The sequence below is a fragment of the Hippoglossus hippoglossus genome, chromosome 12 (genome assembly GCF_009819705.1).
Source record: "Hippoglossus hippoglossus isolate fHipHip1 chromosome 12, fHipHip1.pri, whole genome shotgun sequence".
Lineage (NCBI taxonomy): Eukaryota > Metazoa > Chordata > Actinopteri > Pleuronectiformes > Pleuronectidae > Hippoglossus > Hippoglossus hippoglossus.
Window position 1 is genome coordinate 1,226,896 of NC_047162.1, and position 72,089 is coordinate 1,298,984.

General features: G+C 39.9%; 3 protein-coding genes across 7 annotated transcripts in view; 2 read left to right on the forward strand and 1 right to left on the reverse strand.

Annotated features, from left to right (window-relative positions):
• Window positions 1–15,370: 15,370 nt before the first annotated feature.
• On the reverse strand, window positions 15,371–29,472 carry LOC117771953 (LIM domain transcription factor LMO4.1-like). Its single transcript, XM_034602880.1, has 5 exons — window positions 29,116–29,472; window positions 21,337–21,584; window positions 16,852–16,948; window positions 16,577–16,735; window positions 15,371–15,391 (listed from the first exon to the last, which is right to left on the reverse strand). The coding sequence occupies exons 2-5, from the start codon at window positions 21,576–21,578 to the stop codon at window positions 15,383–15,385; spliced, it is 507 nt and encodes a 168-aa protein (XP_034458771.1). The 5' UTR covers window positions 21,579–21,584; window positions 29,116–29,472; the 3' UTR covers window positions 15,371–15,382.
• Window positions 29,473–32,823: 3,351 nt separating this feature from the next.
• lrsam1 (leucine rich repeat and sterile alpha motif containing 1) lies at window positions 32,824–54,902 on the forward strand. 5 transcript variants are annotated; one of them, XM_034602775.1, is made up of 26 exons: window positions 32,832–33,117; window positions 34,203–34,393; window positions 35,775–35,917; window positions 36,143–36,199; window positions 37,632–37,676; window positions 37,820–37,897; window positions 38,145–38,213; window positions 38,306–38,390; window positions 38,691–38,812; window positions 39,036–39,126; window positions 40,334–40,443; window positions 40,566–40,595; window positions 44,923–45,045; window positions 45,729–45,868; window positions 45,964–46,008; window positions 46,949–47,019; window positions 47,884–47,983; window positions 48,105–48,192; window positions 48,304–48,378; window positions 49,190–49,270; window positions 49,589–49,684; window positions 50,198–50,296; window positions 50,381–50,512; window positions 51,053–51,119; window positions 52,355–52,563; window positions 54,072–54,902. In XM_034602775.1, exons 3-26 carry the CDS (start codon window positions 35,846–35,848, stop codon window positions 54,192–54,194), a joined length of 2,208 nt encoding a protein of 735 aa, XP_034458666.1. In that variant the 5' UTR covers window positions 32,832–33,117; window positions 34,203–34,393; window positions 35,775–35,845; the 3' UTR covers window positions 54,195–54,902. The 5 variants fall into 5 exon arrangements, with proteins under 5 accessions (XP_034458669.1, XP_034458666.1, XP_034458667.1 ...); XM_034602776.1 differs by lacking the exon at window positions 34,203–34,393 and having other exon boundaries at window positions 35,768–35,917; XM_034602774.1 differs by lacking the exon at window positions 34,203–34,393.
• Window positions 54,903–67,558: 12,656 nt separating this feature from the next.
• The window catches only part of actr1 (actin related protein 1, centractin), a 9,447-nt gene continuing 4,916 nt past the window's right edge, over window positions 67,559–72,089 (forward strand). Inside the window, exons 1-8 of the mRNA XM_034602840.1 lie at window positions 67,559–67,752; window positions 68,848–68,912; window positions 69,644–69,719; window positions 70,304–70,429; window positions 70,535–70,659; window positions 71,501–71,717; window positions 71,785–71,877; window positions 71,983–72,089. The exon at window positions 71,983–72,089 is cut by the window's right edge and continues 68 nt beyond it. Coding sequence (XP_034458731.1) covers window positions 67,705–67,752; window positions 68,848–68,912; window positions 69,644–69,719; window positions 70,304–70,429; window positions 70,535–70,659; window positions 71,501–71,717; window positions 71,785–71,877; window positions 71,983–72,089 — 857 coding nt within the window. The 5' untranslated portion in view covers window positions 67,559–67,704. The remainder of the gene's footprint in view (window positions 67,753–68,847; window positions 68,913–69,643; window positions 69,720–70,303; window positions 70,430–70,534; window positions 70,660–71,500; window positions 71,718–71,784; window positions 71,878–71,982) is intronic.

Genomic DNA, 72,089 nt, shown 5'->3' on the forward strand with positions numbered 1-72,089 from the left:
AGTGTTTAACATTTATTTGGTAATTGTGCTGTGTGATTTTGTGTAAATCCCTGGTGAAACACATATAAAGTGGACCCGCATCACTCATGCGTCTATGTATGAAATAGGTATCACTTGTCAACTGGGTGATTTACATCTGTTAAGCACTACAAACCTCAGTCACAGACAACCATCATCTTTTTTTAGCTTAATCGTATCAATAGATAACTTACAACTGTCTGATAAGCAACAGAAAATCGAGACGAGTCTCTGGCCGAGAACAGATGAAAGAAGTTTTCAGAAAGCTCAGAAATGTCACAGCAGCATGTGTGTAACATTACCGGCATCTAATGTTGTTTGCCTTCCATTTCCCCCTCCATCTCGGACTCCTCTGTGTCCTGGAGTCATGTGGAGCAACGCAGAGATGAGTGATGAAGTCAGAGGAGAGGCAGTTAGCTATTGGACTGCTCCGGCTAATGTTTTGTTTGGTATTAACATGCACATGGCAGTTAAACTCCCACTGATTTGGATGAAAACACATTTAGAATAGGGCTCATCAATCAAAGGGCACACACACAGGAGCTGTCAAAAGCCTGTGGTGCACTGTGTGTCCGTGTATGTTACATTGCTCAAAGGAATTCATATTATAAAGGAGAAAGTGTCTGTCTTCACTACAACTTTAATGATCCATGTTTGTCATGTTTAAGACCAGAGGACAGAGGACGGCTGTGAGCACACAGACAACCCCTGACCCCAGGTTTCTACACGATCACACATCCACCTCATCAGCTTTGTGTGTTCAAGGACTTGGGAGTGGAGGACACACTTTGTTGTGTACTGCAGTTTGCACTTTTTCAAGATCAACAGTTACGAAAAGGCGAATGAGTGAATACAGGGTAAGAATCACATTGTTACAATTTGCCTTAGGCCCCAAAACACTGTGTGGTTCCACGCCTGTTTTTACACAGGTTTCCATTCCAATCTACTGAGAATTGTAAATGGTAAATGGACTACATTTATTTTGAGCTTTTCTGGTCATATTTACTTCTATGTGCTTTACACTACAAGTCACCCATTCACACACACACATTCATATAATACATCTACACCAGGTGGTTTTTCTATTACACATCATTCACTCACTGGGGTTGTTTTGTCCAAGGACACTTCAGCATGCAGACCAGAGGAGCCGGAATTTGAACAACCAACTTTTTGGTTAGTTGACAACCCAATCAACCTCCTGAGCCACAGCAGAGACGCAAATGAAAATGTGGAAAGTCTGATGACATGAAGTTATATATAAGAATAATAAATATGGAAAAGAGGAAAATTCATTTCTCTAATCTTATCATATGCACAATGCCAGTCAGGTAAATGTTTGCATGTTATGGCAAACACACAGAGCAGTGGGGGAGTTTGAGTTGAAGTTTCTGACAATGATCCAACCTGAACACGGTTTTACGCCAAAGCGCAGGGATTGAATTTTAAGTTGCTTTCATCTTGCTGATTTGAATTGGTTGTGGCTCAAATGCAAAAGATGAAGTCACAAACTCCCATGAAGTGCTTGAAAAACTTGATGAGCAGCAGAGGTACCAGCAAGTAGCCGTTCAGCTTCCACAGCCTCGATGCGGCAGCAGGCAGTATGACACAAGCACTGGTGGCTCAAGTGCACAGTCCATTGTGATGAGAGGAGATGCCATGTTCCATAATCATGGTTTGCAGGTTTAGGACCTGAAATAAAACATACTTTTATGTGTCTCTGCTTTCTTGTCTCATCATCAGTGGGTTACGTTTTAAAAATATTTTTGTCATTGAACTTATTTTAGCGAAATATTTGGCTATTACACAGGAGACATCTGCTGTTTATTGCGTTTCCAAAGCAACTGTTGTGACACAGAATGTATGTGCCAAGAAAAGAAATCTCCTGAGTGCCTGAAAGGTGGTATTATTATTATTATTATTATTATTATTATTATTATTATTATTATTATTATTATTATTATTATTATTATTATAAGAGCCCTGTGAACTCAAATAGGTAATGAGTGTTTATATCAGGTGTGAGTGAAGAAAATATTTGGATTCAGAAAAAGGTGATGTTCAAACTAAGGCACTTGGGACATTTGGATACACAGAGTGTTTAAAACAAGACAAAACTGAGGTCATTGTACTTGGCCCTAAACCCCCCAGAGAAACACTGTCTGACCAGATAGTCACCTTGGATGGTATTAGTTTGGCCCCTATCTCCACTGTGAGGAACCTTGGAGTTATGTTTGACCAGGACATGTCAGAAACTACTCCATGCATTTGTTACATCTAGACTGGATTACTGTAATCCTTTATTATCAGGGAGTCCCAGTAAGTCTGTGAAAAACCTCCAGCTGGTGCTGGAGTGCTGACAGAGACTAGAAGGAGAGATCATATTACTCCTGTCTTAGCTTCTCTTCATTGGCTCCCTGTAAAATTCAGAATAGAATTCCAGATCCTGCTCCTCACATATAAAGCCCTTAACAATCAAGCCCCTTCATATATCAAATAGCTCATAACCCCATATTATCCAAATAGATCACTTCGCTCCCAAAACACAGGCTCCTCTCCTGTGGTTCCTAGAATCTGTAAGAGTAGGATGGGAGGTAGAGCCTTCAGCTACCAGGCTCCTCTCCTGTGGTTCCTAGAATCTGTAAGAGTAGGATGGGAGGTAGAGCCTTCAGCTACCAGGCTCCTCTCCTGTGGAACCAGCTCCCACTCTGGGTTCTGGAGGCAGACACCATCTCTACATTTAAGGTTAGACTTAAAACATTCCTTTTTGATAAAACCTATAGTTAGGGCTGGATCAGGTGAGTCCTGAACCATCACTTAGTTATGCTGCTATAGGTCTAGACTGCTGGGAACTCCAATCATGCACTGAGCACTTCTCCCCTTCTCTCTGTCTCTCTGTCTCTCTGCAAACACATTCATTGAAAAAATCATCTTGATTGGTGGAATGCCACTTCCTCTCCAGCTTTCGTGATGTCTGTGACACTATGAATGACGTCATAGTGTCAAGGGTTGTTTTTAATGAGGCTGGTGTACTATCTACAAAGTTATCAACTGGTGTAGGAGTAAAGTTGTGATAACTTTCCTGTATTGTACTGACACATGGCTGTGAAGTAAATAAATTTAAATATGTTTACAATATTATCTTATAAACACCAACTATAATATAATTTTTTTCCCAGAAACAGTTTAGTAAATCATTAATTTAAAAAATGGTGTGACCGAAGATGTTTTTAGGGAAATAATATTACATTTTCAATGTCTATGCCATATATCAGATCTAGGGTGTGATTAAAACAGTGAGTGGGTTTATTTACATCTCGAATAAAACCACACTATATATTATCTCAGCGTATGTATACTATTTCTGCTTGTGTAACTGCCAAGATGACATCAGGGCCACAAATCTGAGACTGTGCTCGTCTCCCCCCCACCAAGACCTCGAAGAAGCCTTCAGCCTGTTTCTGGGTTTCGGCTTGGCCAGGAGGCCTTCAGCATGTGTCTGTGTCTTATCTCCTGGGATTTTACTATTCACTCAGTTCACACACATAGTTTACACACACACACACACACGCACACACACACACACACACACACACACACACACACACACACACACACACACACAGTTCAACTCTTCACACACACATCACTTCATTGCATCTGCATAAAAAGCACACGCATGCAACTGTTTCTTTGTCATTCCCTCTGCAGAATGCTCATTCGCATGCTGTATGATTGTCTGACCTTCCTAGCAAGGAATAAAGTATACTTAAAAGACTATGATTCTCTAATCTCTTTATTTCAGAAGTCTCACCAGGTCAAATTTCCATCACACTGTCCAATTCATTTCCAGCCCTTCTTCTAACAGCAGACTCCCACTGATGCTTTTCTACACAAATACAAGATCTGCAAAGACCAAAATGTTTTCACTGCTGAATCCAACTTACTGGAGAGCATTTAAAAAATGAAGACATCTATTACAAACTACACAGAAAGCCAGTTTAATTCATTATACAGTAAAGGGAACCTCTTCCTACAGACAAAGCATTTCAGCACCAAGGACAGTCCATATTACTCACAGTGCTCAATCCCCTGTGAATGGTTTGGGACTGGACCCACGGTAAATAGAGCCATTTTGTCCCCAACAATTAGAAAAATATCCTAGCTACAGGATATTGTATGACTCAGGGACTGTAATGGAAATTTACTTCATAACTTCTTAGTTTATGCTTACAGCAGACATTTCCATCTAGAGTACAGCTCAACATAAACTGTATGGTGCACCCACTGTCCAGCATGTGAGCCCTTTGTCTATTCATGTCTTGCAGAAGTTGATCCTGAGGTCACCTGAATTCAAGTGACCTTTTGCTCTACTTTGGTTTAACTGTGTTTGTCCTTTGTTCCAAGAACTCAGCTGACTGACACAACACATTAACCATACATGATACTGTTTCCTCTCCAACACATTTAGGATGCAGCCTATAAGTCACACCTTTACAGACTAATTGTTCCAGACACAGAACAATACAATGTGTTCCAATTAGTAAGCAAGGTAAGGATTCATGTTCAATTAAATGTCACAGACCGATTGCTTTCACTTTTCTTGGAGGAAAAGTCAGGGAAGAAATGATGAATGAAAGATGATTACCGATTACAGATTACCAATTGTAGATTGAGGAACTATTACAAAATTTGTTGATTTATCAAAAGAAGAAGTATAATTAATCCAGCTGTGTGTTTAGAAAATGAAATTAGGAAAGTACGAATTAATAAAACGTTAGTAGCTGTATTTTTGATGTTGAGAAAGCAAAAGAGAGCTGTGAAAACACGATTATAATCGTTATCATCTTCAGTTTGTGGGTAGTGTATGCTGTGGATTTTTTTCTAATATTATCTGCTTCATCTACTACTGTCAAAACATAGTGACAGTTTTAGAAAATATAAGAAAAGTTATTCTTGTAAATGTTCCTTTCCGCACCTTTAAGAAAACATGCCTCTGTGTCATCAGATCTCAAACCAACACTCAAGGGTTTTTTAACCAATATTTCCAGGGGTGGTGTTGTTGGTCTTTCTCTCTTCTCCCCTTACTTCCTGTGTCACATAAGACAAGCATGCTTTCAGTTTGTTGTTGGTGTCTATCTGAATTGTTATGAGATGTGGTCTGTTATTGTTCACTTCCTCCTGTGGGAATTGTCAAGGAAGGGAATTGACAAGGAAAGATCAGATGTTCAGCAAACCTCCAATGATTTGTCTGTCTTCCTCATATCATGTGGTTGTAAATGGAGAATTTCCCAGTCAGATGTTGTTGTTAACTTCATCATCACACTGTACAGGTCACGGGCAAAGATAATTACTCCATTGGGAGCCACAATAATTAGCCTTCAGTGTGATCTGTCCTTTGTTCTGGCTGCACAAATGATTGTGTGTCAAGCCTCTCTGTAATAGAGATAGCAAACTTGGGCTACTCAAGCACAATGGGGGAGCTGGTATACAAGATAAAATGTAATGTAGACAGAATGTGCAGTCATGAGAACTGGTAAGAACAAGATGTAGACAATAGTATCAGCTGTACTGTTGTTTGGTTAGAACCTGGCCTATTGTAACGTTATGCAGCGGTCTTTTCAGAAACGCATTGTTGTCAATACATTTTTGAAGGACCAAAAGAGAACAATATCTAAGGGACTGAATAGGGAAGTTCCCTGAAGGTTTTGATTTTATGTCTAATTCAGAACCTCACAACAGAACCGAAGGAGAACTTGTTACAAATGAAAATATCATGTCCAAGCATCATAAATGGCCTGCAAATACATATGGAATGCCGTTTGAGTCAAAATTAAATAAATAGGTAAATAAATAAATAGATGAATAAATATGGCTATGAAATAAACACAGAAATAAAAAATATGGCAATAAATACATAAATATAGCATAATATAAATATATAACTGAATCCATTAACTTAAATAAATAAATAAATACAATTACTTATTTCAAAATGATGTTTTTCAAAAGACAACATTGATTTATTTCACGGTACTTTTATTTCATAAAAACATACGTTAAACATACAGATTTGGATTTGATTGTATAGTTCAGTCTTGAGTACAATAGACAGGCTGCTAAACCCGACTGAGCTGCAGTACAACATGACACTATAATGTTTTCGATCAGTAACCATCACCTAATTATTCATTAACATGTCCAACAGCCTGTTATTGTGTCAATGGTCAAATAGTCTGTATTTTTATAGAGCTTTTCTAGTCTTCATGACCAGTCAAAGCTCTTTACAGAACAGTTTTACATTCCCCAATTCACACACACATTCATACAGTGCATCTATGGGCAGCACTTTTCTCTATGCGAAGGGGCAATTTGGGGTTCAGTATCTTGCCCAAGGACACTTCAGCATTCGGAATTGGGGAAGACCGGGATTGAACCGCATTAGTATTACTAATGAATGTGAGTTTAATGTCAAATCTGCTTACTCTGCTATTAGTTCTGATTTATTCTTTTATTTTTATTAATTCATTAATTCATTGCTGGATACAGTAGAATATGAGAGTGATGTGACTGATCCAAAGAGTAAATATGCTATGATTGATAAATGCAGATTTTTAACACAATACTTTTTATATCTTACTTTTGAAACAAATCTATTGATTTCCTCCTGTGGATCAAACTGTTGGGAACTCCAGTGAAGACATGCTCTCAAATCACTTTCCACTGTGAAGTTTGCCTCACTGAATGCCTGTGAGTTTGCTTGAGGTGAAACAACACAGGTCTGTGTCCGTGATTGAAGAACAGAATGTGTATATTTGTGTGTGTGTGTGTCACAGTGTGAGTGCCAGGCTGCAGATTGCATCTGTTACTAATTACAAAGTGCTAATGAAAGCCTGTACTCCTGGAGGGCCAACAGAACATCACCTTGGCACCTTGCCCGCTTCTCAAAGGGAGATTGACACTCAGTCAGAAATAAATACGTGCAGTACACACTGACAACTGATGAAGACAGAGATGTGATGCGCAGCACCGGATCACGGGTCATGGAAGAACAGCTGCTGCTCTCCTTTAGAGCCTGACAGATTTATCAGTCAGCTGATTATATTGGCTAATAATGTTGTATAACATACAAACTTGTAAATAAAGTAAAGAGTTCAAAAACCAAGAACTGGCAGAGTTGGCCTTGACATAACCACATAACGTGACCGAATGAATATGAAGGTTAGATGAAGTGCTATAGAGGACTGTGAGCTCATTGGCAAATTGAAGGACAAACTCATCCATGCATTTGTTACCTCTAGACTGGATTACTGTAATTCTTTATTATCAGGATGTCCCAGTAAGTCTGTGAAAAGCTGACTTACCAAGACAATATCCTCATACCCAAACAACTAATCTCCTGCACAGATGTTTGATGAAAGATGGCTGAGCTTCTAATTGGTGTTAACAGTGGTGGATAAAGGAATTAACACAATGAGCCTCAGTTGTCCTTGTGCATTTATTATAACTTAGATCTGTTGACAGAGAAGATTCTTGGTCCAACTTTGTCAATCCCAAAAGTTTGTGTTCACGGTTCAATTCAGAAAAACAGTAATTGAGGAAAGAATAGTTTGAATTTCATATACCGTCAGATCAGTATTTAAGTGATTAACATAACATAACATACATATATGAAAAACAGGAAGAGAAAAAGTAAATACAATTTGGATCTATACAGTTCAAAGCATAGCTCATGTATTTATTTTGCTATTATTAATATCAAGAGTTAAATAGATTAATTCATAATGCAGGGACAGTCAACGAGAGAGAGAGAGAGAGAGAGAGAGAGAGAGAGAGAGAGAGAGAGAGAGAGAGATAACCCCTCCTGCTACTGTTGAGCGATTGTTGTCGATCAGGTGGGTCATCAGTCACCACAATGGTGGGGTGAGCTGGTGGACCATTGACAGCATACAGTACATCGTGGTGCAAGACTAACTGATCCTTGTCCTGAAGTCACTTCAGCTTTGTCTTGGTCTTGTGCTTCAGGTCACTGTTGTGTTGAGAGGTCAACTGTTGCCCCAGTCACAGGGGATGAGTGGTACCTGGTGTACTAGCAGACATAGTGTTTGTAGCTCTGTCCAAAGGCCTCATGTTCTCAGAGTCCTTTTAACTCTGTTTGACCAACATATGGGGTCTGATCGGCCTCTTCCCCAGGAGTGGTTTCTATCCAGCCCCTAAACCACAAGTGCTGTTGAGATGGCCGTCCTTCCAGCAGCTTCTCCATCTTTGCAGAGGCCTTCTGAAGCTCTGTTAGAGTGACTGCTGGGGTCTTGCTTACCGACCAAGGACTATCTTACCCAGTGACTCCATTTTGCAAGACAGCCAACTTAAATGCTATGGTGCTTCCAAACATCTTCCCTTTTCAAAGTCATTGAGGCAATTGTTCTCCTGGGAACCCACACATATTCCTGTCAAGGTGGTAATGTTTTCACTGCTGTTTGTCTGTTTGTTTGTCTGTTAGCATAAGTACGCAGAACTACTTAAACAATTTCTTCAAAAAATTGTGGTAGGGTGGGGTCTAGGCCAAGAAAGAACTAGTTAACATTTTGAGCAGATTTGATTATCGGGGTGTCCAGAATTTATTTGAATTAGTTCAAACATAGGTCTACAGAGAAATCCTTGGCATGTTTATTTTTCAGGTCTGTGCATTTCTAAGCAGCATCCAACCAGGTGGACTTTACTCAAGTTCTAGACACATCTCAAGTATCATCAAAGCAAACAGGATACAGCTGACCACAGTTTGGAGCCATATAAAAGACACTGTTTGTAAATGAGAGAATTCAGTTTTTGACTTTTAATAGATTTGCCCAAATTTCAAAAATGTTAACTTATACTACTCTGCACTGAATACAGAAATATCTGTTTTTGTTAAGAGGAATGCTCCTTCTCCCTTTTCCCACCTTATGTAGGTTTGTTGAGGGGTTGGGGTGTAAAACTCAATGTTGCTACTTCATTTACAGATTTAATTAGATGGATGGAGCCCTTGCCGTTATTAAAACCAGGAGGGAGAGAATGTTGCCAGCACTACAGGACTTTTTAATTACAACTCCACATTCCTGCTTGCTGACGTCTGGGGAACCAGTTAATTAAAATCCTCATTATTTTACTTTTAATTAGTTCACCCCCCCCCTCTTGTTTTCTAGTGCCATATGGCAACGTTCCTTGGTTAAATCAGCTTAATTGAGCTAATTTAGTTGATCAGTTGAATTATTCTTGATGAGGATTCATAATTGTCTGAAATCATGCAGATATTATGAACAACACTAAGCTAAGCAGGGACATTTTCCAAGGCTGAATTTTTATTTATATTGTTACAAATGTTTTTGTGATTTTGAATGTAGTTATTATTAGTCTGGAACAAAACTTAAACAGATTAACTTATATTGTTTAATGGGTGTTCATCATGTGCAGAAGTCATTTAATTGTCAGATTCACGCATGTTGGAACTACACCAAGGAGCTTATTTCCCACAAGCTTCTTTTTTACAGGCACTATAGAGTCTAGTGTTACTGGAGTCTGAAGTACTGACACAGTCCTCAGGATGCATCCATGCAGGTCTTAGTCAGAGAGTTATCAGAAATCAGTAATCATTAATACATTTACTAAGACTGTCTTGGTTGATAGTGATCTTATGATTAAGAGTCCGCCTTTAATTATCTCGTTTTTTTGTGTTTTTTGCAGAAGTTGTGTTGATTTCTATTTCATTTTATTTTTATGTTTAATTCCTCCCCTGCTTATTTTTGATTTCATTAATTTAATCGGGCAGGGGGCAGACACAGTCTCTATGGGGTTTTGACTGTGTGACTGATCTAAAGGTAGTGACGATGAGTGTAGGACTGCAACAAAACAAACCCAAAAATATATTGAAGGTTATTAAAAACAATGAACAAATAAACTATGTTGAAAATGCACTCTCATGGGCACACTCCCCACAGACTATTACAGTACCATCAAGGAGACGGAAGACACTCAGTGACCCCATATGCAGGGGCCTGTCCAGCATCATCTCAAAGTGCTGGACAGTGTCATCCAAATGAACTTCACATGTTAAACCTTGCTATGCAATGAGGGGTTAAATAACAAATGACAATGTACAGTTTACACTCCTGCCATTACCTGTTCTCTTCAACCTACAATAACCACACCTAGGCCACCAAGACATTAAGACCACAAAGCAAAGAGAGCCAAGGAAGTTATGTTTTGGCCCTCTGTACCACTTATGGAACTGACTTCTTTGTACCTCTACCAGATATTTGCAACATCTCAAAAGATGATCTACCCTAGTCAGCCCAATGCTTTCTGTTACAATGCACAAAGCCCCTGATTACTGATGACTAAGTCTGTGTTCAGATTAGTTGCAAGACAGTAGTAGACAACAAACTTTCCCCATAAATCAGATGGTGTGACCATGACAATGTTCAGCATTGTCGCATTAACTTCTATATAAAGGACAAATGGTTATAGAAACAAACGTAGAAATAATAGATGGCAGTCAAAAGAAATCAACAGTAATTAAAAGATGCTGGTTGAACGTTCTATTAGTAAAAACCTAGGAAGCAGCATACATACTGTACAGAACAACCTCCTGCGGACAACTCTGAACTTAACAGGCTGTCACACACAGATCCAGCAGTTCACTCACCTTGATCCTGGCCACAAGATGGTGCAACAAGACAATAAGCCTCCCTGACCAGTCACTCCATAAGTTCTCCATGCACCCTAAGTTCAGGACTGCCAAACCTTATAGTACAATAATGTTATTACCTACCAACACAGAAAATCAACCGTCAAATAAAGGCACACTGTTAACTATCAAAAAGAGTTCAGGGGATTCACTCCTTCACGTTCATGTAATCTGTAATGTAAAGTAATCTAATTAATCAGCTAACAAGGTAACTAGAGTCTGAATGTTTAAAATAGGTTTGAATGGTTATTTTCCAGAATTCCTGAGTTTTCACTGAAATTTGATCAGACTAATGAATTTATACACCTGAAACATTTGTCCATTTACTGTAGCTAGGTCAGAGCCTTTCTAAACCTGCCTGGTTGGCCTGTGTTAAACCTCTAGAGCTACTTCCGAATTATTCATTGTCACAAGTGAGACCTCCTCAAACAGTTCTACAACATACTTTCACTTTTTTATTGTTTGTGTGCTGGACCTTATGTGCAGAACTTTTTATAATCCGTCTAAAATCCCCAGATCCAAGTTCAGAACTTTGCAAAGTGAAAGCTCTGCAGTCCAGCTCAATGTAAAACCTTTCAGCAGCAAAACGAACATTGTGCTTTTATTTTAAAGACAACTTACTGAGAAGGAAAAGTCAATGAGTCAAAAGTCATTGACAGAGATAGCAGCTGAAGGTGAAGCATGAGCTGCAGCCAGGGTCAGGATTGTTGGCCTGGATGATGGCGAGGCCTTCTTTAACTATCACATATATTTAACAATTGCAACATTGCATTACTCTTGATAGACTTTCCTCCCTTGTAATGGAATGATACATTGGGTTTGTTCACTAGACACAGACATGACAAAAACAGTTTGACATGCTTTGCCTGTCTGAGTGGAAATCAAAATGTCATACTGTCTGTGAGCTCGAGAGGCACACGACAAATTAATTAACACATGTAAATGACTGAAACGGGGGGTCTCCCAAATTTCCTCCGTGGTGAAAGTTCCATGCTACACTAAACCAATCAAGACACATCTGCATATCATTAATTAGCCTTACAAATTCAACATCCAATTAGCTTGACTGCAAAGATATAGGATAAACAGAGAAAAAGTTTTGTCCTCATACAGTATATACCCATAACACCACATGAAGTATGGATGGATGTTTCAGCTGGATGTTAATATCATTTGGTAAATATGTTATCTTCATCTCTTTATGCTTCAGTTACACCGAGGTACAATTTGACTTTTAAAGATTACATTTGAACAAATTATTGATAAAACACAAGTAAGAACCATTACATATAACCATCTTGTTTTGCTAATAATCTCACTTCTGATGAGTAAGGGAAATTATACAGTAACAACAACCTATATGTCTACGTATATCGTAAAGTAAGGCTTTTATTGGCAAAAGCCTTGGTATGTTTCGTAATGGACAAGTATTAATCTGCTTTGTTATAAAGTTAAGGGCTTGTAAAGTTCTTCTATTCTGATATGAACTATGTGTAATGTGAAGAGGGTCTTTCTAATGCTCTGTGAATGAGAATTTTGACTCAACTCAGTTTCTTCTTCTTACAGCTCATGTATTTTTTAATTTTAAAGTGCCATGCTAACATATTCATGTTCTGATAAAAATGTTGGCAGTACACTCCAAAACTCCCTTCCAGCATCGTTAAAGTAAGTTTTTGGTATCATTGTTTTCTAAATGAGAAGTGTATAGTGGCAGACAGGGGCTTGATGTGGAAATTGAAATCAGAATCACACACAAATAAATGTATCATTTGTTTTACAAACCACAAATATTGGACAAAGCGAAAGCATCTTTTTCTGCAACAGAAATTACTTCCAACAAAAACTTAACAGAAAAATATCCAGAGTATGAGAAAACTAAACAGCTACATTGGTGATTGAGCCTTAAAAATATGCTAAAACTGGAACCTGTTATTTTCATTCATTGTTTATTTTGCCATACCTTTACCAGTGGTCTAATGCCACAGCCTGGCGAACTAAAACAAAACAAAAGCCTTGAAGGGGAAATTGGTGTGACTCAGGTTCTGTGTCCTCACTGAAAAACCAGAGGAATGTACTCACCCTCCATCATTATGAAAGGGCACTTTGAAAGACAACCATTAAAAGCTTCATTGTTGCCGTGAATGTGAAGCTAATTGGACTAACCCTGTGAGAGGAGCTGCTGAGTTCTCCAGGCCTGTTAATTTGAAGAGTCACAGCTGGCTACTCATGTGTGCCTCTACCCATCCTGCATTTCACTTCTGCCTTTGACTCTGCTGAGTAGAAAGCCACACAAACAATATGGAAAAGGAGTGACCCTATAATTAGCGTGGAGATGATCTCATAGTTTCCTTGCCAAATATACATGTAAAAAAAAAAGAAGGCATTTCAGGCCAAAAAGCAAACATAACAAACCAGAGTAGAGACCTTAGTAAGACCAGAGACCAGCATACTTGTTCAAAATGTCAAGTTGAATGTTTTAATTTGAAAAGACGCATATGATTGAAAACAAAAAAAAGCATATTGTGTCTTGTACGTTTGCCCCTCAGTAAGCTAGAGAGCACCAACTGCTGCATGCTCATAGGAAAGCGCTCCCTACCTTTTAATTAGACCACCTCACCAGATTAGGCCTCATTAGGCTGAAAAACTGGAGTGCAGCTAAAGCCGATGCAGGCCTCCAGCGCATCCCACTTTAATTGCTTCTGTAATGGCCTCGGCTCAGGCCTTTGAAATCCCATTCCTGTGGGTAATCAGCCATGTTTGTCTGAGAACCCAAAGCCTTCCTTACTTACTCCTCAGTCTGAAGCACCTATCTGTAACTCTCACTGTAGCTTTAGCCAAATCATCCTTATCACTCACAAGACAGCTCTTCTGAGAGGTCTCATTTCCTTTCCAAGTTTGGAGCAATACATTTTTGACTTGATTGAAAAAGAAAACACAACATCATATAGGTTTCATATACTGTAGCACACAACTCAGCAGGATATTAGTGCACTTAAACCTTTCATCTCAACCATCCTTCACTCTTACACAAACTATGAACAGCAGTTTTAAAAGTAAAGACTTGATTTGCACAGCAATGGACATTTAGAGTATACAGCACATGTCACTGCTGCTAAATCTCTTGTGGAACAATCTTTCAAAACACAATTATAAACACTGTAAAACCTTAAATGCATTAATGATGAACTTTCATCAACACCTGAAGAAAAGAATGTACATAATAATGAAGTATACAAAGAAAGACATTCCTACGGAGAGACAGCCTTGATCTTCTTAGCCCTGTAGTTCTGTAGTTGATTTGCTACCACACTGTGTATCTCAACTGAATAAATGTGTACAAACGTAAGATCATTTTCCCAAAAGGCTTAAGTATTGAGATCACACGCTTTGGTAAATAAAGCATAAAACAATAAAATACAAAATAGAGGCTAATGTTACCATGTAGTTTGCTTGCTTCAGATTACTGACATATGAATTCATGTAAATTTGAGGCTTGGAATTCATCCTTAGGGGAACATGGGTGTCTGATCTACATGTCATGTTAATCCATCCAGCAGGTGTTGATAACAATTTTCAAAAGCAAATATTCCAAAGTTAGACTCCAGTTTGTACCTTCCAGCAATTGTTTAATTATTGATTGGGATGAATTACCTATGTTCCAGCTTCATCTCTCTCAGTTCGACTTCATATTGTTTTGAACTAGTTAAAAAAGTCAATGTTCAACTGATAGGAAATCCATCTAAAATCCAATGACACACTTTGGAAAAGGATTGTTGATAATATTATCATAAATAATAATATAGAAGTTGGTATTTAATTAATTAACAAGTTTCAAATAGTAGTGGCCAACACAAACAAATAAAGCCAGCTGAGTAAAATACATTGAGGGGGAAATAAATACCTGGAGCCTACTACAGTGACTCACATGGTAAATACAGTATAATTAACTATTTCAGATATAAAGAACTGTCTCTAATTAAGACATTTTTCTGTCTATCATGTTCGTAAATCAAGGCCCCAGCCACAATGTGAGAATTTCCAATATAAACAAACTAGAAAATATTGTTATGTTAATGAGGTGATTCTGGGCAAAAAAAGCCACTTCTGTCTGTGGTCAGAGAAGCAGTTACCAAAACCTACGTTTTTTATTAATATAAGATCCGGAGGTCACGTCTGAAAACAGCTTTTCTTGTGTGTGGAGGGAAACATTCAGTAATTGGAATCACAACTCAAGAATCAAAACAAACCAAAAACTGGTCAAAGTACAAGTGTGGTCTGTTATTTTGGATTTAAAAAGTTCACCCTCTACAGGAGTCACATTGAGTTATAAGGCTTCAACTTCTCCCCCATTTGCCATGATAGTTCTTGCCACTCACAGTTCACGATAAACAACGGCCTAAAGAATAAATAATTTCCAACTGCTAAGAGCACACAGTACGTGTCCAGATTCACAGTCCACCTACACAGACAAGTCAGTTGCTGTTGGAAAGTTGAAGCCTAAACCAGTATATATCCAGACTGTGAAGTAACTGTCCATCAGGAGGGAGGAAGGTCTGGATTCACAGTGTGAAGGAGGGTGAAGAAGTGACGGAGGAGGAAGGTGGAGGAGAAGGCACGCATTTGGTTTTCCCATCCTCTCTCTCAGCACACCTGTCAACAGGGGGCAGAGATCATTATAAACGAGGAAATAAAACAAAAATGTTGACATCCTGAAACATCCGCAATATGTTTCCATTCCTCTGTATCACATCCTTTCAGCCACTCTGTTATTAGTAACAAGTGTGCCAGTGCATTTACATCCAGCAACATGGCTGTAATAACTCTATCATGCTGTAGTGTAGGTGTCTCCCCAATATCAAATTAGGCATTCCCATTTTTCTGTTTTTCAAATCTATTTTTGGAAATGTATCCCTTCATTCTGATGGAAACAAGGTGAGAGACTCACAGTAAATGGTCCAGCTGGTCAGGAGTCAAACTGGGGACCAGCTGCTAAAGGTGTATGTGCTCCGACCATTCGGTCATCGGCTAGCTCCATATTCAAATCAAATCAAATCAAATTTTATTTGTACAGCCCATATTCACAAATCACAATTTGTCTCATAGGACTTTAACAAGCTGGGACATCCTCTGCCCTTAACCCTCAACAAGAGGAAGGAAAAACTACCCAAAAGAATATTGCTTTCATGATTTCTGACACCTTTAAGTAATCATCTCGTTGCTCTGGAGAGCTGTTTATCTTGATAAGTTCTTAACACTGTGTTTGGATTCGCACTGGTCTATAATATTTTAATTCACACAGATCCTTATCATTTTATATATGTATATTACCTTATATATAACCCTAACTCTATAAATACCAGAATCTCCCATTAGTCATCATTAATCTCTCTTAAATGTTACTATTAGCTGTCCTTTGCTCTCTCTCTCTCTCTCTCTCTCTCTCTCTCTCTCTCTCTCTCTCTCTCTCTCTCTCTCTCTCTCTCTCTCTCCCTCTCTCTCTCTCCCTCTCCCTCCCTCTCCCTCCCTCTCTCTCCCTCTCCCTCTCTCTCCCTCTCCCTCTCCCTCTCCCTCCCTCTCTCCCTCCCTCTCTCCCTCCCTCCTAGACTTAAGTATGATCAGATATTACCATCTGAATAACTGGGGTAGAACCTGAACAGGTTAGCAAACATAAACACAAGTCTATTCTTGAGCAATTTCTTGAGCAATTTCTGTCTCCAGATGTCATTAAGACCCAGAGGGAAGCATATTTCATTCATCAGTATTTTCTGTGGCTCAGTAGTGAGAGCAGGTTGTCCACTAGGTCAGATATGCCTAATAGTATACACAACCTCTCACCTTCTGATCAGACATCATGCTGTTGCTCTGCAGTGAAGCTGGGTGTCCACTGTGCAGACCTCCTCCTGGTTGGTCATGCTCACAGAAGATAGTCCCATTGACGTAGTGAAAACGATCACCTGGGACCAGGCGGTTCCTACAGGTCGCACAGGTAAAACACTAGAAAAAAGATATATGTAATTATATGGTATCAAGTAACTATCAAGATTAAAACACTGATAACAATGTTAATGATGTGGTAATATCAAGTGGTACAATTATACCGTCACCCTCACTTTAAGGTGGTAAACGTTGCCTTGAACTCGCATCACCATCTCACTGGCAGGTATAGACTGTCCACAAGCACTGCAGGCACCACTGTGTCCGAACAGCCTGCAAAGCAGAAAAGCATTACACTACATTACATTTCATTTAGCTGACGCTTTTATCCAAAGCGACTTACAATAAGTGCATTCAACCATGAGGGTACAAACCCAGAACAACAAGAATCAAGAAAGTACAATTTCTTCAAAAAAGCCAAACTACAAAGTGCTATGAGTGAGTGCCATTTAAGTGCTACTAAATACTAAATACTAAATACTAAAAGCAGAAAGGCATTCAACCATTTGAAAACCTGTACATCAACAACATTCATCAGCCACTCATAACTTCAATCTAACCCTCACCCCTTCAACTCTAAAAATAAGTTGTGCTATTTCCCCGGCCTTTGACTGAAAAAAAAAGCCATCACACCTTCCGACAGCATTAAGATTCTGCCTCGTTGAGTCCTAACCAGATCACTCATGTATCTGTGACACAAAGCCGCCTCCCACTGGTACCTGAAATAACAAGCCAACACCAGCACAGACCTTTGGGTTGTTTTCTCACAGTGCTGTTCTGTTTATAGTCGGACTTCCTTGTAACGTGTAACTCGCTGCCTCAAGTACACACACAAGAGTGATATACAGAGGTTTTCTCAGTACAGGCTACACAAAGCCGCGCTTCTTTCTCAGGTCTAATGATACTGTTGTTTGTTTCCTTAACAGCTGTATGTCATGGTTCATGTGCTGCCATAGCAACCTCACCCATGTGGATTTGTTGTTGTGTGGTGCCTTGAGGCCATACACATTATTGACATGGCCCACTCTGCACAGCACATCACACATGTGGTGCAGGTGATGGCGATTCGAAAAATAGAGGGTAATGTTTACTGTGCAGTTTAACTTGCTGGGTAAGAATTAGTGACATCAGACACAGCTGATGGGAATGTCATTCTATGATTTTAGATACTTTGGCATAAAATAAAACCCATGTTAACAAGAAGTTCAAAACAGAGAACATGTTTAACAAATACCGACAAGTCCAAACTTGTCTGTGTTCTTTGAATGCAGCAGCACACGTCAGCGTTTCAGCACCTGAGCTGCAGGAGGCTGATGACTGTAATTAGAAGCTTCTGTCATCATTACAGCTTCCTGTGAAACTAATGCACTGTGTCACTTACGTACACTCACAGCCTGTTCTTCAGTGAGGGCACAGGGTAATGATTTTTTTCATCTTAATCCAAACATTTAATTAGTGCCCCTGAGACCTGAGATACATATCGACCTACTAATTCTGTGGGCCGAGTTGAACAGGTCTTCTTCTATGTGACTGGATATACTACAGCAGTAACTGGGTCAACATTTCATAATTTGCTGTGTCAGTTAATTTTTCATAGCAGTGCTCACATGACCAAGTAGTGTATCTTATTACAGATTGTGCTGTAATTTCAGTCGACAGTGAGAGCTTTATTTCACAAGTTGGGTCCTAGCAGCCACTGTATTTTTACTGGACTGATATACAAAGTCTGCTGTGTCTTGGGTTCCACCTCAGCCTCGAGCTGTGGCTTTCCACATTCAGCTTTTTGCCCTAGAGATGTGGGCACCCACAGAATCCCTATCTGTGTAAGTCTGATCATAGACACTTCTTACACACTGGCACACTAAGTGCAAAGAACAAAACACAGACACAAGGTAACACACATTTAAAATTTTTTAGCACGACGCAATTTTATTCCTGGACCGGTCATGATGAATATGTTTTTTGTTTCCTCACTTCCCTGCTCAGTTTGTCAAGAATAGTGAAATAAAAGATGGAGTTCACTAAAAGGAGTTATTTAACTTGACCGATTAGGCAAATCAGAGGGATCGACTAAACTTTTAATTTAGACTGTACAGTTGCCAGTTAGTGTAAAGTGTAACTAAGTGAAATTAAAGCAGGCAGAATCATTACTTCGCGCACAGATATTTTTGACATGCAGTAAATGAGGAAAGGCGGAGCAGGTTTTTAGCTGAACGAGGTTGTTCATGTCCCGTGGTGTTGTGTCCATTGTGTTCAAGACCAGTTACATATCCCAAATATAAACTGCTACCCACCTTTTAGTTTTTTAAGGTTGGGCTTTTTGGATCAACGTTTCATGAATATATGGAATCTTAAATGAATGTAATGCACGTTAGTCTCACAGACATATAGACTGATTTATTTGAATTCCATTAAGTCCGTCACCCTACCCCTAGAGGAAGATCAAAAGGAATATTCAGTTCGACTTTGCAGCTCCTTGTTGGCACTACACAACACTGCATTTGTCCTTATTAGGGCCTAAGGTCACTGGTATTTCTCAGGATTTCTACCTCTGCCAAGGAGGTTATGTTTTCATCTGTGTTTGTATATGTGTTACTTAGCAGGATTACACAAAAAGCGATTGACATAAAAATGTGTCTACGGTTGGGGCAAGACTCGACTCGGAATATTATGCAATCGGCCAATTTTCTTCTGTTTACCCGGATTTCCATGACTGTGTTTTGATACATGAGCTTTTCCATCTCACCGGCAGTCCATATGACAGATTGTGCTGTTTACTCATGACTCTGTCAATTGCTGTATTTTCATTAGAGCAACCTGATGCCAAAAAAATACAATTTGTAAGATCTTTTGAACTTTTCATTATCAAAAAATCTGAAAAAGAATTTGTGCCGCATAAACAAAATAGTAGACTTTTAGCATATAATATGATTATATAAACATGTGTTTAATAATTGTGTCAAGTTTGAACCCTGAGTGTATTAGTTTATAGTGGGAATATTATCAATATACTTCAAATAATACTTCAAATAATCTTTCCAACCCACACACCTAGCAGTTTCACAAAATAACTCCATCTCATCAACAAAATCTTTCTCAAGATATTTTTACACTTAAGTCACCATTTTGAAACATCTCCAACACGAACATTTTTAACAGGATAGTAGATAGAAAGTATTATATACAGATTGTGATATGTACTCTCCATGCTCATATTCTAGATCAATTTAAAAGTTTCTGTTTCAATCCATTATGCTCTGCTACTTATCTTAGTTACTGAAACTAAAGTCTAAGTTTCACGATGTAACCATTTACTGCTGAGGCGGTGCTCAAAGGTTCTGAGTGACTTCTGCTGGGTGACTTCTGGGATTTCCGCCAATCTAAAGATAGTGGGCTGTTAAAGAGTCTTGAGCTAATATTTTGAGGGGATGCAAAAAAGATAGTTTTAGATAAAGACTTTATTAAAACTCAAAATCATGTTATATGTACTGTTACTGTAGTTACGTTTCAGGATAAAAATGTAGAGCAGGAAATGAATATAATAGGTTCCCTTTAAGATTAATCACAAACGTATTTATGGACATTGCCTACGTAGGGGTAGGTAACAAAGAAGTTAAAGCCTCATGTCCCATAGCAATTACACTATTATTTTTGGCGAATAAGTGAGATTGTTGAGTTAAAGTCTTATGAGTGGATGCTCTTGGCTTCTGTTCTTATCTTGTTGTCTTTTCAGTGCTCCTCGAAGCCTCTTTGAACTTTGATACAGAGAGCTTGTAGATGTGATGTGACAGGGAGAGACTTACAATATAAGGACCCTATGATTGATAAAAAAGGCAAGGGAAGGGATACTGTGGTTCACATTCAGACAGAGGGAAGCACCCATTCTTGTGTTTGTCTAATGAAAGTAAAATAAGACGATGTTACTTTGTTCATAGAGCACTGCTTAAGGCATCTGAAGCCACCTCAGAGTGGATACGTTTCACAAGCTCTCTATCCAGTCTATTGCTAATATTTTTGATAAGTTCTTAACACTGTGTTTGGATTCGCACACTGGTCTATAATATTTTAATTCACACACATCCTTATCATTTTATATATGTATATTACCTTATATATAACCCTATAAATACCAGAATCTCCCATTAGTCATCATTAATCTCTCTTAAATGTTACTATTAGCTATCCTTTGCTCTCTCTCTCTCTCTCTCTCTCTCTCTCTCTCTCTCTCTCTCTCTCTCTCTCTCTCTCCTAGACTTAAGTATGATCAGATATTACCATCTGAATAACTGGGGTAGAACCTGAACAGGTTAGCAAACATAAACACAAGTCTATTCTTGAGCAATTTCTAAGTCTCCAGATGTCATTAAGACCCAGAGGGAAGCATATTTCATTCATCAGTATTTTCTGTGGCTCAGTAGTGAGAGCAGGTTGTCCACTAGGTCAGTGGTTTCCCCCTCAGCCCCTCCAGTCCACAAGCCAATCACAAAACATTAATTTGTGAATTTAGTGTGATAGAAATGCTCACAGCATATAAAAGTGCTATATCAATGTGTTTGACTGGGCGAAAAGCCTATTCAGACTATTTACCACATAGTAATCGTTCACTTTAAATGAGTTGACCTGAGTTCTTACCACCTAAACAGTTTCTCAGTAGGGCTCACCTGATGTAGTCGTTCTTACAGAGGATCATTCCTCCTTTGCTGTAACAGGTGCTGCTGTACTCTCCCAGCTGAGCGTGGCAGCACGAGCACTTGAGGCAGCGCGTGTGCCAGTATCGCTCCATGGAAAAAAGCAGGAAGCGGTCTGCGATTCGATTTCCACATCCTGCACACGTCCTGCCTGCTGTTCCCACGCCACTGCCCATTACAGCAACAGCAGGCGCGTCCACTCTATTGTTCACCATAGCAACCTGAGGACATGGCAGCAGGTAAAGAGAGAGTAGAGCACTAGTCAATGAAAAATTATGGAGGCACGACAGTGAAAATATCAGCAAAATATTAATTTGATGAAAAACGTAAAATATATAGAATCCTTCAATGAAAAACTTCAGATTGCTCTGAAACTAATGTCACACAACTAAAGCATATGCAGTATAGTTACTGCAAATATGAAACCCCCACACAAGCCTTTGTTTTGCTTGGAATGTGCAACAACACATTGCATTAAGAGAAAAGAGATATGTACACATACAGAGGGTTGAATACACTTTACTGTATGTATAGTTTGTTCAGTGTGTATGTACACTCACTTACTTTTGCATTTTGTATTAGTAATAATAAACTTTATTTGAATAGTACTAAATAAGAATAAGAATAAGAATAAGGAAAATGAGCAGCAGAGTCAGTACGTGTGTATATGCAGTGTTACCTTTCCCTCAAGTTCTGTGACTATCATACAAAAGCTACGCAATTCTTTTATAGTAATCTACTACTTATGGACATCAATTTGGTCCAGGACAAACGTGATCACTATAAGTGGTTTCCACTGTACTAGACATTTTTTGTGGGAGGCAAAGCTGCCTCGCAATTCTCTATGCAGGAAAAACCCTGGCCCGTCAATGATCTGTATATCTTTAATTTATTATCTTGGGAAGCAGGGCTCCATCTGATTGGCAAAATATATTGACATGCAGAGCTTGGCACATGGAACACATTTATCGCAGTTGCAACCTGAGATCAGCCAGCCTGTCCTTGTTAGCTGTCCCTAGGTCAAAGCTGGCTACCCAAGGTGACCAGGCTTTCTCTGTCAGGGCCCCGAGGCTCTGGAACTCCCTGCCTGACAAGATTAGACTCGCCAACTCACTACCGATCTTTAAATCACTGCTCAAAACATAGTTTTATAAGAAAGCATTTTTTGTAATTCTGGTACTACTGCGTTGTTTGAACTCATTTATTCCGTTTATCTTACTTTTATTGCAACCACATTTTATGTAGTTTCTTAAATATGACAGCTTTTGACTCTGCTGCTTATGAGAGTGGGTATTCAGTTTAGTTTAAAAAAGGCATAGAGGTAATGATGTTTGATCTACTGAGCGGGCCACATGGCTTTTATAGCACTGCCCTACAAGCCAGTAGCCAGTCAGATTTACCTTTAGCCTCAGCGTACCCTCTGGTTCGGCTTTTAACGTTATTCCGATTAAAAGGCTGAAACACGCCGAAGATTATTATTATTATTTTCATTATAACAACCAGTCTGACAGAGCTCAAATGTCATGGTCACACAACCGTTCCACTTCAAGTGGAATTGCGGCAAATCTGGTGATTTCTTTACAAAAACTCCCAACAAGAAAAAAAGAGGATAAAGGAGCTTGGTCCAGACCGACCCGATTAACAGATCAGCAGCAAGTGATGAAGACAAGCTTACACCTGGGGCTCTTCCTGTTCTTGTTATGAGAAACAGAGGTGACTAACTGGATGTGGTGTAAGTAATGTTTTTTGGTCAGAATGTCCTCACTCCATAGGTTCATCCTACTGTCACAAGCAACAGAGAAAGAGAGAAAGAGAAAACGAGAAAAAGAGAAAAAGAGAGCTGTTAAGGACAGCTTATACTAGCATTTAATTCAAATTCCCACTCATAACATTTACTGGGAATGGGGTTCGGGTTCGGGTTAGCCCTAACATACAGGAGACAGAAACACAGCCCTGTCTCCCCAAATTTGGCTCTTGGCAGCAGATGCCATCAACTGGTGTTGCAACTTGCTGGTAAAAAGCCTGGTGCCATTTACATTTTGGTGATGGGAATGTGAAACCCCAAAAGGAAAACACACACGTACACACGTACATAAGCACCCTCCCATCACAGTGTTGTTGTTTTACACTAAACGTGTTGTGTCCAACTCAAACCAAACCACACACAGTCTTCTTTGGACCCACAATGAACTCTTATCTGAACTTGATAATATGTCCCCAGAGGAAGCTCTTTGAAGTTGTGCAGGATCGGGTTGTCCAATAAACATTTTGGCTGATGTATGACCCTTTGCTCAGGCGACACTTTCTGGAGACATAGTTCAAGTACTTCAAGCAAATCCAAAGTTATGGGAAAAATAAATAGTTGGAGGTTACAGTCAAAGCAACAGTGCACATGTGCCATCATGCAACATTTACTGTATTTCTTCAGCTCTAATTTTTCCATTACAAAACTGAATGGATTTCATGTCCAGCTGGGAATAATACCGCTATTGAATAACACCTAGTACAACATAGCAGTATGTGCTACTCAGTAATGAGTCAGCTACACTGGCTCTTCCGCACCTTCCCCAATTCATAATTACTGCCAACAACAACATAAAATAATTGCAGTGCCAGATTTCATTTTTCAAATGCTCAACAGTAACATCATTTGTGCTCTTGAGTGTGTTTAATTTCAGCAAGGGCATGTTTAGCTTTACGGCGAAGCCTTCCCACAAGATTATTTGAGACGGCAGCAGCTGGTGCGCTGTAGTGAAGCAGGCTGCCCTCAATACCCTCATTTTCTGAGCAGACACCTGGCTCTAATCAGCCACAGGAACGCCATGTTAAGCCCAAGGCTACATTAAAACCACAAACAGCCTCATTCATGGGACCAAACCTTCCTATTAATGAAAACATATTCACAAACGAGTAGATCTTTTGAACGACTTGAAAAAGCGAGTTCTGTTATATAATTTACAAATTAGTTTCCAATGCTGAGGTTCCCAACGATAGCATTAACTTCTCTTTTTAGAGGCTGCAGATCATTTAAAGGTGTTTCTTGTATTTTTCCTCTTTGCCTTCCTTTTCATACATGCGGTCTGACACAACAGTTTTGCATTAGAGAAAAGTAAAATCTTTGAAACTGTGTTTATTCTACTGTGTGATGTACAATTTGGATTGAGGCTGATGCTTTGTAACAACTCAGTCTCAGTGTCATGTTTACGTACATATAACTGAGCTCAAAAAGTTCCACAAAGTGAGGTTTGCAGTTCAAGTTCAAGAGATATTGTTAAGTTTAATATACTTATGAATTGTACGTAATTGTCTGACTTCCTGATTGGTAAAGCACAAGTTATACTTACTGTGACATTTTTTAGCCAGAGCTGTGACATCAGAATATTAGCACATTCAAAATTATAATGCATACAAAATAAGACTTAGTTTGCCAAGGATCTCTAAGTGAAAATAACAGGACGGGATAAATGAGACAATGTGTTTCTCAAAATTCAACATGGAGTCAGAGATGAACCTGAGGATTCTGGGAGCTGGTTTTTTACTTGGCAGACTGGTGACAAACGTGCTGGAGTGAAATTTCAAAGGTCTAGTTGGGGACAAAAACAAGAAATTCAGTTTTGTTGGGAGCTGCAGGAAGCCGAGATATCCAGACACCGTTCTCACTAGTACATTTGTGCAAAGAGGACAGACTCCTTTGGCCCTCAGCTGTTTCACAAATTGGCAACATATAACAGTATCAGCATAACAACCATAAGAGACACAATTTTAACCTGAGGAATTTAAAATATCACCAAATCATTTTGAGAGACAACAGTGAAGCAGATGATGATCAATGGTTTTAAAAATAACCTTTGGTTATTCTAATTAGCAGCAGTTAGATGGGTAAGGTATTTGGTATGTGTATTAATCTTTCGAAACACCATCAACTTCCTCTGAGTTCAGTGAAGCATGGGGCCCTTCCGTCTGCATTAAGCTTGTCTACATTACATTTTACTTGATCAAATATAATCATTATCAGATCTTTGCATGAGTGGGGCTGAAATATCCAAACAACTTAACTAGCATTATTAAAACAACTAACAAAGTCATCAACTAGAGAACGCACAGACAAACAAGGCAATAAAGCAGCAGTGTGGCTCAATTCCGTCAGCATTGCGTAGCGCAAATGATAGAGACACAGAGAGGAGCAGTAAATTACTGAAACAGCCAGTAAAAACTGTAATATCAATTTACGGTCCCCTTGTTCCGATGGCTCAGTACCACCCGCTTGTCAACTTGCCAAATACAGTGCTATGATAAAAATGAACATATTTATTGACAATATTACATCATTATGTCATTAGTAAAGGTGATCTGCTTACAGTTCATGTTACCAAAAAAACATACTAATTATTTAGTTGTATGATTAAACGTTCTAGGACACAGGGTTAACACCTGATGACCTCATAGACTCACTCATATTCATGCTCATTAAACTTTGCCATGTTCCTTTATTTATGAAATGTCAGGGACCATCATTCAACCAGAGGGCTTAATTCAATTAGTGGCTGTAAAAGGAAACAGCAGTGATTGTGGATGAAATACAGAGAACAGGGCAGGTCAATTGTCTGCTCCATGCTTTGGTGAGAGCAGGAGTAAAGACAGCTTATAATCACATTGTTTGAAGGCAGGAGTTTGGTCTCATCAGTTCATTTGGCCCAGTAGGTTTAGGACTAAACAGCCTGACTCCAGAGCCGAGTGATGGGTCAAAACATAATGAAACAGGACTACTGAGCTTACATACGAATACTCACCCAACTTTTGGCTCATTTTACTGTGTATTGATAATTAAGACTGTGTCCACACTTTTCTGTTTTCATTTTAAAACAGTATTTTGATCCATCCAGTCAACTATTTAACTCCATATCAGAGGTCATTTCTGTCCATTCCAACACACCTTAAAAGCTATCACATGACCAATACATACTAGTCATGCTCATGCCAATAAACGGCAAACAGAATACTATTAATGTGGAACAAAATACTATAAATAAGGAACAGCAAGGGCAAAATTAAGACATGGGATTTGACTGATAGACCCAATGAGGGAGCGAATGTGATTGACTGCTTCCTTGTTTATTTTATTCTTTTCTTAAGTATGTATTTTTGATCACCCAGGTACGGAAGCCCTAAACGGACATGTGATCCTACACTTTATTTCCTCTGTTTTCCCGTGATAACGACTTAATTTGAGTTGTTATCTAGTGATAAATAACTTGGTATCACAAGATAAGTCTATATAAAGCCTATCATTACAGGAACTGTTGCATTCAGTGTAGCAATGTCCGATGAGCAAGATCTTGATCATCACATCATATTTTTCTTCAATCAAGGACGGACACAGGCCGAGATTGCTTTATGCCTTGCTTTTACATATAACCTATATATGAGTTTATAAAGCACAAAACAAATGCAGAAAGTCAAGTCATCCATCAGTTGTTGATTGACAAAATATTAGATCCTGATCTCAAATTAATTATTCTGTTATCTCGGGAAAACAAAGGTTCGTTATCTCAAGATAACGAGTTAATTATCTCGTTATCACGAGATAACAAAGGTTTGTTATCTGCAGATAACGAGTTAATTATCTCGATATCAGGAGATAACAAAGGTTCGTTATCACGAGATAACGACTAAAATTAACTTGTTATCACGGGAAAACAGAGGAAATATAATGTATGATTCCATGTCTGTTTAGAGCTTCCGTACCCAGGCTAAAATGCTTCCCCAGAGTTTTTATACTATAACACTAAAACGAGGCCAGCAGCATTTCCAAAATTCTCTACTTTAGGGATGAGAACACTCTGCGTGGTTGGCAGGCATAAATATTGTAAAAGGGATATGTTAAACCCTAAAATGGATTAGCCAAAGCATCCGAGGTGTGTAACTGCATGCAGTGTGTCAGGGTTTGACAGTGAGAAGGATCTGAACTCTCAAGCTTTTAACCACTTCTTCCATTCACCATGTCAATGCTTCTGCAAGTGTGCAAGTCTGTTTGTTCCTCACCTACACTTGTACTCTTCTCTGTGTCTCACCCCTCTCTAAGGAAGTCCTTGCTTTAATCATTTCTGCTTTCTTTGGTCAAATGAGAAAACAGATCATTTGAAGACAAAAGACTAATTGCAGCAAGGTCCTCTGGAATCACTGCACTTCCCAAAATCTGCCACTGTGACCAATAAATATAATCAATAAAATACAGATTACTGTATCAGGCATGTTCACAAATAATCACAATACGGGCTGCTGCACACTAGAGGATTTTCAACTCTTGATTGATTTTAAAAACTTGGTAGACCACAGACTGATTTAACCGATTTGTAATCTTATAATCTTCAGAACACAGACACTGGACGATTTGGCCAGAACGTCAGACCACACACTTGCCATTTGTAGGAAACAATCTCACACTGGCGATTCCAGAGACTTGAAATTTCACAGACCCTCATGATATCTTCTTTAATTTTTGTATGGCGGTTGGCAAACAACTTTTAGGCACATTACCGCCACCTTTTGAAATGGAGTGTGGAACTCTCGCATGATTAAACATTACTTCAGAAGAAAAACAAACAAGGGGGAAGGCCAACGTCTTGTTTTATGTTTTGCAGCTAAAAAAAAACACAACGATGGATGTAGTCATGGCTGAAAAGACGTATACATTTTGCAGTGCGAGCTGGACGTGAGTTGGAAATGTATTGTTTTTATTCACAGCTGTACAAGTACGAACCATCTGGTTGGTGTTTCTTCCCGCTCAGCTCTCTCTCTCTCGCTATTGCAGGTTTCTATTGGAGCCGATTATCATAAAAATCAAACATTTTTAAAATTTACAATTTGAGATCAGGGAGGCTCCGACTCAATCGGTAGCATTAAGATTATTTTGTAAACCCCTCACACTTCAGGATTATTTGGGCAGATAATCGGCACAGCAACAATGTGAGTGTGTGTGTAGAGTATGGGCACAACCTGTCTTCCATAAACAGTTGATATTGTCTGTCATGTGGGTGGGTGAGAGTGTATAGAGGGGTAAACCCACCACAGACTCTTTTTCTGCCAGGTAGAGCTGCATAATTACATTTAACTAACTTCCCCCCTCAAAAACAAAGCCAGTGATCCACCATGTGTGCTGTGCCTAAACACACTGTCTGACCTTCTCAATCTTTACTGTGTATGTCTCCCCCCCCAACCTTTCCAGGGCAGTAGAGTGACAAGCAGAGACGTGCAGAGCCCACTTCCCCTGCAGGAGAAGCAGCAGCGGCCAAAGAGTACTTCACTGTCGGCCTGCAAGTGACACATTCAATGTCTCCCTCAGACATGCCACGTTCTGCTCTGGTTAAAGAAGTCATTTTTGAACATCAGCAAACATTTGCAAAATGCACAAAACAAAGTGAATCATCACTGACATAAGCAACAGTTATTGGTGGATAAATATAAGCCTGATAAACACAGAATATTTGATGACAGCACAGTGAGAAATGGTCTCTTCTAAACGAACACTGTGGCAGACACTGCCCGTTCACTGCAGGAATGAGCTGCAGCTGCAGTCAACTGATACAGATGTGTTGTGAACACATGGAAAGTGAAGAAGGGACGAGAAAAACAAACAATGTGTTACTTAAAAAAAAACACGGGAAGTCAACAAACATCTGCAGCAGCATGAAGAGAGCAGCCAACTAACTAACTAACTAGTTACTAATAATAACACTCATCATAATAATGTACCTTTTGATTTAGGGTGCTGGATTAAATGTCCTGCTCGCCTCAGCTGAAGCCCGGGAAAGGGCCAGATGTTGCAAAAATAGCCGTAAACTTTGCAGCTGTTGTAATCCACGCGCCAGTGTCAGTGACTGACAGACAGTCGCTTCTCTGAGGAGTCCTGGTGTCGCTCCTGTCTCCTGCTCGGTCTCCTCTGCTGTCTCCTGCTCGGTCTCCTCTGCTGTCTCCTGCTCAGAGCTGTTCCTGTGAGGACACACTCTCAGCGATCAGGACGCGTTCAGGACAAAGTGGCAACCCACCGTGACGTCACCCATTGGTTTGCGAACTGCCGTTTTGAAGCAAAGGCTATAAGCAAGTATAAAGATGGACGACATGACTGCTCCACAAAAATTAAGCCAAAGCGTCTCATTCGCCACCTGGTGGCTGGCTGCAAGTGCTGCAGGTCATAAATGCTTATGTTATTATAATAATAATAATACATTTTACTTATAGGCGCCTTTCACAGCACTCAAGGTCACCTTACAAGGCAGGGATAAAACAGAACAAAAAAAAACAATGTATCAAAAATATCAATAACATTACGGGTGTCTGGTGAGAGGGAGATCCAGAGGCTGGGACCAGAGCGGCTAAATGCTCTATATCAGGGGTCTTCAACGTTTTTCAGGCCAAGGACCCCCAAACTGATGGAGAGATGGAGCAGGGACCCCCTACTATATATATTGTATAAAATAGTGTTTTATATTAAACTGGGCCTAGTGCCATGTATAAACATAGCTACCCTGTTATTGTGCATTCAATACTAAGCTATTCAAATAATACACAGGTTCATATATTCATGTTTTTATTATTGTGTGTCGCTGAATGTGTGCATTGCTGACTGAAAGATAACGTCTTCTGCCTCCATTTATCCGTTCGCTACATGTTGGATTCATGTTAATGTGTATTTAAAGACATTTAAATTTGTGGAAAAAAAATTGGTTGTAAAATTTGTTTTTAATTTAAAAAATATAAAAATGTGTCTAATCAAGCAAAAATGTCGCAACCCCCCTGCAGTACCTACTTGGACCCCCTAGGGGTCGCGGACCCCCTGTTGAAGACCTCTGCTCTAGATCCCATGTTGGTCAAGGGGGCAGGTGGTACAGTGAGGTGGATATAATGTTATGTTATGTTAATGGGTGGCAGCTGGACCAAAATAAAAAGTCAAAGATGGTTTCTGTCAGTTTACCTAGTTCTTATCACACTGGTGTAGGTTCAAGTTCTTTTTTCTTTTTTTTCTTTGGTAAATAAAATGTATATATTTAATGAATTATTTGATGCTATGAACACGTTATGTTTGTCAGCTGAGACTGAGTTGTGATTGCTCGAGCGCATGTTTCCACTGGATCTCATTCCAATGGCTCCATCCCCCATTCGCTACTGCACAGACTCTGTTTCCAAATGCGCAGAGTTTTTTCTGGATAGTGGGAGGAAGTGGATACACATCATCCATCTTTATATACAGTCTATGTTTTGAAGAGTTTGTATTTTTGCCAGTGCCATCTGGGCTTTTTGAAGCCGCACAATACCATATTTGGACTAGTGGGCGGAGCTGGAGAGGAGTGAAGGGTGGGTCTGAACTCTGACCTGCAATTGTCAACACCGTGCTCCCGACTGCATCATGGAAACTGTAGCTGCTCATACAGTTAGATTCTGTGATTGGAGGTAAACTATATAGCTAAGAGTGAAAGTAATCTAAATAGTTGTATACATTTCCACATTATATTTGATTCATTGTTTTGGTTTTGGTCAATTGAGAAAACTGTATTCAACTAGAGCAGGCAGTCTGGTTCAGTAAGAAACCCACTGCACACCATCAGCCCTGCGACAAACAGCACAGACACACAGTTAGTGACAAACTGGTGAACCTAGTGAAGCATTTAGAAGCCAAAAAGTCGGAAACTTCTCACACGAGTTGGTGGAGACCGGAGTAAAACCAAACAGAGAGAGAACAATGGAGTCAGATTTGTCAAGGGAGTAGAGAAACTACCCCAAATGAATTGAAATATTGCTCCATGTTTTTCTAAATGTGTAAACAGGCAGATGTTGGCTAACTGTCAAATCAAATTTAAGGTGATAATATATGGACATCTTGTTTTTCTGCCTAGAGTAGTAAATAAATAATTTTGCAGGTTTCAATCGAAACAATACTGATGGTTCAAAGAAAACTGTAGAATTTTTTTTGTGATGCCATAATATGAAAAATAAGTTCACGACAAACTGCCTATTTATAAACCTATAGTGAATAGTTAGTTATTATAACCACATGCAGGAACTTTGAATGTATATCTTCCACACTCGATTGCAACAAAAATGTGTAAAGTGTGACCTCTGGTGGATAAACTGCTAAACTACAAAGTTGATTCTCATGCTGAGGCAGACATGTGAAACAGAAACGGTTTAATCTGCACTCTGCAGTAGTCTCATATCCCCAAAAAATGTTTTCAATTTGCTAACCCCCCTCCCTTCATCTTTGTCAATTGTGGTCATGCTTTGGACATTGCTATATCTCTCCATTTATGTTAGACACAGTCTTTTTATGTCATCTGTTATATCTATTGCACTTTTGTCCGTCCATGTACCTCTCTCTGACGTTTCTACACTTTCTTTCCTTTTAAAAGGTTTTTTGGTAGTTTTCCCTCTAGTTGATGGTTAAGGGCAGAGGGTGTTGCAGCTTGTTAAGCCCTATGAGGCAAATTGTGATTTGTGAATATGGGCTATACATATACAATTTGAGTGGCTGGTTGGTTGGTTGATGGATTGAAAAGAAAGAAAATTGTATCAGGGCAGGGCTATTCAACTTCAATAGCATGTGGGCCAAATAGGAAAATCGCTGGGGGTTCATGGGCCACCCAGAATATTTGTCAACTGGTGGCTACAAATAACTTTGTAGATTATTATGAAATAAACTAGGAACATAATTAAATTTTTTTCAGACAGCAACCAGTCTATACATACAAGAAAGCTGTGGTTATAAGGCTTAATGTACAAAGATTACAACACATTTGGTAACAAATTTGGCCATAAAAGCCAAAATGTGTTGCCTCTGGTACATTCTTATGCCAATGTTCCCTCATAAACACTAATCTTGATTATTGCATATTTTTAGTTTTCTACCTGATTGTTGACATGCAGTGAATTACTTAAAAGGAAAATTAGGAATTAGAAAATTAAGAATGAACATTCATTTTATGTCACACAAAGCAGGAGCAAATGATTCAGTGACAACATAAACCACAAATGTGATGTGGAGAAAACATATTGTGTATATATAGGGGTATCTTAGTACCCAACTTTAAACTGTATTTTAAGGTTGGATCTGTATCTGTTACCTTTTGTCACTTATTAAATTGATTTGATAGAAATACCTCTGCCCCATGGCTCAATATTGAGAGGAATGTGATTGACCCAAGTCCATTAAAAACATTTGTTGACAGATCTTTCTGCTAGGGAATGTAAACTTAAATATGGACATTAGTACAACCACAGAAGAAGTAGTTTCCAGGAAGCTGCCTTTGAAATCAAAGTAACGTGTGAATCAGTTGGTTTCGATGAAAACAAAAGGAAAGCCAGAGTACAGTTTTACCGTCATTCTTTGTATTTGGAATATGGCTGAGACATGTATCACATGGCGATGCTGCACACTCCGTACAGCAGAGGGCGAAATGCAGCTTATAGCTAACATTAGTTACAGTCGACGAACAACTAAAGAAGACATCAGCCTTCCTATGAAAAAGTGATCAGTTGTACACAGAGTCTGGACACCGCTCACACGGGACGCACTGCTGTCTGTAGCTTTCTGTCCATGACAGTAACCAGGAAGAAACCTTTCGATTCGCCTTCTGCTTTACTCGGCCAATCAGCAGCTAGCATTAACTGTTAGCCCTTAGCGTTAGCACATCACGGACTAACCGTTAACTCATTGGAGTGAGGAGCAGTGGGACAACAACAACAACAACAACACCAAGGCCTGTGAGTATTAGACATGGGTTAGTTTACCTTACCTCCATAGCCAGGTGTAGTGTTGTTAAAGTATGTGGCTTATAGTTTACATTGTGACGGTGTCATCAGCTGTTTGTGAGACGCAGTCAGGAGAGGAAGATGTCGTCGGGAAGCTAAACATACCGTCCCTGTCATTAAGAGCGGCTGGTATGCGGTGAAAAGTGCATGAGGATAATCTTTTACTAACGTGCGCGTTTGTTACGCTGTCAGACATTAGCTACGCAATTTACGGTAACGCTCCACCCCCTGCCCACACCCACAAATACAGCGCCCATGTTGCTTTCAGTAAACAGTATACAACACAACTGATTTCACTACTGTAGACTATCACTAAAGCATCCAGTAAACAGTGTACAACAGAACTTACTTCACCTTTTTGTCGATATTTTGACAGTCAGAGCAGAGGGCTGTTGATCCATGGACATTGTCATGAAATAAATGTTGTTAGCACTTTACCCTAAACATGAATTAATTACTACTACTTGCCCCCCCCTGGCAGTGATGTTTTATTTCCTACACATGGTGTTAGAGATGTTCTTTATTTCAGGCAAAGTGCCCCAACTTCAGCATAAAACCATTTGGGGCAATCTGAAATCACAACAGAACTATGAAAATGAGTAAATAAATTGTATTTTAATATATTGTCACCCTCTTAAACTAATGGCCCAAGTCATTTTTTCAGGTTTTTCAGAAAACACAAATTTACCAAATATTGAATATATGATATTTATTAATAATTTCACTCAAAAAGGTTATGACAATAGATGACTATTGACATACTAATAACAATGTCTGTCAATTATGTAACATAAGAGGAATAAATGAGCAATTTTAAACCTTCAACTCTGTCAACAATAAAGCATAACTAACTAACTAACTAAACATAATGCTGGGGAGGCATGTGCATCTCCTCAGTTCTCCCTCCAGCTCTTCTTTGCTGGGTTCTGGACTGATGCCTATTAATGTGGCAAATTGTCAAAGAAGTGATGACACACAACGGGCATGACGTGTTTCATTGACTGGAGGTCCTGGAACTTTCTCTCCTTGATTGGCAGAGCACATGGAAACATTCTTATCCATGCTATCAGCTCATTTGGCACCTGTACCCTTTGTGGCAGTGCTTCCCACGCAGAGTCCTCTGAGAAGGACAGCTTGAAATGGACCTCGCATTCACTGCTAAACTGAAGAGCCCGCAAGTGATGCACAGTCAGATCTCCAGCTTTTTGCCTGGTCTGATGCTAATGAAGTAAGATCCATTCATTTTCAGGAACTCATCATGCTTGAGCACCTTCACATGGTAAGGGGATGGCCTGATTCTTGCAGTCTGGAGTATGATGACGTAGTGAAGTCGGGGTGAAGTTATCCGTAACTATTTTGCGTTCAATAGTACTATGCATGCTGTCACACTCCATTTGTGTGTGCCCTGCAACAAGGTATTTCTGTGTTTGACTTTGATCTCCTTGAGTTTCTGGATGGTCCTGGTCACACCTTCAAAGGATGGGGTATAGTCTGGATCGCTTATGACATCATCATCATCAGATATATCCTCTTCATGGTGTGGATGTGCCTGCTTGGCATCTTCAACAACATCAACGGGAGTGTTTAAGGTATTGTCTGCTCCATCTGAAACAGAGTCTTGGCCTGGTACATGCTGCTTCATCTCTTCGACTGCCCCATTGTCATTTTCAGTGGATGAGGCCTGATCGGTATCAGAATTGTCAAGTGCATCTCCTACCAAAAAGGAAAAACATTTCAACCCTTTGAGGTGTACAGTCACAAATGTGTGATCCTTCTGAAAAACATTCATTGCCTCGTGGTCACTTGTATTAAGCTACATCAGGGATCCCCTAGGGACGCACAAGCTGTTGTAAAGAGGATCCTTTGTAATTTTTTTGTTATACACATACTTTCTAGCTGTTAGATTACAATACGGTATTCAAATCTTTCTTAATTAGATCATGTAATGTGGAAAAAATGAGACAAAAACTGTAGATGAAATATTGTTTGAAAAGACAGAAAAGAGTTAACAGAATGCCTATCACTTGTAACAGCCACAGATTCTGGAGCTTTTCCACTCTTTGCTAAATGCTAGCTTCATGGACCTAGCTATTTTGCTGACTAAAATGCTGACTAAAAAGACTGAATAAAAAGACTAAATAATTATGCAATATTTATAGCCTAGCCTATATTATTGTAAACCTCATCACTTACCAATAGGGGACGAGCCCTGAATCATGGAAATAACTTCTGCGGCTTGGTAGATTTTCATTCTATTTGATGCAGCCGCCATCTTGAAAAGCTTGTAAAATTGCCTAAGTCACATTGTCTTTTGACTTAGGCAAAATAAAATGGCCTAAGTCACACTCTTGACATAGGCCATTATTCTACAGGGGTAGAATCCCATGATCTGTTCAACTGAGGATGTAGGCGATTTTACCAGAGGTGGCCAGCATCATGAGGAGATGATTTAGGCAAAAAAAATTCATTTTTGTCAAAAAATAACTTAGGCCATTATTTTAGGAAGGTGACGATATGCAATGAACAGTTGCGGAGGTCTAAGATTTGTGTTACTTCTCAGTGTGCTATGCGGTGTCGTCATGTTTTCCTAACTCTCTGTAAGTCGTCAGGGGCGGCTCCTGTAGTGCAGTGGAGGGGCAGGAGGGAAAGCCAGTAGGCAGAGAGAGGAGCAAGACGCAGAATGCCTCTGTTCTTCAGGAAGAGGAAGCCCAGCGATGACTCCCAAAAGAGACTGGAATATCAGCTGTGCCGGGTAAGCAGTATGTGTCCACCAGATAACCTCCAGTCACTGCCTCACTTAGCAGCATTTTTTTGTGATTAGTTTTATGAGATTATATTTTTTTCATCCATGAAAATCTATCACCAAAGCACAGAGCTTTTTTATAACATTTTAGTTCACATAACTATTGCCTTTATCTCTAAATAATAGGACCTCTATTTCAAACAAACCCAGTAATTCTGATTCCTTGCTCCTCAGTCTAAGGAGGCGGGTGCCGATGACATCCTGGACATCTCAGCTTGTGAGCTCTCAGATGTGAGTATGTGACTGTGAACAGTTGTGAGACAAGCATTACTGATTGCAGTAAAGAACAAAATGTGGTCTGAGAGATGGGATCTCTTCGAGCTGTCCACTTGTGATAGGATCACCCAGGATGGATGGTTAATACCAGGTCTGAATGGAGTCCGGTCAAACATATGCAAAATATAAGTGGCGAATCTTCACCTCCGGTTCACTTCCTATCCATGCGAGCTAGGAGGCCAAAAAATTGTTCGTTCCTGGGGCAAGGCAAACCGCAGCTTGGCTTTGAGTGGATTTGAACTTTAGTGAACTTTGACCGGTAATATTCACATTTACTAATGTGTGACTGGGCACTAATATTGTGCATGTATATGTGTCCTGGGGTCTCATTTATAAAACAGTGCATGGGATTCACACTAAAAGTGTACGTGTGCACAAAAGCCGGAAATGGCTTACGCACAAGAAAATTCAGATTTATAAAACCGTGCGCACGCACACCTGAACGCAATGTTCACTTTATAAATCACAGTCCACCTGGAAACGTTCGTACGTGGATCTGCCTTCAAGTCCGCCCTGCACACGCCCACTTTCAACCATAAATGGTCAATGCAAAGCACGTCATGAATATTAAATTGTGCTGCTGACCAGTGGGTTTCCACGGCCAGTCATGACAGAGTCACGGCATCAAGCGATGAGAAGAGGAAGCAAAACTTTCTGAAACTGACATCGAGGTGTTTGTTACTGATGTGGAGGTGAAGAGCGATTTTATGGGACAGCAGTGATGTCACTAATAAAGACAATACACTGATACTCTGCTGCTGCTGCTGTGGATAATACAATGTGTGCCCCAACTTCAGCATAAAATCATTTGGGAAATCTGAAAAGTTCAATGCAGCACTAAAGTAGCTGTAGGGAACGGAAAATATTGTTTATCCTTCTAAGTGTTTCACATGAATTGATTTATTTGTGAGGGGAGCTGCTTCCACCACATATTGATTATCTCTTCAAAATCTTTTCCATTTAAGTTTATTGTAGAGCTGCATGCAGCACAGTGATATGCTCAGCCCCTCTCTCTTCCTTGATTAATATGAACATAGTATAAATACATATTGTATGTTTTTAATGAATGTATAGATGTTTGATATGGTTAAGTGGGTGTGTGCCCTTATTGGTATTTGGACAGTGCATACACTATGGAAAAAATCAAAAGTCACCAAAGAGCCGTTGAAGCCGACTGACAGCTGATCCAGCTGAAACAAAATGTCCAATCATATGACGGTTCATAGGAGAGAACAAAAAGTGATTCCTTGCATCTTAGTCCCTCCAACTGAAGATTCCATTTTACACATTACTGCTGCATCTGCAACAGAAACCCTAATAAATTCTGTATTTATTAGTGTGTGGTTAGTTCTACAGATGATGACATCTTAGGTGTGCTCTGTTGCAGGTTCCCTCAAGTGCCTTTTCCATGTGCAAGGTTCTACAGAAGAAGGTAAGGATACACTGTGCAGCTGCAAAGTTACTGGCTATGTATTTGTTATTCACTGTATGTAATAAGTACTTTATTACTAATATCGGTGTCAGTTTATGTGGTTGACCAGTCAGACAGACATTTCCTCTGTTGTTCTCCTACAGGTCTTTATCCTCCACAACAATGAGCTGAAGTCAATGCTGCCCAAAGGATGTGACATCCGTTCCCTGGCCACTTTAAAGGTAGTGTAAACTAGACACAAGCATGATGAGAAATGAAAGAATATGACAGTGTTGTATGATTTACAAACTCCACACAGAGCAGGACCTCCTTTCTAATAGTCAACTTTTAAGCAAACATTTAATGATAGAAAATGTACAATATTTTAATACATATAGATTTATATATTTATATTTGGATAAAAAAATCCCTGACCAATGCCAGATCAATGAATTAAGCATGAGTGACTCAGTCTGTCTGCCTCCAAAGGTTTTGGATCTGCATGAAAATAAGATCATATCGCTGCCAGAAGACATTGGGAAGCTGGTTTCACTGCAGGTAACGTCATTCTGAACTTGACTCATGATACGAAGAGAATGAATGTGAACAAATGTTGCTCAGCTGCTTGCGGTCATTTTGTGTCCTGTCAGATTCTGAATGTGGAGAAGAATCGTTTAAAGGTATTGCCAGATTCCATCGGGGACCTGAAGCTTCTGCAGACACTCAATTTGAAGGGTATGATGCTAACTGCTTGTTTGTCCACTAGTGAGAGTACACAAGGCCATGTACAAGTGAAATGACATTGGTTATGTTATTTTTTTGTTTAGTTTATTTTGTTAATTTCAGTGTAATCCTAAAACTATTTTACAAAACAAAACCATACACTTTTAAACATTCCCTGAATAAAAAAGGAGCAAGAAGAAGAAACAAACTTTTACCTGTCCCTTACATATATATATATATATATATATAACATAACAATACATTTATCAATTGCTATCATCATAACATACTTTATCACTTTGTATATAATAGGTAACTTTCTCAGTGAGCTGCCGTCATCAGTTGGCTCTTTGAGCAGTCTGCGCTCCCTGGACCTGAGTGATAACAACTGTGTCCAGCTCCCCAAACCTCTGGCCTACATCCGCACGCTAGAGGTGTGTGTTCTTGGACGCACATTTGCAGAAAGATGTAAATCTAGATATGGTTTTACACAAACTGTGTGTGTGTGTGTGTGTGTGTGTGTGTGTGTGTGTGTGTGTGTGTGTGTGTGTGTGTGTGTGTGTGTGTGTGTGTGTGTGTGTGTGTGTGTGTGTGTGTGTGTGTGTGTGTGTGTGTGTGTGTGTGTGTGTGTGTGTGTGTGTGTGTACACTGTGACAGAGCTTTACACTTGATGCTGCCATGATGACCTACCCACCTGCATCTGTGTGCTCAGAAGGCACAGAGAGCATTCAACGCTTCCTATGCACAGGTGAACAAACAAACACACACACACACACACTTCATAGTCTGTGTGGTTTTTGACTTAAGATCATTATTTTCCTTATGCTATTTTTAGTTGATAAATAACTTATAATTGCAGTTTTAAGATATATCTGCCTAGTGAAAACCAATTTTCTCCAACAAAAAAAAATTTCATATATAAGCAATACAATATATATACACTCACTGGCCACTTTATTAGGTACACCTTGCTAGTACCGGGTTGGACCCCCTTTTGCCTTCAGAACTGCCTTAATTCTTCGTAGCATAGATTCAACAAGGCGTGGCGTTTAAACGATGCTCAATTGGTACTAATGGGCCCAAAGTGTGCCAAGAAAATATCCCCCACACCATTACACCACCCCCACCAGCCTGAACCGTTGATACAAGGCAGGATGGATACAAGGCAGGATGGATCCATGCTTTCATGTTGTTTACGCCAAATTCTGACCCTACCATCTGAATGTCGCAGCTGAAATCGAGACTCATCAGACCAGGCAACGTTTTTCCAATCTTCTATTGTCCAATTTTGGTGAGCCTGTGCGAATTGTAGTTTCCTGTTCTTAGCTGACAGGAGTGGCACCCGGTGTGGTCTTCTGCTGCTGTAGCCCATCTGCTTCAAGGTGAATGTGTTGTGCGTTCAGAGATGGTATTCTGCATACCCTGGTTGTAACGAGTGGTTATTTGAGTTACTGTTGCCTTTCTATCATCTCGAACCACTCTGCCCATTCTCCTCTGACCTCTGACATCAACAAGGCATTTTCGTCCACACAACTGCCGCTCACTGGATATTTTCTCTTTTTCGAACCATTCTCTGTAAACCCTAGAGATGGTTGTGCGTGAAAATCCCAGTAGATCAGCAGTTTTTGAAATACTCAGACCAGCCCGTCTGGCACCAACAACCATGCCACGTTCAAAGTCACTTAAATCCCCTTTCTTCCCCATTCTGATGCTCGGTTTGAACTTCAGCAAGTCGTCTTCACCACGTCTAGATGCCTAAATGCATTGAGTTGCTGCCATGTGATTGGCTGACTAGCTATTTGGGTTAACAAGCAATTGAACCGGTGTGCCTAATAAAGTGGCCGGTGAGTGTGTATATGTATATAATATAATATAAAGTTTTATTTGTATAGCGCCAAATCCGACAGGTTTGACAACAGACTTGTGGTGGATTCCTTGGTTGATGTGCTTTTCAGAGCTGGGAGAGGAGTACTGCCCACCATCCCAGTACCTCCTGCCAGTGCTGGAGAATGACTGTGACAAACAGAACTGTGACGAGTGGGATGGTTTGGAGGAGGCCTGGAAGGTACGTGAGGTACATGTGTATGGCTTACTGTAGAGCTGTTAACATGGACCTATACTTTATTGCTGCTAAACTGCTTTCTGTTGTCAGACTGTTATTTAAACTTTCCTCACTTTCTGTTGCAGAACAAATTCAGTGACTACGAGAAGAGAAAGGTGTGTGACTCCACTTGCCTCAATAACCATCAGATTTCAATCTGATAGTAGTTTTTCAGGTTGTGAACATGGGTAATTTTGCTTTGTCCCGTCCTGTAAACTAAATATAGCCTAGACAAGTCCCCTTCCTCCAGCACAATAATCTTTTGTGATTTTTATGATTTTATCCACCAACAAGACAGGTCTCATTGCAGACATCAATGCCACACAAGCTGGCAATGGTTGTATTAAGGTGACAGAGAAAACAGTAAATGAAACTTCACACTTGTGCTTAAAGCTGCACCTATCTTGTATATTGTGAGAGTTGCCACTTGTGGTGACAGAGCCTCAGAAAATTATAAACAAATGTGCAGTTTCCTCCAGCTCTACGCAGCTTTTTAGCATCTTTAAGCCCAGTTTTTGGTTTCAGTCTTACTGCACTCATCAGCAAGGACTGCAGCAGCAGGCACCTGTTTGCAGTAAGAACACTGTGATAAACCTTCTACCCCATATCCCAGTATGTATTTACACAACAAACAAGCAGCAATAAACTGATAGGAGAAGCTGGTAGCCATCTCATCGGTGACTCTCATTGGACCAAACTGAGAGCAGTTTGGTCTTATAATTATATCTGCCCGTGTAGTTGTATGTTTGTTGAAAAGGCAATTGCATTCACACTTGTGTTCAGCGTGGTCACAATGCATCTCTGACCACCTCAGAGTGATGGTTTCACCGATCAGATCACAACCTGTCCTCTACTGTATGTGTCTAGGGTGCATTCACACCTTTACTTTCATATGGTCAAGCTCAATCTGAACACCCAAAACACATTTTGCAAGGGAATACACTTCAGGTACCAGCTTGTAAAACTGTGGTTGTGTGTTCGACGGATGATGTTTTTCAAGCCAGATTGAGTCAGTAATGTCAAAGTGATATGAGGTCTGACAGAGATTACCAGCTTGGACATTACTGATGATACTGTAGGGATCTGAAGTGCAAAGTTGAATTATAATGTGATAATTATATAATTCTCCTCAGAGGCTTCTTGGTTACTTATTATTGATATAGTCCAGACTGGAACTATTTGGAGAACAATTTTTTTGGTCTTCAGGCTCACAGAAAGACTCAAAAGTAAGAATACATAAAAATAACCTAACAAAATTAAAACGGCCATAAAATAATAAATAAAAGAATCAAAATGCTCAAAGTCAAGCAAGACCACCCATTACAATAATAAAACCTAGAATTAGGTTAAATCAGGGAATACAGTGCAATACAAGTACATTTTAAGCTCTGATTCAAAGTAAGCTGCCATATTTCCATGGGCAGGGTTCCACGGAACACCTTGGAGCTCTTATTTCAAAATCTCTGTCTGGTACAGTAAAAGGCCCCTGCCAGAGGATCTCAAAGTGCGAGCAATGTTGTATGGCGATAAAAGATGCGCAAAATACTTTGATTAAGTGCTTTGTAAGTAATCAAAAGAACTCTAAAATCAATTCTAAAACATACTGGAAGCCAGTGTAAAGAGGCTAAAGCCGGACTGATGGGTTCCAACCCGTTTACTCTGGTTAAAAGCCTGGCAGCTGAATTCTGTACAGTGTGAAGACAGTCTACAGATTTTCAGTATGTAAGATTTAGGTGAAAGGGATCTATTAGCAGAAATTTAATATAAAATAATCCTTGTGATGTTTTCACTAGAGTTTAATCATTTAAATTTTAAGAATGTTTTTTTTTTCTTTACCCTAGAATGGGCCCTTTATATTTAAATACTTTGTATTTACATCAGGAGAGGGTCCTCTCTACGGAGGCCGCCATGTTTTTTACAGTAGCCCAGACTGGACCAACTAAACACCTTTTGAATAACTGAAGGCTACGACAGGTTCTCTTTCGTGTTTGAAAGGGGAGGGTGAGGGGAGGGGTATCTAAATCTGACAAACTGAACCTTTAAGGCATGTATAAAGGCTGTTGCAGTATTCCAGGCAAGATGAGATAAAAGCATGTCAAATAGTTTCTGTAACATAGGGCGAATTCTGACAATGTTCCTTAGTTGATTTAAAAACATGTTGGTATAAGTTTAATGTCATGATGCGCAAAACTTTAATTACAATCAAATTTAAGTAGACAGGTCTCCAGTTGATGACAGTACATGACTACTGGGGCAATTACAAGAATTTCAGACATCCTGTTTCTTACATCCACAAGGCACTACTGTAAAGAACTCATCCTACTGAGTGGGCTTAACAGGATGATAGAGCTGCATAAAGAAATGAATTATAATTGGTCCAATAATTGACGCCTGAGGTATCCCATACTTGACAGTAGCAAGTGAAGTGATGTGATTATTAACAGGTATGCAGAATTTCTGTCTGATATGTAGGATTTGATCCAATTCAGTGCAGTAACAGTCCATCCCACCCATTTCCTCAGTCTATCCAATAAAATGCAACGATCGTCTGTATCATAAGCAGCACTCACATCAAGGAGTATGAGAATAGAACACATGCCAGCATCATTGGTCATTAAAAGGTCATTAGTACCTTGAAGAAGAACAGTCTCTGTGCTGTGATGCAGATGGAAACCAGACCGGATGATTTAACAAATGCTATTTCCTTCCACACCATCAAGGAGCTGCTTAGCCACAGGAATATAAGGTTACTTAGAACTTGGTCTGCAGTTTGAACAGTTGAACATGAGCAGTTTTCAAATAGTCTGGGATGCAGCCAAGGGATAGAGAGCTGTAAGAAATGGAAAGCAATCAGGGCCCGATTGTTTCAAATACATCAATAAAAAGCTTTGTATGCAGAATATTTAGTGGACATGAGGATACCTTCACGTGAGACATTATTTTCAAAATTTTGGTTAGGGAAACTGGGATGAACTGTTTGTCAATGAAATGCAAACAAGGCGTTATATTGACCCTGATGGACTCCACTTTATAAAGTGTGTTAAAGATTTGTCACAATCAGCATCAGAATTCAACAGGTATATTTTGAGGTTTGGGATTTATTAATCAGTGGACTTGAATAAAAACCTGGTATTGCGTTGATTAAAGAAAGATCTTGAGTCTTTCACCAGTGTATTATAGTGTTGAATAAGTTCCTTCATAGCCACATACTGTAGTGGACCGGAAGACCAGTTGTCTTCCATCTCCTTTCTGCCTTTCTGCTCTCTTTTATAGCGATGAGTGCTCAATTTATTTAGGGTTGCAGTTTACAATTTCCTTCAATTTTGGTCTTAAGTGGAGAAATAATCACTGAAGAGGTCTACTTAATCATTTAGGTGTGGAGTTGTCAGGGTTTCTACAGTGTACTGACTCAAAATTGCACAAAACCTTGAGGCGTTTTGTTATAGGTAAAAATAATACATTTGTGGTCAGAAATGGCAATGTCCAAAATCAAATCAAATGTGACCACTTGTATGTATGACAGACATATGCTGTACAAAGATAAAAGAGTCAATAACATAAAAAAAAATACTGGCAAACAAATTGGTGGGGTCATTAATGTTGATGTTAAAATCTCCTCAAAGAACAACTTTGTTGTGGTTTATCACAAGGCTAGATTAAGAAAAAATAAGGGGGAATGGTAAATTAACACCACAAGGACCTTAATGATAAAATCTCAAAGGAAGAAAACTCGGGGGGGTAGATGTTTGATTAAATTTGAATTTATTACAATTCACAAGTCCACTCCCAAGTCCATAACTCCTAAATCGGTTAAAACAATCATAAAAAGGGGGCAGAGTTCAACGAGGACGCTGCTGTCATTGGGGTGTAGCCAAGACTTGGTTAAAAACAAAAAGTACTGATTTGCAGATAAGATTAAGTAATTTAAAACAAAAGTTTTACAGGAGAGTGACCTAACATGAAAAAGTGCCCGTCTAGGGGGTTACACTGGGCAGGTGATAGTGTCCGAATCCTAACCAGATTATTTTCTGTGTCCATGTGTGTTCCGTTTGCCAGATCTATGTGTAAAAATGTGGGTGATAGAGACGGACTGAGCTGGTGCTGCTTGTTGCTTGCTTTGTCTGGCCGAGATGTTCGAATTGTTATTAGATGGTCCAAGCTGGGTAGAGGGTGTATCTGTGTAGGTGGAACCATAGTAATAGGAACTAAGTCAAGGGTGACATCAATCGCCTACCCATCAGTCAACACTGGAGTAGTGGATGGTCGTGCGAAATGTTTCTTGAACAGCTGTTTGTTGTTTCAGTGGCAGTTTACACACAGAATTGATCAGAGGAGATTGAGTTTGTATTTTGCTGGTTGAGCATTTGAGCAGCTGCAGTACAAGATAACAGCAAAGCGTGTGAATGCAATATATCGACACTGACATGTTTCTCCATTCTTCAGGATCAGAAGCAGCAGGAGAAACTGGCCTTTGAGCGGCACCTCGTAGAGAGGCAAAAGGAACATACCCAGCTTGTGCTCATGAACACCTCCCACAAGGAAAACGTACTCAACTCAGTTCGACAGGTACACTACATAATCTGTGTGCAGTTTATGAGTCGTGCTCTCCTGTTCATAGTCTGTGCCCTCAGATGCTTGCACTCAAACAACTTTGAGCGAAAAGCACAACAAACATGTCACATAATAAAAAGGGTGAAAAACCCAATGCACAACACAAAATAAGGCACACCTAAGTTTATGTTTAAACCCTTTAGTAAGCAAATCCCATGAGAAGATCAAAACCTGTGTCACATTTATTCGCACTGAAGACAATGACAAATTGAAAAATAATGTCCAAAAATGGCTCTATAGAGCTCTATGGCACTGAATTAGGCTTTTTTAGGATATTCACACAATACAAACAACACATTCATTGTTGTTTTTATTTTTATCACAGGATTTGTAACAAAAAAACTAAATTTATATACATATATTTACATGGGTATTGTTTTTGGTATGTTTTATAGTCTATTGTGGAGTTTTTGTTTCTACTTGTGGCTGTTCTCTGTTGGAACTACCTTAATGGCCTGATACCTGACGCTAAACCAGCTATTGACAGGGAAGAAGAACAAAAAGCTAGTCAGCTAGTCTCAAAGTACCCACTGAAGTTACTACCACTTACAGAGGTCTTTCTAATCAGTTCCTTTTAAAAACAGGTTTCTGTTGATTTCAGACTTTACACATTAGTGTATTATATGTCTGATATGTAGGAGCAGGAGCGTTTGGAGCATGGAGTCAGCCAACAGCAGAGGGCTCAGGAGGCCGAGAGGCTGCTGGTGCTGGAAAAAGTGAGACAAGCTGAAGACGGCATCAGCAGCCGTATCAGCAACATGCTGATGGACAACCAGCGGTAAGACCTGACAGAAGTGGCTGTGTTTGCTTACAAAAACAGGGTCCACGGATGCATCTCTGCTGACTACATTTTATTTATTTCTGTCTTTCCAGGCAGAAAAAGAGCACAGAGTTTCTTCAAGCCATGGAGGAAGATCGGTAAGTGGACAGATGGATATTACAGCAAAAAGATACAGAAGGAGACAATCGCACACATGGCAGCATTCACTTTCAAGATTTACTATGTGTACAGAGCACTTTGCATGTAAGTCCTTTCCAGGGAACGGAAAATAAAAATGCAGGGTCGGCACACTGGAAGCTTTAAAATCTTACTCTTAAATAAGACAAACTTTGACACAACACACAGTGAAAAGATATTCAAACTTTCCTTGGGTGAATCTGAGCTTAGATGGCAGTACTTGTATAAGGTAGTTTGTGAGCAAAGAACTACACCACCTTACAACCACAAGTCAAGTTTTTTCAGTTCCAACAAATCCAACAGAGTGAGACATTCTAGTTGTTCTTTTCTCATCACTGTAGAAACGTTCTGTTTTTGAACCATGGCCTACAGTGTTTGAATCAACAAATAAACTAATGTCTTCAATCTTCATGGTAAAACTAAAAGACCAAAGCAGCACTGGCTTGAGTGAAATGTTTATTGGATAGATGAAAATTTGATTTGGTTCAGACGTTCATGTCCCCCTCAGGATTAATTATGGTGATGGAAATTTAAACCTGTCCAGCATTTTTGTATCAGCCTCGGCTGTACCTTGAGATGAAGAACGTGGTTGTGTTGGTCACATGGTTTCATGCTGATGTAAGAATTTTGCTCAGAGCATGTGACAACCTCAGGTCTGCTGATGTAGCTTTCTAAACTGGAGTTTAGGGGTATCATTGTGTATTGCGGTCTGCCACAGTGTCTAATCTGATACTTGTTTCCAAATTTGACACACACGCACACACACACACACTACATTAGTTGTGGTAAAGGAATTTAATTATATTTTTTCTACATTTCACAATGGTTTTCTTTTCAGCCATCTAGCACCGTGTTTACTGGTATAAACCATTATTATAAAAATGTTGACTCCCCATACAGGATCCGTATGGAGCATCTGACTTCCATCACACAGGAAGAGGCCACTTCACTGAGGAAGAGGGAGGTGGCAGGTGAGCAGCTTGTCTGTCAAACCTTCACTTACATTTGGAGCAGCTGTTTATTAGCGTGTTCATCAACACACTAACAAATCTTTGTTGTTGGTAATAATTGATTTCTCAAAACAATGTATACACTCAGTTATAGTTACATCTAGCTAAAACGAATGCAGTCTAATAAACCTTTATGTAGTTTGTTCACTTTCTAATGAAATCGTATAGAGACGCGTTTATTCAACTGTATGATCATATGGAGAATGGAGTGTGCGGTGCTGTTTTACTCTGCCTTACACAGAGAGGGGTTCCTGTTATCTAACCTGGACATGATAATAGAAACACTGGTTTGTTTAATGAAGTACAACTCAATAGAACCACAAACTGTGTCAGTTTGTGAAGTGAGCACCCATCATGCTCTCATCTGCACCCTGTGTGACAGGCACACAGACACCACTGGTTATTGTATCTAGGTTATGCGCACAACTAGCAGTTGGATTGAATGTCAATACCATTCTCTCTCTTCTCTTTATTTTTCTCTTCATTCTCCCTCTCACCTTGGCTCGGTTTCGTAAATTGTCTCCACTCCCTGTATCTGTTGTTTCAGCTTAAGAGCCTGCTACAGATTCGTTTGATTGCAACTTGATTTGCAGCTGCGCCAATCCTTTTACAGTGCCAAACAACCTCTTTGTTTAATCAAGTGTTAAAATCTAAAAAAGCTTCCTCAAAAATCCAGTATGCGCCAAACTCTTTACAAGCTCTTAATGTTAACTTCTTATTCTTTGTCTCGTTGTATTCTCTCCCTATTCTTCCTTCACACAATGTTTTCTCTTCCTCCAAAATCTTAATCTGCTCATCCCCTCTCTTCTTTCTCTGTTTTTGAAGCGGCCATGCAAAAGATGCTGTCATACACCTGTGCTATGAACCTCCTTCAGGAAGCCAGTGACTGTCGCAGACAGAGCCTGGTCTCTGAGGCCAATAGAAGGTCAAACCCCCAAAACACACCAGATATCAGATCTGAGCAGATGTATGGTAACATGTGGACCTAACAGATCAAACATGTTGTAAACTTCCTGTGTGTTTCATCTTTCCTTGTTCTTTAACAGTATGGAGAATTTGGACAAGAGGTTCGATAAGATGCTGTCCCTCCAAGCTTTGGACAAGTCTAAAGCCATTGCTCACATCTTGCAAGAGGTATGTGATGCCTGACATTTTCCTGAATCTAACTTGGTGTGAGTCAGAGTTGTGCCTTGTTTCTGCAGCCAGGCTCAATGACCTGTAATGAACTCCGCTTGTTCTCTGCAGGAGGAGATGCAGAAAGTTGCGTTCCAGGCATTGCAGTTGCAGAAAGATGCTGTACACGGCTACATCCGCAACGAGGTCTGTGTGGATGGGAGGAGACGGGTGGTGTCAGGGTCGAATCTGTCAAGCGTCAGACCAAGACTATTTAAACAACTTCAACATGCTCTCATAGTTTTCAAGACATCCCAATGTAGCTTTTGTTCAGACTCATTTGATATAATATACTTTTTGCTTACTTTTCCTATAAATAAAAGGATCTGGACGAATTGTTTCAGATCTAGAGGGATTTAAAGTAACTATACTATTATCATAACCATCTTCATCTACTAACAGGATAAATTATGCATTTAATTCTTCAGTTTAATATTCTGCATGGTTTTAATGATATCTCTTTTTAAAAGTGACAGATATCAATAATATTATACACTAATAGTGTACCTTATTATTACCCTAAAATATGAAATCCATTGTTGGGGGGGTCAGTCATTACATTTCACCCGGAAACTGCAGTGACATCATTTAAAAGTAAACCTCCAAGTGTCTAAAACATTCAGCTAATGTAGATTTAGGGAAATCGAACAACCTCATTTGGAGATGTTGGTGGCAAACTCTTGTCTGCTAGGAGAGATAGATTTGTTTTTGGTGAAAATGAACTGCAGACACTGCCTATTATTATAAATTCTTTCTTTGTTTTTTTTCCTTGATGCCATCAGCAGCCTGCAGATATCTAATACATTTTTACTCATAGTCTTACATTTCAGTGCTCAGATTTGCACACACAAAAGCCCTGTATACTATTTCACAAAGGTAGAGGATCATTCCTGACTCTGAATGCAGCAGCATGTCCGTTTCCCTGTTAGCTTGATGTCTGGTTCTCCTCTGTCCCCAGATCAAGCTCATAGAGGGTGAATTAATGCAACTGACTAAACTGGAAATTAAAAAACGCAACCTGGATGCTGAGAACCTGCAGGTGGGTGTCAACATCTCCTTTCTCTGTCTTCCCACATTTACCAGATTTTTTTTTCTTCCTTCTCTTGATTACTATTTATATAATTTTGGTTATTTCCATGTCATTGCTCCATGGCAACACTAATGTGCACGCTGATGTTGAAGAAATGCATGAGAAGTAAAGGGATATTGCAAAGATAATGTAATTTAAATTGGGTGATAATAGTAAATATACGAATGATATCAGAGACAGTTTCATTTTTAGCCTTTTTAACAACATTTACTAATGACTGTGTTGTTACTCTACCTCACGGGTTGGTGTGTGTTTATGGATGTGCAGGAGGTTCTGGTGGAGCAGCGCACAGCTCTCACTGATTTGTTGCAGCAGCTGCTGAAGCAGAGGGAGCAGAGAGAGCAGGAGCTGCGGCAGATTCTGGTGAGGAAACAGCCTCGGAGGTCACTAATGTAGACTACATGTCAACTCAGCTCTAATTATATGGTGCCAAATCATACCAGAGGTTATCATAGGGCACTTTTTGGAATAGGTCAAGATTGTATTCTTGAGAGCATTATTTACAGAGACCTGACATTCTCTAGTGGGCAAGAACTTGGTGACAGTAGCGGGGGAAACTTCCCTTTCACCAGGGAGAAATCTTAAACAGAACCCGGCTCTGTGTCTGACTCCAGCGATTGTTTTGAGAGGGTCACTGTGCCTTTTATGATGATAGCTTCACTAACTCAATCTCTTACAGCATTTCCTCATGCTTTTCTCCATTGCATCATCAGTTGCTCACATATTTCTATTTCTTCATGTTTACATGGATTTCATATTCACCTTTACCCAGTGGCCATCTGAACTAAAATGTTAATGATCCCATCTCCCCTGTTGTCTCTGCCATTCAGGGGGAGAATGGTTGAAAGAGACCAGTAATCATTGTATGTTTTCTAGGTGGAGCTGGAGCAGAAGTGTGAGTCGAACCAGCAGAACTACTGGATGATCCAGTATCAGAGGCTGCTGGATGCCAAGCCCTTGTCACTGCGAATGCAGGTGCAGTACAGAGCAGGACACTACTGACACACAGAGACATGTGAAGCATGAGCGTACTATTGTAAAACTGTCATGTTGTTGTAGGAAGCGGGCGTTGAGAAAGAGCTGGTGAACCTGTTGTGTAAACTGGCGGCTCAACATTACCTGCCCATCCTGGCTCATCATCGAGTGACAACTGAGGCCCTTCGCCACATGAGCTCCTCTGACCTCAAGAAGGTCTGTGTGCAACATCATCACTAACATATTTCCAGCAGTACCCACGCTGACATCAGAGATATTCGACCACATAATAGTCATCAGCTTGAACTTATTTAGACATGATTAGTAACAGATCTGCCCTGCCAATGCAAGCTGTAGTGGTATTTGTTAGAAGCAGTTAACTTAACGTGGCTATAATCTAAATTTATTTGATAAAAATTGATCACATGACCACCAAGTTATTGCCTGTAGTGAAAACCCTGCAGTGAATCATCACTTAACTGCTGTTCCTTTCTCCCCTATGGAGTTTGTCTCTGAGCTCATTGTTTAGGTTTTCTTTCCTGCAACTTAACTTTAGTGGTTCACTCTCGGTGCTCTGAGCACAGCAGCCAGCGGTCTTCAAGCACAATTCATTCAATGTGTAGCTGTTTTATATTTGTATATGTTTCTAAAATTCCACAAGTAGTTTAGTCAGTGTTGGGTTTACATTCACCCAAAAGATGAATTCTAATGAGGATTGTGCAGAATGATCAGTAGTGTATATTTATCTGTTTTCAGCTTGGCATTAATGAGTTAGGAATCCAGAAAGCTCTTCTGAACTGGGCCAAGGAACACCAACCAGAAGGTACTGTACACACATTCTACATCATTATAGATTACAAAACTGTTGTTCACTTGGCAACAAAGCTTGACAAAGCAAAGAATCAATCAGTGGCCACACTGGTCACAAAACAATCGTAAGAACACACAACATGCCGGATACAAGCGGCACCAGCAAATAGTCATAGGATGAAATGAGACAACAGGAACATGAGCACAGAGTTTATTAACATTAATGTAGTTTGATGCTGCCGCTACAGTTTACAGAAGTGACTTTTTATTCCAATCTGTGCATCCAAGATGTCGTCACAAATTTTTTTATGTCCTGAAACAGGATGTTTTTGTAACTCAAATATCCTTTGTCCAATCAGCCCCAAACTTCACACTTGTGATAAGAGGCCTGGTCTGAAGTTATCTACATCTATAGATTCAGATATAGTCATAGATGAAGATTTTATCAAATGACTGCAACATAACAAAAAGTAAAAAGTCAATGAAGGGGTTTTGAACACTTTGTGAATGGCAGAATCAAAAACATACATGTTAGGGGTTGGATTTTATTTAGATAATGTATATCTACTTTGTTTACTCAGGTGTCAAATATGGTCTGAAAAATGTTCTGAAAAGTTTGAAAATGTCTGGAATTCTTTAATGGGAAATGCGTAGGAACTCTGTCTCTGTTCTAGTCTATGTACCAACAACACTGCACATCTACAATGGGTTCAAAACACTGCTGTTCTTACTCACCACTATGCCAATCGAGGGGTAGGTGAAGTGTCTGAGTCCACAAAACACTTTTGGAGTTTCAGGGGTAAACAGCGTAGCAGCCAAATCCAATACAATTGAAGTAAATGGTGTCCACTTCTTCAAACGCATTAAAACAACTGAAAAAAATACATAAAATGCCTCCATACTGCTCCTGTGGTGTCATCCAAGTGTCCATTAGCCCCGTCATTCAATTTCGACTCAAAACAGTGTCATTTACACCATGTTTTTAGCCTAAATGTCAGCTGTTATCCGACATTTACTTCAATTGTATTGGATTTGGCTGCAATGCTGTTTACCCCTGAAACTCCAAAAGTGTTTTGTGGACTCAAACACTTCAGCCATCCCTCCATCGGCATAGTGGTGAGTAGATAATAAGGGAATTATCATTTTTGGGTGAACTATCCCTTTAAGTTTGCATTGGCTTTCTGTGTCTTTTAGAACAGATCTAGAACTGTTAACCTCAGTCAGGACACTGATTATGTTCTCCTTTAGCAGGTGCATGTAAGGTGGTCCCTCAGGATGAGGCAGCAGAAGTCATCCCCACAGCTCCATCTCCTCCCTCCCCTCTTGCTTTTCCCAGTACATCGGCTGCCCAGATCCCCAGCCCACCACTCACCCCAGGAACCCCTGTCACTCCGGGAGGACCCAGCCCCGTGGAGGGACCGGGGAGCTCTGAGTGTGTGGTCTGCATGGAGAAAGAGGTAAGACAAAATTTATGCAATTTATTGTATTATTTGGTGCAATTTGGACACAAATATTAATAGAAATTGAATAAACAAGTGACCAGTGCTCTGTAGCAATCAGTGGGGCAGGGCAGTGTGCCTTCAGTCTGTGGAGTTAAAAATGTCTTCTACGTCCTCAGATAAAAATAGCAGGGTTAGACAACTGGGTCAAACCAAGGACACATTTTTATTTTATTTTACCATATTCGACTGAGACACCAAAACACAGCACAGGTGCTGATCTCTGTCATGGCAACAACATTCATAGAATCACTTCATATTTGGCAATTTGTCTTTAAAATAAAAATTTAAACTTACGTTTTGTTTCTGCATTGCTCTCTATCTAACTGAATTACAGATCTTTTATTTTGAAAAGTTGTGAACTTGGGACTGTAGATTGTCGGTTGTTTAACAGACCTCTAAATAGTCATGTATAAAAAAAATAGTTAGTGCAGTTAATCATTCAAACTTAAAAATAAAAGCCACACACACGAACAGAAAAAAAGCAAATTGTGTTTCGATTTCTGAAAAACATTGACTATAAAATCTTCATTGCACATAAACCTGGTAAGATAAACACAAAGTTTTCTAACTTCACTCTAAACTGTCTATCAAAAGCACTGCACACAATGTCCAGTACACAAACAATATAAAAGACATATATTGTAGACCTAATTGAGGAGGACTTACTAATACCAAAGAATAATTCTGAAGTAGAGCTGGAGCATTACCACAGGTCAATTAAACAGCGTATTCCAATCATTCATATTTTCACATTCATAATCAAACCGTTATGATCATCACTATTTTAAGAATTGCTTCTCTTTCACCACAGGTAACAGTTTAAGTTTTGTCAAATCACCCAAATCAATAACAACACAAATAACAGTAGTTAAATACTCTGCCATCAAAAGCAGGAGAACAAAAACAAACTGACCCTGATTCAGGGAAGCAACCAACACTAGTGGGTCTGAGTCATTTAATCCACTGTCCATTCTACAAAAGAGCTTTAGTTTTGCCTGCAAACCCAACTCTGTTCAATTCACTCCAGTGTGACCAACACAGAAAAAAGAAATCTGCTCCCAGCGGCCTCAAAAAACTCAAGTCAGCAAAACCAACTTGAAAAGACAACATCTATGTTCAGTTATTATAGAAGAGACTGTTTACAGTATTTACAATGGACTGTCTGTCAAAGAAGCTGTCAGTCAGTCAAGTTTGTTGCAGCATTGGTAAATCTGCTGAGGCTGAGTAGAGTTCTGTTAAGGCCGACAACTCCCAGATGAAACTGGATTCATTCTCTATTCTTAAACACTTTTTTAAGGGATAAAAAAGATCGGGCCTTAAAATTCATCCGAAACTCCAGAAAAATGCTCTCCCTTTTGAAAATCTTTGTGACAAAAGAAGTGGTAATTAAGTACAAATATTAAATGTTAGCAGCCATGTACAGACTGTTGCATGCGACTGACTTGATTGTTTTCTCTCTCCAGTCTCAGGTCATCTTCCTGCCCTGTGGTCATGTTTGCTGTTGTCAGGTGTGCAGCAACGCTCTGCAGAACTGCCCTTTGTGTCGCAGCAACATATCGCAGCATGTACGACTCTACCACAGCTAGAACCAGCTGCGCTGCTGCCCTTCACCGACGGCAACACCCTTTATTTATGCATGGTCATGAAGCTGCTGTGAGCAAACCTCTTCCTATATAGAAAAACTATTAGCTGGATTGTGAAGAGCCAAGCAAAACGTTCCTGTTTTAATCCAAAACCTCTTTTTCATGTTTATTAAGAAACAAGTTTGAATAGAATTTTTTAATGGTGTTATTTTACTGGTAATCCAAGCCTGTTTTATTTTTTTGTTTCTTTTGTTTGTAGAATTTTTATCTCAACTGATATGTGCCTTTTTCTAAAATGTTATTATTTTCAAACAATACTACTTGTTTCTTCAACCAAAGTAACATGTGTTGACTAAGGCAACTTAGACAGAATCTACTGATAGTTCGTCCAGGTCCCTCTGTACTTATCTTTACTTATCTTGTGTTATTTGGTGGGATATCGTGGTGGGATATCGTGATGACTTGACTGCAAATTCATTTTCAAAAGAAGCTTCTCCTCTTTTTGATCTATTCTTGACATCCACCACACTATGGATTGATCAAAGCACTCAAAACTATCTGCTTGGGTCCTATTAACACCCTTACTCACCCTTATCTAATTACTAATACAATGTTTTACCGTATGACTGTGTGGTAATCAGAAACAAAGACATGTATAAATATCCAATATGTACGTACATTGTCAGCTTATTAAAAAGTAGCATACAATAACAACTGACTATAATAATAACAGTGAGTTAGTATGAAGAGGAAGCTGAGTTTGCATTTTAATTGTTGGAAAAAGGGATGAAGAATGAAGAACTTAGAAGTAATTTTAAGATCACAGAAAATGGCTAAAATAAACATATATATCTTATATTTAAGTATACATATATAATGTATATCTATATATGTGTGAATTTACTGTATATACTGCCTAAGTTGGAAGTAAAAATAAAATTCCGTAAAACAGTAAGAAAAGAAATTCTACCAGAACCCCCCCAATTGACATTAACTGCTTAATGTCTCCTGACATTCAGAAACAGTATGTCCATGTGTGATGTACTGTATGTAGTTTGGAAACGTGGGTGTACACAGCACAGACATCAGAAATACTGTTTTGTGGTACCAGCCTCTCTCCCTGAAACTTCAGCGAGATTTTACAGTTTGAGCCTTTTATTCTCAAAGTACGGCCCAAATCTTCGACCTCCACACATGCTCCTGCGATTAAATATGGGATTTTATTTGGAATATTCAGCACTTTCGAGTGTCCTGTAAATGAATGATGTGTGAAGAGGTCTCTATATGAGCTCATGCCTATTATTATTTGATATATATATATTTATTATACTACAGGATGTCCATCTGAGCGGTTACAGTCTGGGGGGGGGTACTTCTAGCCCTACTGACTACTGAGGTTATTTTAAAGATGAAACCACTAAATGGTTTGTGTTTAAGTTGGTGCTCACGTTTGTTTGTCTGTCAGAATGGTCAGAACCCTCTGTGTATCTGCAGTTCTGGAGAAAGGTAAACTATTTTCCAGACTACTAAAAGCTAATGGATGCTCTTAAAGTCTAAAGTGTACTGAAGCTTCGTCTCTCCATTCAATGGGAACAGTGGCATCTCTTCACTGCTCTGACCACGACCGTGTGACAGGGATAAGTCATTGCAGTGAGTTTAGCAGTTGTCAGTCTACCAAATGCAGAAGTGGACTGTGTAAGATTAGACAGTGTAAATATATATGATGTGACATTCTACAATATGAAATGGTCTACTAATGACCCAATAAAACCTAAGACGGTCTCAATATGTGTATTCTGGTGGATCACCAACAACCTCAGCAATAAAAGAGGTTTGACACCAGTAAATGTATTCATTTGTTCTGTATCCATCCTTTGCATGTTGTAAAGAAAGCATCAGTGCATATGGCTGATAAAAAAAGTTCAAATGCTGCATAATATCAGTCATTTAATTCACTTGGTTTTCACTTCCTCTTTTCATTTTACATATTGTAAAAATGCTTGAAAAAAACAAACAAGCATGTGACCCAGAAGTGAAGCCCAGAGTATAAAACGGTAATGTTAGATGGATAAACAAATAAATGCATAAATTAGTAATGTGTCAAAAATATATACACGAGCAACATAAATAGACTTATGTTCATTTATTATTATTTAGACATAAAATATGCAGGCATTAGTAGCCTTTCTTTATATGTATATATTGAAATAGTCCTTGTGTTCCTTCCAAAATAGTGACAAAATGGTCAAAAGTGACCAGCCAGAGGTCCCCATGTTCCCAAATCCCTCATTGTCCATAAACATGAATAGCTAATTATAAGTTTTAATGGATATTTTTCTTCTTGGTAAGCTGTAGCTTTAGGCCTACATAGTGGACAAATCAATCTGCCACTGCAGAATGGATCATATTTGCAATCAGCTTCATAGGCTATTTACTTATTTATCTATGTTAATTAAGAGTTAAATAATCTTAGCACATTATCAGCCTCCTTAGCTGAGTATAGAGGAGGAGTTTCCTCAGTTCCTAATATTCCATTGCTGTTTATTAGGGCTCAAGCACTGATGTTGCTAGGGCCGGGTCCCTTGCACTGAAGGTTTGATGTCTGATGGTTTTAGATTATACTGTATGTAATACAGCATTATACTTCATAAATGGCAGGAATAGAAAATGAATTGCACAGGGCCCACAATGGTGCCTTGAGGGACCCATTATGTTAAGGTAGTCTTAGTTGAGTAGTGGTCATCAAGGGAGACCAAATAGTCAGTGCTAGGCAATTAGGTCTTAAGCCGGTTCAAGACAAAGGTGGACAGACCAACAAGTCTGTAATGTTAGAATGAGGATGTCTTCATTATTCTTTGAAAACCAGTGTTTACTTTACAACTGTATCTTGCACTGTTTACGGAAGCGTATTGCATTCACTTGAAAAAAAAAAAAGTTCCTTTTTTCTGGGATAACTAACTCGGAAATTCCGAAAAAAGTTCTGTTTTTCTAATTCATTTTTGTTTCTGTTTTTCCGAGATAATTATCTCGGAAAAACAGGAAAAAAAATAATTAGAAAAACAGAGCTTTTTTTACATGCTTTTATTTTGAAAGTGAAGTTCCTGTATAGACGCTATACGTCATGGCGCTAATATACGGAAGCGTATTGCATTCACTTGAATGCAATACGCAATAGATAATTGTAATCTAGTATTTTGATGAAGTTACATTTTGCATGGACGTTTCGCACAGAGCCCTTGTTTAGCGGGCTACATGTAGCTGCTGCTCTTAGACAGTCTTCTGTTTGGCACGATTTCTTGTATTAGCGCCATGACGTATAGCGTCGCTTCAAACTGTCAGACTCTCCTTCTGTATAAATAACAGTGAACCACAAAAGACTAATGTAGCCGAGCGTGTTGTTCTCTTATACTGTCACAGGCCTCAGCCGGAAGAGGACACGAGAGATGGTTATTGACTCGGGACATCACACCCGGTTACTTTCCTTCACACTTCAAAACTTCTCTATCAACAGAACCCTCTTCCGTTAGAACCCCTTTCAAAACAAGTCCCAACCAACACCCTGCTTATAACAGGAACTACACATCAATCTTCCATAATAAAGCCACTAAATAAAATAGCTTACACTAACAAACGAAATATTTGAATTATGGACAAAAATGAAAACTGTCCTTTATCTATCTGCAGCATATCCCCCGAAAGATGGTCGAGACTTTCAACTGATGTTTTCAGGTTTATTTGAAACTTCCCTAAACAACACCGTAAGAGCGTGTGCCTCTTCGGAGGGTCGCTAAAACATCAAACTTTTCCTTTGTGAAGTTACAGATTCATAACAGTAAGTCCGCGTCTATACAGGAACTTCACTTTCAAAATAAAAGCATGTAAAAAAAGCTCTGTTTTTCTAATGAGATAACTGAGATAACTATCTAACTAACTAGAGATTGATATGTAGTGGGTGTGTCACCGGTGGGGATCGACTTAACCAACCAGACATTGTTTTATAGTTCCCTTATCCTTCCCTTATAGGAGAGAGCGCAACGCGCAACAGTGTAGTGTCACTTTGGTGAGGGCTGAAAGAGAGGAGAGGGAGGGATGGAGGCTGAAACAAGGTATGTGTATAAACTAGCTATCCCCCACTCCAAATAAACATTTAATTTCACAGATAAACCTACTCAAAGGGAATCATAAAAGCATTAAACTATGTCTAGTTATCCCACCGCTAACACACCCAGTACATCAATATCAGTAATTTAAGTAAAGAGGCATAGAGCGATGCAGACAGTCTGTGCTACTGTGAGCACTTTGCTCCTATGTGTCAGGTTGGTTATGTTCAGCTCCAGCACCTGACAAAGGTTCATCATTCCCTCTGATGAGAATCTATATCTTTCATTAAGATACTCATTAGAGTAGGTAAAGGGTTTTTTGTGGGTCTCTGAAGACCCCTGTCCTCCTCAGTGACTCTAACAATCCACACGCAGCTCGCAGCAGGATCCTCTAAGAAAGTTGATATCATGTTTCAAAGGAATTGATTGGTCAGCGGGTGGTGCTTACCACGATAGGAAGTGAACGAGCTTCGTAGGACCAGAAACCTCAAATTCACCCTGAAGTTACCCCGATAAGTTCAAATCTGGCTCTATAGTACAGGGCCCAGGTCAGACTGAAATTGATTTAAGGGCCTAAAGACCAATACTCTATTTCTTTTAAATTTGTTCGAGCAGGTATATGTAAAAGTATAGGCATCCTGCTTCAACACTAAATCTTGAACATTTTCCCTCCTGATTTCATGCCTGAATCATCTGGCACACCCCTGTGGAATCTTTCTACTCCTTCAAAGCTACCCGGGTGGGTTGGATCGTAATATACTTTTTTCATGACACCTTTCTCAGACATCCTGCCCTCTGCAACCTTTGAGGTTTGACTGAGAAAACATGACACAAGACATGGGTAAATCCACAAAACAAAAAAACACATGCATTATATTTGCTCTTTAAGATACAACATGGGTAAATCCACAAAAAAGACCACATGCATATTTGCTCTTTCAGATAAAAAACTATCAGGTTTTTAATCGATGCGTCTATTAGTTTCTATTTTAGTTCTATTAATTGACAAATGACCACATGGTCCTCTATATACGATTCACATTTTCTCCAATAATTGACCATTTTCACTCAACCATTACAGAGCATTTCAATATTGAGTGACCTCTTCAAGATGTTTGAGTTTTACCAAGTTCTGCTTGTTCAGATTTTCATACATGTTGCTGATGGTCTCCATGATCCTGCTCTCTGAGTTTAATACGACTAAATGAAGCTGCCACCGCTTTGACTCTCTCCTCGCCGGCTGGGATGTTATTCAAAGTCAGCAAGCATTGGAGGGAAGGGATCAGTGTAAAACCTTTTGATCAAGCTGTAAAAGTGGTCGTGGTAAAAGTCCTCCAGGAGCGGCTCCAAACTAAGCTAAGATGATCGGGGTGAAATAAGTCACACTCCAGCCTGTCCCTCAAGCCACAGCGGAAAAATCTCACGATCCTGGGACAAGGCAACGACCCCCAGGGGGAATTCTTGGATTTCTCAAAGCTCTGCTCAGAAGACTGCATGCTGTCTCTCTCATCTTCTCTACACAGAGTGTTCATAAATCATAAAGGGTGGTGGTTTAAGCAGAAGGAGGTTGGTTTGGGGATGGGGTTTAAGCAGAAGGGGCAGTGGTCTAGTCTCTCCCCCCCCTTCTTTCTTCTTCTCCAGCAGTACGGATATCAGTACTGATATCAGCTTTCTAAATACAGTGCTGGCTGTATCAAAGCACTCCAAGGCAAAGACCAGTTCCCTCTTCCCAGAGGGCTGCAGCATGGCTCGGAACAACCATTTTACCAGAGGCCGAGGTTTTTGACAACCACCCTGTTGTGTTCACAGACACATTGATGCTTTGTTGCTGTTGCAGTAGTTACTCCACCCCACTACTAGGATGCAAAGGGAGACAGTGAACAGGTAGAAAAGAAGAGAAGTTGGGGAGTAGAGTTGTGCTGTACGCTGTGAGCTGTTGCTAAGAAGATAAATAAAAGATTCAACAGTTCGTCGTCTCCTGTGCCTGACTCACCGACATAACACGCACCACGCTGATGAGGTCCTTCATCCAATCGGTCTGCACGTCCAGGGGGGTTGCGATTTCACACGCTTAGGAGTCGGCTGGGCATCCCCCTCAGCCTCTTCTTGAACTGTCAGCAGCCTGAACACCTCCTAGTCGATGGAAGTTGTAATGGAAATTGTAGCTGTCTGTGAAACCTTGTATGTAATGTCTTTCTACTCCATTAACTTTCCTTTACCTTTTGTGCATGAACCTTCCTTGACCTTGTAAGAAACAAATGCAGATGCGACCAACAGAACTGGCTTTGATCCAGTACTGATTGCCCTAAGGGAAGTACTGATTACGTTAACATTGGTATCATTGTTCAAAGTGTTTCCTCTATCTGATAGTTGCATGACAAGAATATCATAAATATCCGAAAGAGTGAACTCCTGTTTGTCAGACTTCTGCATCACATTGTGGTATTGGGAACTCTGTCCTATTCAGCTGAATATAGACTCTGATGTATTCTGATAGGTCCTTGATTATATTCCTAGATATATTCCTTTGTTATTTTTTGTTGTACTCTGTTGTATTACCTGCTTCAACAAATTCACAAAGGACAGTTCAATCTGAGAATTCTTATTTAATTTCTCTCACAGAGAATTTCCACCACAGAAGTCAACATAGCTACGGACAACAAATACCCCAATGTCTCCTCCTCATGCAGCTGATACAAACAGAGATCGCTGCTTTTACACCTGAAAACAAAGCCCCACATCTGCGTCAGTCTGTAGAGCTCCACAGACCAGTCCTCTGTCAAACAATCCGTCAGAGGCTGCTGGATTTGACGCAAGTACATCACACTCTTTTTAGGAGCACCCAATACATTGTCGGGGACTTGAGTAATCGTCACAGGTGTCTCACTAATAGTTGGTAACAGTCTCTTTGAAAGCTTTGCCAGTCTCTCTTCCTGTAACTTCTTCTTTTTCCGAGCCTGCAAAACACCAATTTCTTCTTCTTTAATGTCAGGCACCGCTTCATCGTCTCTCTGAAACATTTTCTAAACTGTCTGTATGACCCCTTTTCTTTTCTTGGTTTATTGCGTACGTGTGCTAGTTGCAAATAGATGGGCAGTATAATTTATTTTTTTCGCCTAGAGCAGCACGCGTCCGCAAAAAAAAGAAAACTTGTCCGTAGATGAGGTTTTGTCCTTATTTTCTATAAAATTTGAAACTGTAATGCTATGAAAAGAACGCCTCGACCATGATTTTCCCTTAAGACGGGCTAAATGTTTCCGAAATGACACTCTGCGCTGTGTGTGGGGAGGTTGGAGAGTTCGTCAGCTTGAAATGGCGCCTTGTATGGCTGAGCGGGGGGGGGAGGGGATCTCCAGCAGGTCCAGTGTTGCAGCACTAAGTTCATAGTGTCTGGTCGTCTACTGTACATGCAGGTCCTTGTCCTTCATCGTCCGGTTTAAGAGCGGACGATGACTTGGATGGGGTCGAAACGCCCTCGTCATGTTGCAAGCAACATGACGAGGGCATTTGAATTCACCTCCGGCATTTGAATTCAGAATTTATATTTGGAGGCCATGTAGGATTGTTGCTATTTATTTTATTTTTGAAGATTTGCACGCGTCAAGCACGCGTCCGTCCTGCATAGACACTTCTCATTGGTCCAACGGCGGGAGTTGTTGTCCAACCCACAAGGAGGCAGGACATCGGGACGTGGCCAGTTCTCGTTTTGTCGAGGGGCGGGGTTTGTAACCCCACCCAGGGGTGATTTCTTGACGCAGCTGAATGCTGCTCTTTATTCCAGAGACGAAATGTAAAATTATTTCAACATGCTGCATATCGTGTAATAATGCAATGGATGAAGGTGTTTCATTGTCTGATCCACCAGATGTCAGAGTAACAGCCCCTCTAATTAATTGTCAGTATTTTTCATCCATATCAGTAACAGAGACTTAACCTTGATTTCCTCCTGTTGCGGAGACAAAAAGTTATTATCCATTTCCATTTTTTAACAACATTGCTTTGACACGATATCCAACCTCCTTTACATATTTAATTTTGTGTGGGAGGAAACTTTGGCACACAAAGAAAACCCACACAGACATGACAACATCATATGACATAATGATGGCAGTTCTTACTGCCTGGGCAGGGGTAACGGAAGAGGAAGTGGGGGTAATTAGTTAGGAGATGGAACCACCACCGTAGCAGGCACCATTGCCAGAGGGGAAATGTTGAAGTATCATACCATTTTGAATTATTATTAACGTATTTTGAGGAAAATGATCGTACGCGACCAGTGTAGGGATGGGACGCTCCATTACAAACTTGCGTCGAGATTCCAAAGCGATTTAGTGTACAGAAAGTATCCTTTTTAAGGCACAAGGCTCTTACTTAGAAACATGAGACAAGAAGAACTCACGGTCACATTCATCATCACAAGAATGATTGGCTGAAAAGACGTGACGTGAGAAGAGATGCGTAAATACAGACATATGGATCCATATTCACGTTCATCATCACAACCTGCATGATTTGCTGGAAAAACATCACGTGAGAAGAGATGTGTAAACATAGACGTTATCCATATTTTACTATCCAGATCACAACTGATACGTGCTCTTCTTTTAAGGAATTGTCATGCGAATCCTTAAGGCCTCAATTATGATGTTGTCAATCTTTTCTGTCTTAATGGCTGCCAGAACCTCCCTCGCAGAGCCAATCTTTTTTTGCAGGTCTTTAAACACGTCCTTGTAGAGCTTGTCGAGATCTCCTAATTGGAATGATCGCAAGGTGCAGAGCTTGATCTGCTTCTTTGCCTTCTCTTTCAGATTTCTGATAATGTTGAAACCGATTGGAAAAAATGGTAATTGGGCCTTCTTTATGGTGTGGAATACAAGCCCTTTAAGGAGCCAGCAAAACAGTGAGAAAACTGGGTCATCTTCATCCCAGTTGTTGATGGATGAATTGGCAACCGGTGTGGGATTTCTTTGATCACAAAGACAAGGGACGACATCAGGATGATCTGGACCCACTTCATCATCACCATTGCCATCAGAAGAATTTCCATCATCCTGGTCTTCTTCACTGCTGGATGGAATTTCCTTCATCAGCATACACATCACTCTTTTTTTTGTTGTACTATAAAGTGTGATACAGTTGTCTTCATCCATATGCAAGAGCATGCCTGCTCCGTCTTGTTCATCCAGGATGTGGTAACTGGTTTCTTCTTCCTCTGGCTGTACGTCGCACTGGCACACACCCAGGCGCACGCATTCTATTGAAGAGCCAACTAGACGGATCATTTCATCAAAATAAAAATAATAATCAGAGAGTCTCTCATCAGTCATGGGTCTCACATACATCGTGTTTGGGAGTTCTGTGGTCACACGTTGGTTTATTCTTCCCACTACACATTGAGCAGCTAACCTGCTGAATTCATATATACTTCCACAATCAACACACTGGTCGGTATTCGTAAAAACGCGACTGAAAAACTGTGGGAGGGTGTTTTTCATGTTCTCCAGGACGTACCTGTCCTCTATACCGAAGAAGCACTGGCTCGGTGGTACATGTGAATATATGCTCAGAGCTTTCTCTTTCCAACTGGAAACGATTGACTCTATGCTTTTTTGGATTTCCCTTGTGAACGCATTAAGAACTATTTTGCATAAAATCATCGCAGAGAACCTGTTGATCTCTTTTTGTGCGAAAGACTCAATCATGTTCGGGTAACTGTGAACCAAATGGGTTATGTCCACCATAATGTTGGAGACGCTCACATGAGGGAAATTCACATATGAGATCACTTTGAGTTGGCGTGGTTCCATGGTGAGTCTGTGGTTTGATTTTCAATCGATCTCTGAAAACTTCTTCTTCTTTGTTCAGGTTATTGGCGGGTGGCAACCAACGTCAAGGTGTGACTTCTACAAGGCAAGGTCAAAGGCATGCAAGGGTGACTTCACATTGCCTTTAATCCATCTTTCCGTTAATACATTAATGATTTAACCCTTTTAAGTTGCTTTTTTTGCGTTTATAAAGACTTACTGTAGATGGCACTAATATCAAAGACACCTTGACTGTCTTTGATATCAAGGGAAACAGGTTTGATTATTATACCTTAAGCGTGACACCATTAAATGGTGTGCCTTTGGGCATATATATAAATTTGGCTATCAGAAAAATATTAAATATGAATATTACAAATATTAATATTAAATAATAACTTGAATTGACATTAAAGCTATCTCGGGCACCACTCTTCAAAGGAAGGGAAAAGATAGCCAGTTTATTGATTAAGTCTCATGAAGGTACTAACTACAAATTTGGAACTTTGATCAATAATTAAATAAATAACCCAATTTACCACATCAATAGCTAGCAAAGTTGAAGGGTATGGAGTTCTTGACAGTGTAGAGGTCGGCAAAATTCACACTTATGCAACATTAATAAAGACAACATGTGTGTTAAAGAAAAACATTATTATGAAAATAATAAAAGTATAAACACACAGACTAACTTAGTGTACTTACTATATACATGTGCATCGCAGCATACGTGTGTGTGTGTGTGTGTGTGAGTAAGAAAGTCAGTTTTAACCCTTGTGTTGTCCCTGCAAAATATTTATCAATCAGTGTTTTTAAATTTATTCCTGCCGACATGATGTGTCCTATTATGTAAGTGAGCCTTCTTTGTTCATTACTACACTTGTTCATTATTGTGCCAATAAAAGGTTTTCTAATGTGTTGCGTGAATTGCATTCAAGACATGGCAACTTTATTTGCATAACACATTTCATACAGAGGGTTAATTCAGAAGTATGGCAAATTAACTGACAAAGCAGAGGGACATGGTATCACCTTTCTAAACATTTATAATGTAGATCAGAGGTCTTCAACAGGGGGGCCCGCGACCCCTAGGGGGTCCGCGGAGGTACTGCAGGGGGGTCGCGAAGTCTTTGGTTGATTAGACAATTTTTTATATTAAAAAAAGATAATGTCCAACCAATTTTTTTCCACAAATTGAAATGTCTTTAAATACGCATTAACATGAATCTGTGAATTATTTGAATAGCTCAGTGTTGTATGCAAGATGTATGTTTATAAATGGCAGTTGCAGGGCCACCCTGTACCTTGCACATGTTTAAAATAAAAACATGAATATATGAACCTGTGTATTATTTGAATAGCTTAGTATTGAATGCACAATAACAGGGTAGCTATGTTTATACATGGCAGTTTAATATAAAACACAATTTTTTACAATATACACTACCGTTCAAAAGTTTGGGGTCACTTAGAAATTTCCTTATTTTTCAAAGAAAAACACTGTTTTTTTCAATGAAGATAACATTAAATTAATCAGAAATACACTCTATACATTGTTAATGTGGTAAATGACTATTCTAGGTGGAAACGTCTTGTTTTTAATGAAATATCTACATAGGTGTATAGAGGCTCATTTCCAGCAACTATCACTCCAGTGTTCTAATGGTACATTGTGTTTGCTAATCGCCTTAGAAGACTAATGGATGATTAGAAAACCCTTGTGCAATTATGTTAGCACAGCTGAAAACTGTTTTGCTGGTGAGAGAAGCTATAAAACTGGCCTTCCTTTGAGCTAGTTGAGAATCTGGAGCATCACATTTGTGGGTTCGATTATACTCTCAAAATGGCCAGAAAAAGAGAACTTTCATGTGAAACTCGCCGGTCTATTCTTGTTCTTAGAAATGAAGGCTATTCCATGCGAAGAATTGCGAAGAAACTGAAAATTTCCTACAACGGTGTGTACTACTCCCTTCAGAGAACAGCACAAACGGGCTCTAACCAGAGTAGAAAGAGAAGTGGGAGGCCCCGGTGCACAACTCAGCAAGAAGACAAGTATATTAGAGTCTCTAGTTTGAGAAATAGACGCCTCACAGGTCCTCAACTGGCAGCTTCTTTAAATGGTACCCGCAAAACGCCAGTGTCAACGTCTACAGTGAAGAGGCGACTCCGGGATGCTGGCCTTCTAGGCAGAGTGGCAAAGAAAAAGCCATATCTGAGACTGGCCAATAAAAAGAAAAGATTGATATGGGCAAAATAACACAGACATTGGACAGAGGAAGATTGGAAAAAAGTGTTATGGACAGACGAATCAAAGTATGAGGTGTTTGGATCACACAGAAGAACATTTGTGAGACGCAGAACAGGTGAAAAGATGCTGGAAGAGTGCCTGACGCCATCTGTCAAGCATGGTGGAGGTAATGTGATGGTCTGGGGCTGCTTTGGTGCTGGTAAAGTGGGAGATTTGTACAAGGTAAAAGGGATTTTAAATAAGGAAGGCTATCACTCCTCCATTTTGCAACGCCATGCCATACCCTGTGGACAGCGCTTGATTGGAGCCAATTTCCTCCTACAACAGGACAATGACCCAAAGCACACCTCCAAATTATGCAAGAACTATTTAGGGAAGAAGCAGGCAGCTGGTATGCTGTCTGTAATGGAGTGGCCAGCGCAGTCACCAGATCTCAACCCCATTGAGCTGTTGTGGGAGCAGCTTGACCGTATGGTACGCAAGAAGTGCCCATCAAGCCAATCCAACTTGTGGGAGGTGCTTCAGGAAGCGTGGGGTGACATTTCTACAGATTATCTCAACACATTAACAGCTAGAATGCCAAAGGTCTGCAATGCTGTAATTGCTGCAAATGGAGCATTCTTTGACGAAAGCAAAGTTTGAAGAACAAAATTAATATTTCAAATAAAAATCATTATTTCTAACCTTGTCAATGTCTTGACTATATTTTCTATTCATTTTGCAACTCATTTGATGAATAAAAGTGTGAGTTTTCATGGAAAACACGAAATTGAATGGGTGACCCCAAACTTTTGAACGGTAGTGTATATAGTATATAGAAATTGGCTCCATCAGTTTGGGGGTCCTTGGCCTGAAAAACGTTGAAGACCCCTGATGTAGATTATTGTCAATACCAGTAATTTAGTGCTGCTAAACCATTCATGCAAGACGAAATTATAGTGGTGGGATATCAAGTTTGAATCTGATCCAAATCATCATTATAATAGTGGTTATTCTGCCGTTTTATTTTTGTTATATGGAACAGAACGATGATCCAAGCCATAAAATCCGGCTCCCGACAAAGAGCCGTTAATACCCATCGTTGTCTCTCGGCCTGTCAGAGACTCAGCTCCTCCCTCTGACAGCAGAGGGCGCATGACTCTTCTACTACACCTTGTGATTGGTTACCACTTCTGTCAGTCAATGTTTTCTTTAACATGATTGGTTGCTGTTGCAGAAGGCGGACTGGCCCTGGGCAGCAGCAGCAGTACACAGTGGAACTGCGGAGTGACGGCGCGTTATTCTTTACATGATTAAAATACTAAACGTGGAAGAACATACGCACGGATCCACAGAAACGTAACTTGAATACCCAGTCCGTCATGGAGTCCTATGACATTTTAGCTAACCAGCCGGTTGTGATTGATAATGTAAGTATGATGTCATTCATCCACACCCAAACTGAGGCCGCTGGCCGGGACCGTTGGCTAGCTGTTAGCTTCAGGAACTATTGTGTTAGGGGACAAAACATCGGTGACCATTGCTAAACATGTCGTGTTTACCAACACAGCTTTCTGGTGGCCCAGCTAGGATCCTGCCGGCAGTGAGGACTTGGGGCGGCGTCTCTTGACGTGTCCAGCCCAAGCAGCTTTTCGCTAACCCGGCTAGCTAGTGTTGGGTGTGTGTGTGTGTGTGTTGTCCTGAGCGTTAGCCGCCCGCGGAGCTGCAGCTGGATCTTTTATTGTGTGCATACCCAATACGTATCAAAGCATGCCGAGCTGTCACCAAGGATGTGAGAGTCACCCGGAGCCATTAGCTCCACAGCACGGAGACCGTGCATCTCGTATCTGCAGCTAGCTAGCTCCTTCTCAATCTTAGCAGGTTGGAGTAGTCGTCAGAATTGTTTTCCTGTCTTCTGTCATGGTTTAGCCTGAAGATAAATTTCCTTCATTACGATATTAAGAAGGTCGTTAAACACATATAACTGCATCTACGTTTGTGACATTTTGTTGAATTCTTTGCTAACCACAAGAGCGTTAGCTTAGCATTCAGGTACATACAATGGACGTTTCACACAGTGGACGTGTTTGCTGTACAATAGTTCACCACATTCTGTGAACCAAATGGGAATTGCAGCTGTTATACCACTGCAGAAGTCATTTGACACTATACCTTCTCATTTGTCTCATGTCGTAAGGCTATAATGAAAATGATGTTGCCCTACTGTTCAGGGGAGTCGCTACTTCAGACAGACAGACAGATTATAATGTGTACAGCATTGACTTCCAGCTTTGTGCCAGCCTCACTGGACTAAGTAGCCTTTGAGACAGAGGGGATGTGGGGCCCAGTGTTTCTGCTAGTTGCGAGCTGGTGTCTGAGCTAAGAGTGTGACTGCTACTGGCCTCAGGCTGTGTCTTATGACCTCCCTCTTTCTCACACGCTGCACAGAGATGGAACTACAGCTCCTAGGTTCAGTCATAACCCTGTGATGTTGGACTCAAATCTTATGTCTGTGTTTTCTTCAGGGTTCGGGGGTCATCAAAGCTGGTTTTGCCGGTGACCAGATCCCAAAATACTGTTTTCCTAACTAGTAAGTGTTCCTTGACCTCTTTTGACAACACTCACTTTACAAGGACCATATTTAATGTAAAGCAGTTATTTTCAGTATTGACCTATCTTCTCATTAGTTTATGGTTTATTTGAGTATCTTTTTGTCGAGAAGATGAAAATTGTGGAACAAAATAGGAGTTTCCTAGAGACCAAGATGATATGATGATTGATGTATTATATGTTGATCAGCTAATTGTCAAAATCAAAGATGTTTTGTTTACAAAATTTATAAAATACAGTAAAGTAGAAGTTTGGTGTTTCTGGTTGAAAGGTGACCCAAACAAATATACAAATCCCATATATAAGAAAAAAACCTTGAGACTTTTATTTCAGGGGATCCTATAACAGACAAATATAAGAGCAGTATAAAAAACCATACAGAACACAAGTAACCTAAAATCCAACCCTAAAACTCCAAACCAGAGTGACAAGTACCATATTAGGTACACTGTGATAGAGATAATCCAACTATAGAGTAACAGTCAGTGATGGTGTTACCGAAAATGTTTGCCATGTTTTCTGAGATAAGAGACTAAAACATTTAGAAATAAATCAAGTTATATAATTCTTTATTATGAATTAATCCTCTGCTGATCTACTGTTTGGTTACTCAACTTCCTGTCTCAGCTGTAATGTAGTATCAGATATTTTCTGCTGGTGTTATGAGTGCTTAATATTGTCTGACAATCTATTTCTGTGTGTGTGATTCAGTGTGGGGCGTCCCAAGCATGTGCGCGTGATGGCAGGAGCCCTGGAGGGAGACCTCTTCATTGGACCCAAGGCGGAGGTAATACACACACAAAGAGTTCCTTTAAAAAAGTACTCATTATTCCAGTATGGGTCTACTGGTTTCATTGGGCCAGTAGTCTTGTACTAAATATTGGAAGTGAGATGCATGCACGTTGTACCGATGTCGGCCGGTCGGGGTCATGAGTTGCCTTGCAGTACAGTTTAGCCCTGCAGCCCCCTAATCAGCCCATGACTTTGACATGCAGTGTTTTAGCCTGGCATTCTAAAAGCTCAGTTTTCATCAGATCACATAACTTTGTTCCAAGTTGTCTCCCATGAACCTTCTGTCCATAGTGGTCTCCTTTGCCACTCTGCCATGAAACTGATGATTTGCTAAGGCAACAGTTGTTGTATGCGCAGTAATATTCCTTTCAATGCTTCTCCAGGATATGAAGCATGTGACTGAATAATTTTGTCCACAGTGCATTTATGAGAGTTTCTGTGAATAAACTGGAGAACTGCAAATTCACAAACGCATACAAAAAAAAAGAAGCTTAATTTGTAAACTTTAACTGATGTCAGTGTTGATTTCCCACTTACTGATATATTGTGTCTTTGTCCCCCCTACTCTATACTGCTCAGGAACACAGGGGCCTGTTGTCGGTGCGGTATCCGATGGAGCACGGGATTGTGAAGGACTGGAACGACATGGAGAGGATCTGGCAGTACGTTTATTCCAAGGAGCAGCTGCAGACTTTCTCTGAGGAGGTGAGATCCTCTCTTCCTGTCGCATGATAATAAGGGAACCTTCTGTTTGAAATTCCAATGTCAGTATTTCTGATCATTCATCTTTGTGTTGGTTATCTTTCCCAGCATCCTGTACTGTTGACTGAGGCCCCTCTCAACCCCAGCAAGAACAGGGAGAAGGCTGCAGAGGTTTTCTTTGAAACCTTCAACGTTCCTGCTCTCTTCATCTCCATGCAGGCTGTGCTTAGCTTGTAAGAACTCCCTGCTTTTCTGTGTAGTCACAAGTTTAATTCACAAAGACTTCATTGCCACCCATTATCCACTGAAGCATGTCTCCTCAGTTAACTTTATAGTGATGTGACTACAAAGGACAGTTACATTACTGCTTACTAACCACCCAAGTGAGGCTACTTGTTGTGAAGAATGTGGTAGGCCTGTTGTCACTGTATAACAGTTAACCTGCACAGGAGTCGTTAAGATTATATATATACAATATTCATTGCCACTAGATGTAGCACTAGCAACAGCATCTTGGACCAAAACAAATGCTCCATTGGCCGCCCCTTCCCACTCCCTTCCTTTTCTCAGCAAGTAGTTTTTCCTTACTCTTGTTGAGGGTTAAGGGCAGAGGAAGTCACACCCTGTTAAAGCCCTATGAAGCAAATTGTGATTTGTGAATATGGGCTATACAATTTGATTGATTGATTGTTGCCTGTACAATCTGTGGACATTGTAAAGTGCAGTGGAAGTACATGCACTACTAGGAGCACCAATTTATAAACTTGCCCTGTTTACATGAGAGCCAGGCTGGTAAAATGGACCTGTCTCACTAATTCATGGATGGGTTCTACCATCAGTGCCTGAGCTTTCTGTGTGGGACACTTTGATCAGTAAATGTGTTTTTATTAAATTTTTTTTAAAGTGCAGCACACTCAGCAGGCCTGCACTATGGCTAGCAGCTAATCAGCAAGGCTAGTATCGTTAGCATAGCCATACTATACTGTTTATATCCCATACAACTATAAAAATAAGGTGTTAATAATGTCACTTTAGTCCATAGTAATTGGGGTGCAACTCGTCTGTTTTGTGCAGGTACGCCACAGGCCGTACCACCGGTGTTGTTTTGGATTCAGGTGATGGTGTGACCCATGTTGTGCCGATCTACGAGGGCTTTGCCATTCCACACTCCATCATGCGTGTAGACATAGCTGGAAGAGATGTCTCTCGGTACCTCCGCCTGCTGTTGCGCAAGGAAGGCTACAACTTCAACACCTCTGCAGAGTTTGAGGTCGTTCGCACCATCAAAGAGGTAAGAGGGATTACTTTATAAATATGCATAACTTGTACATTGTCTAACCAGATGTGTCTCTCTACAGAGAGCCTGTTATCTGTCTCTCAACCCACAAAAGGACGAGACTTTAGAAACAGAGAAGTCTCAGTACGTTCTTCCTGATGGAAGCACTTTAAATGTGAGTCAAACTGATTCTGAGAAGTGTTTTGCAAAGATGTTAAATATTTCCATATCTGAAAAACTAGCCCCATCCTTACCACAAACCTTGAAATCTTATTTTCAGATTGGTCCAGCCAGGTTCCGTGCTCCAGAGCTGCTCTTCAGACCCGACCTGATCGGAGATGAAAGCTCGGGGATCCACGAGGTCCTGGCCTATGCTATCCAGAAGTC

Bases quoted from the DNA above. Each gene is read 5' to 3' on its own strand.
- LOC117771953 (XM_034602880.1), bottom strand. From the start codon at position 21,578: ATGGTGAACAATAGAGTGGACGCGCCTGCTGTTGCTGTAATGGGCAGT. The intron at 16,949-21,336 runs GTGAGCCCTACT...TCTGCTTTGCAG, and splicing joins TGTAAGAACGACTACATCAG to GCTGTTCGGACACAGTGGTG. The intron at 16,736-16,851 runs GTGAGGGTGACG...TCTTTTTTCTAG, and splicing joins GCAACGTTTACCACCTTAAA to TGTTTTACCTGTGCGACCTG.
- lrsam1 (XM_034602775.1), top strand. From the start codon at position 35,846: ATGCCTCTGTTCTTCAGGAAGAGGAAGCCCAGCGATGACTCCCAAAAG. The intron at 45,869-45,963 runs GTAAGACCTGAC...CTGTCTTTCCAG, and splicing joins ATGCTGATGGACAACCAGCG to GCAGAAAAAGAGCACAGAGT. The intron at 49,271-49,588 runs GTGGGTGTCAAC...ATGGATGTGCAG, and splicing joins TGGATGCTGAGAACCTGCAG to GAGGTTCTGGTGGAGCAGCG.